This window comes from Lithobates pipiens, unplaced genomic scaffold, assembly GCF_037356315.1.
Source record: "Lithobates pipiens isolate NorthernLeopardFrog02 unplaced genomic scaffold, aLitPip1_a1.2 Scaffold_16, whole genome shotgun sequence".
NCBI lineage: Eukaryota > Metazoa > Chordata > Amphibia > Anura > Ranidae > Lithobates > Lithobates pipiens.
In genome coordinates, this window is record NW_027507748.1 from 15,443,755 (window position 1) to 15,508,071 (window position 64,317).

A 64,317-nucleotide genomic window follows, 5' to 3' on the forward strand; every position below is an offset into this window, starting at 1 on the left:
TACATTCGCTGAATGAAAGAATTTTGTTTGAAATTTTCACTTCATTTCTGAACAAAAACCACATATACTGTCTGAAAATTCCTTTGATCAGGAAGTTTTCTATTTCCAAATTTTCCCGTCACTGTGGTTGAAAATGAATGTCAATTTGACTATTTTTTTATTTTATTTTTATTTTTTTTAAGGGTATTAACCGATTAATCGAAACAATAAATCGGCCAACTAATCGATTATGAAAATAATCGTTAGTTGCAGCCCTAATTGGTTCAATATACTTCAATGGAGAAACTGCAGAAAAGCATGTAATGAGTTTTTGCAACAATTTGTGTTTTTTAATCTGCCCAAAAAAAAAAAAAAAAAAAAAACGCAAATTGCAGTAAAATCACGTGAGCAAAAATCAAAAACGCACAGCAAAAATCAAAAACGCACAGCAAAAATCAAAAACGCACAGCAAAAAGCACTGCAGAAACAGATCAAAAGCAAACTGCATAGGTGCGTAACGAGCCTTATGTTGGTCACACAGATCAATTTTCAGATGAGAATATTCAGACGGAAAATCTTTGTACATTCGCTGAATGAAAGAATTTTGTTTGAAAATTTCACTTGTTTTTAACATTCTGTTTTTAAAATGAATGTCATTTCTGAACGAAAACCACATCATCCGCTGTCTGAAAATTCCTTTGACTAAGAAGTTTTCTATTTCCAAATTTTCCTGTCGCTGTGGTTGAAAATGACCATCAATTTGACCCATTTTTTTTTTTTTTTTAAAAAGGTTATTAACCGATTAATCAAAACAATAAATCAGCCAACTAATCGGTTATGAAAATAATCGTTAGTTGCAGCCCTAGCTGCATCCCAACTGATATGAATGGGACTACCTGCACGGGGGATGCTCAGAAAAGCGGTGTCCTTGCACGGGTGTGCCCCATGTAAACAAGGCCTTAAAGTATAAGTAAAAGGCAACGTTTTTTTTTCTTAGTGTTGGATGGAGTGGGGGAGGGATTGGAACCCCAGTCAGGTTTTTATTGCGGTCTGTGGCCTCATTAGGGAGCTTCATCCTCTCCATTTGTCTTGTTAACCCATCATCATTGAAAGTACATTCTGGGTTGTCCCCAGAAAAGTAAGAGAGTGTGGAAGTCTTCCAATGGGGACACCACTTTTGGTGACCTGGGGGGGGGGGGGGGTTCCCCGAGGAATACCATTAAAAAGGAGAAGTATAGCCAAAACGCGTTTGGCTGGACGACTTCTGTGGATCACAGGAATGCAATTCGTTTTGCACTCCCGTGACCCGTTTTCAGCAGAGGGTGGCGTGAAGTCCGCTCTCTGCTGACGTCAGGGATGTCAGTCCAGGCACCGCGTCATCCCGACAATAAAGTCTGGATCCTCCAGGTGCCTGCATTGACACCCAGCTCAGTCTGTTCTGGAATGGAACAAATAATAAAAAGGTTTTATTATTATTATTAGATCGTTACGTTCCATTTGTTTAGATGTGGCATTCATTATTTCAGATAATTCGTAACTTTGGATAAATACGTACTTGTTATGTTCACTAACAGCCAAATTTGAAAGGAAATTCCAATACTTATAATATTTATTAATAGCTAGTTATTTCAGATTTTGGGGTTTTTGAATTTTCTGATTTTCAGTCTTTTGAATTTTCATTCTTATTCTTGGATTTTCAAAATGTATGAAGTTTCAAATATTTGAACTTCCAAACTGTTCCAAATTTCCGAAATCTTTGAATTTTCGGAATTAACGAAATTTGTCAAAATTCGTTTGAAAAACTAAACGAATTGCACGTGTCTAATTTCTACCGGTGACATCATTAGATCTCATAGAAATACTCATGTCAGGAGGAGGATCTGTGCAGCTGCGTCATGTAATTTTCTCCTGTTGTCTGGGACTACATGTCCCATAGTTCCTGGGTATTGGCCCAATACAAAGAAACTGCAAGCAGATTTGGCCAAATTTTTTTTGCTGTGGGTGGCCCTATCGGCTCGAGGAACTTCAAAAAGGATCTGAAGGAGACCGGTGGAAAATTGTTGGTCAGACAGTGACTGATGACTGGTTTGGCTGCAGCTTACACTTTATCACACAGACAGTAATTAGTGGATGGGGGGGGGGTGACAAATGGTGTCAGGTTCACTGGCAGGACCATACAAAAGGACAGCTGTATAAAACATTTCTCTCTGGCCTCACTCAGGCCCAACGTACCTAACAAGTCGATCCTGTTCTCTTCTATCAGCCGGTTCACCAGGCCATTGGCTTTCTCGATGGTGCAGACGGCGACGTCCAGAGACGAGAAACCGCAGGCAGGGGAGGAGCTTCCCATGTACCCTCCCACCTGCACCCCGACCTCCTGGAACAGGCTCTGAAATGCAGGAGGGATATTAAGAGAACTGCAATCAAAAACGTAAAAAAAAAAAAAACAATGTTCAGTTGATACCGATAAAAGCTACTAAGAAATAGTACGAGGGGGCGCCGGCTGGCAACAGGCCTTATAAGCGATCTCGCCTTGCTGGGCTGCCAGCTATTAGATGAATAAGATTATATTTCAGTTGTAATGGAAATGTTAGATTTTACTTTGGAAATTTTATTGACCTGACTCTGACCGTTGGAGACGTTAATAAAGATTATATTTGAATAATTAAAAAGAAAAAAAAAAAAAAAAACACAGCTTCATTTCTCAATTATTTGAAGTAAACCCCTCAACTCAGGGGATCGCCAAACTTTCTAAAAAAAAAGGGACAAACTCGCTATTCTTCAGACGGGCCGGACTACGGCCAGGGGGGAAAAGGAAAATGCCTCACACGATCTTATGAAAAAAAAAAAAAAATAGTTTTCAAAGCGATCTTACAATAACCTGAATTTTTGTGACTTTAGTAAACTCTTCAATTTCGACCTGAGAATAGTATGCAAAAGAATAAAATAAACGATCATTTGTCCGATAATAATTGTATGGACCAGGCATTAGGCTTGGTGGTCAGTGAAAGTACAAAAATTACATAGCACCTCTGTTCAATAGGGAGCTATAACGCACCTGACGGTCGGAGCTCGGCGGGAGGAATAGCGCCCCCCCCATCAGAATAGCGGCCCCTAATGTTCGGGGCTCGGCGGGGGAATAGCGCCCCCAATTGGTCGGGGCTCGTGGGAGGAATAGCGCCCCCCATATCGGTCGGGGCTCGTGGGAGGAATAGCGCCCCCCATATCGGTCGGGGCTCGTGGGAGGAATAGCGCCCCCCATATCGGTCGGGGCTCGTGGGAGGAATAGCGCCCCCCATATCGGTCGGGGCTCGTGGGAGGAATAGCGCCCCCCATATCGGTCGGGGCTCGTGGGAGGAATAGCGCCCCCCATATCGGTCGGGGCTCGTGGGAGGAATAGCGCCCCCCATATCGGTCGGGGCTCGTGGGAGGAATAGCGCCCCCCATATCGGTCGGGGCTCGTGGGAGGAATAGCGCCCCCCATATCGGTCGGGGCTCGTGGGAGGAATAGCGCCCCCCATATCGGTCGGGGCTCGTGGGAGGAATAGCGCCCCCCATATCGGTCGGGGCTCGTGGGAGGAATAGCGCCCCCCATATCGGTCGGGGCTCGTGGGAGGAATAGCGCCCCCCATATCGGTCGGGGCTCGTGGGAGGAATAGCGCCCCCCATATCGGTCGGGGCTCGTGGGAGGAATAGCGCCCCCCATATCGGTCGGGGCTCGTGGGAGGAATAGCGCCCCCCATATCGGTCGGGGCTCGTGGGAGGAATAGCGCCCCCCATATCGGTCTGGGCTCGTGGGAGGAATAGCGCCCCCCATATCGGTCTGGGCTCGGCGGGAGGAATAGCGCCCCCCATATCGGTCGGGGCTCGGCGGGAGGAATAGCGCCCCCCATATCGGTCGGGGCTCGGCGGGAGGAATAGCGCCCCCCATATCGGTCGGGGCTCGGCGGGAGGAATAGCGCCCCCCATATCGGTCGGGGCTCGGCGGGAGGAATAGCGCCCCCCATATCGGTCGGGGCTCGGCGGGAGGAATAGCGCCCCCCATATCGGTCGGGGCTCGTGGGAGGAATAGCGCCCCCCATATCGGTCGGGGCTCGGCGGGAGGAATAGCGCCCCCCATATCGGTCGGGGCTCGGCGGGAGGAATAGAGCCCCCCTCCCATATCGGTCGGGGCTCGGCGGGAGGAATAGCGCCCCCCCCCCCCAATATCGGTCGGGGCTCGGCGGGAGGAATAGCGCTCCCTCCCGCCAAGCCCCGACCGATATGGGGGAGCGCTATTCCTCCCGCCGAGCCCCGACCGATATTGGGGGGGGGGCGCTATTCCTCCCGCCGAGCCCCGACCGATATGGGAGGGGGGCTCTATTCCTCCCGCCGAGCCCTGACCAATGGGGGGCGGCTCTATTCCTCCCGCCGAGCCCCGACCGATATGGGGAATAGAGCCGCCCCCCATTGGTCAGGGCTCAGTGGGAGGAATAGCTCCCCCCCCCCGATCTGTCAGGGCTCGGCAGGAGGAATATCACCCCCCCCCATTGGACGGGCTCGGTGGGAGGAATAGCGCCCCCCGCACCGGTCGGGGCTCGCGGGAGGAATAGCCCCCCCCATATCGGTCAGGGCTCGGCGGGAGGAATAGCGCCCACCCATATCGGTCGGGGCTCGGCGGAAGAAATAGAGCCGCCCCCCGTTGGTCAGGGCTCAGTGGGAGGAATAGCCCCCCCATCTGTCAGGGCTCGGCAGGAGGAATAGCACCCCCCCTTCCCCCATCAGTCGGGGCTCGGCAGGAGGAATAGCGCCCCCCCCCCTCCCCCCCCCCTCCCCCATCGGTCGGGGCTCGGCAGGAGGAATAGCCCCCCCCCTTCCCCCATCGGTCGGGGCTCGGCAGGAGGAATAGCGCCCCTGTCGGTTGGGAGAAATAGTGTCCGAAGGACTGGATAAAGGCAGGCAAAGGGCCACAGATGTGGTTTACCTGCGGGTCGCAGTAACGCATATCCAAAATACTGTATTGGAAGAGAGCAGAATAGCTTGTCTTATGAGAAATATATATATATATATTAATATTACACACACACACACACACACACACACTTCTTAAATATAACCACCGGCCTTCCCTTCACACACACACACTTGTACAGGTGTACCGGCTCCTCTCCTGGACTGAGACGGCTTCCTCCGATTTCACTGCAGATTAAATGTGATCTATAGTATAGCATCAGGAAAGTAACGGACTTGGTGAATGGAGCCTGCCGTCAGACATGAGGAGTCACCTGTAAGTAATAGGTTTTCTCTTTGGCTACAGAGACGAAGGGGAGGATGAATAAAGCTTTCTTCCGGGTCTCCAGAACTCTCTTTAGGATCAGCAGTTCGGCCACCAGAGTCTTTCCGGCACTTGTGGGAGCTGAAGAGAGAGAGAGAAGAGAAATCATTGGAAGGATATAGATAGATAGATAGATAGATATACAGATAGATATACTGATATAGATAGATATTGAAATTGAAGGTGGTGTGCCTGCACAAGGAAAGCAACGATCTTCTATGCCCCCCTGCTGCGTTCAATGGTCCCTCCCAATGACCATGCGAGTCCCTACAGGACATAGAAGTAAGCAGGAGCAACCACTGAGCACTGCAGGGGAGCACAGGAGATGAAGGATTAGATTCTCCATCAGGTTTATCAACAGGGAAGTAACCAGCAATAAGGTTTCCAACGCTCCTCCTGTCCCTTACTGAAAAATAAATTGCAATGTCTGTATAGCAGTTGGAGGAATTTGCTCTCACTTCCTGTCCTAGTGACCACACAGGAAGCAAGGGGGAATCTCCACAATGCGCACCCAGAGGTGTAATTATCCGAGCTACTGACCTTGCTCTTGGCCATCTCACTCTGTACACTACGTTGTACGCGACATGCTTTGGCCCACCCCACTCTGTACGTGACATGCTTCGGCCCACCTCACTCTGCACACTGTGCTGTATGTGACATGCTTCGGCCCACCTCACTCTGCACACTGTGTTGTATGTGACATGCTTTGGGTCACCCCACTCTGTACACTGTGCTGTATCTGACACATTTCAGACTGCAGCATTGCATACGCCGTGTTATACATGACATACTCTGGGCTGTCCCACTCTGTACATATGTTCCCGGCATTACCACTGCCTACACTGTACTGTCTGTGACATATCCCCGGGTGTACCATAACATACACTGGGTTGTAGAAGCCATAACCCAGAGTGCCCTATTCTGTATACTAAGCAGGACGTTACATACACACACTACTTCACTGTGAATGCTGTGCTGTAAGTTATATAAACTCCATACTGTTGATTGCAATTTTATTGTACAATTAGAGCGTCCAAATTTAAAGAAAAAAAAAGTCATCCTTTAATTCATTAATCCTAAATTGTCAACTTAATTTTATTGTAATTACATTTTTTTATTTTTTATTTCATTTTATTGCACCTCTAGGACTTCCAAATTCCATCGCTTTTCAATTAAAATACATTATTTCATCTTTTAATCCTAATCGTAAACTTGTCGATCTGTTTTCTCCTGCCGATTGTGATGTACGGGACAAACCATCGCCTTGTATATGATGATGATAATAATAATAATAATAAAAGTACTGATGGATAGCGAGGTGGGTATGGATCACATGTGGGAACACCAGATATGCAGACTGAACACCATGGCGGCACTCACCAGAATACACCAGATTCTTCCCGGAGAGAACCTGTCCCAACATCAGGCACTCCGCCTGCCACTCAAACATCTGCACCACCCCCAGATGGCCATACTTCTCCAGGACGGCCCCCGGAAGACCCCAACTGGCCAGCAGCAGCTTGTCTGCCAGATCCTCCGGGAGGGCCATATGGACGCTGTGACCTGAGGAGAGAGAGAGAGATCTGCCATTATCACCTCCAACAAACAAATACAAGGATCGACTCCTCCCTCCGACCTTCCCCTTCACTCTTGTACAGCTGTACCGACTCCTCTCTTGGACTGAAACGTCTTCCTCGGATTTCACCGCACACTGTGAGCTTTTCACAATGCATTTTGCCTTTTATTGCGGCGGGACTATGCCCATAAAACAAGGCCTAACGACAGATGCAAGGTATGAGATGTTTCACTTCTGTCATCATTTAACCACTTCAAGTCTGCAATAAGTATTTATATATTATACATACACACACTAAAATAAATATATATATATATATATATATATATATATATATATATATATTTATTTTTTATTTTTTTGCAGAGACCCTAGAGAATAAAAGGGTGGGTGTTGCATATTTTTATAAAAGTTGAATGGTGTTTTGCGCAGTGGTTTTTCAAATGCAAATTACACTTTTTAATGAATTTTAATATATATATATACACATACATACACACACACACACACACACACACACACACACACACAGTATCTCACAAAAGTGAGTACACCCCCTCAGTCACATTTTTGTTAATATTTTATTCTATCTTTTCATGTGACAACACTGAAGAATTTACACTTTGCTACAATGTAAAGTCAGCTGAGGGTAAAGGTGATGGACTGTCCAAGCATGTCTCCAGACCTAAACCCTATTGATCATCTGTGGGGTCTCCAACATCCACCAGGCTCTGTGATCTCATCATGGAGGAGGGGAAGAGGACTCCAGTGGTGACCTGGGAAGCTCTGGTGACCTCCATGCCCAAGAGGGTTAAGGCAGTGCTGGAAAATAATGGGGGCCACACAAAATATTGACACTTTGGGCCCAATTTGGACATTTTCACTTAGGGGTGTACTCACTTTTGTTGCCAGAAGTTTAGACATGAATGGCTGTGTGTTGAGTTATTTTGAGGGGACAGCAAATTTACACTGTTATACAAGCTGTACACTCACTACTTTACATTGTAGACAAGTGTCATTTCTTCAGTGTTGTCACATGAAAAGATTTACAAAAAAAAAATGTGAGGGGTGTACTTACTTTTGTGAGCTACTGTGTGTGTGTGTGTGTCATAGTAAGTAAGGTTGAATAAAGACACCAGTCCATCCAGTTCAACCTGAGTGAGTATCTACAATTGTATCTATCCCTGTACATCGCACACTCACATTGTCTCTCAAGGAGTCCACAATCCAAGGTCCCCATTCATATACTAGGGGCCTATTTTGGACAGAAGCCAATTAACCTACCAGCATGTCTTTGGAGTGTGGGAGGAAACCGGAGTACCCCGGAGGAAACCCACGCAGGCACAGGGAGAACATGCAAACTCCAGGCAGGTAGTGTAGTGGTTGAGATTTGAACCAGCGACCCTTTTTACTGCTAGGCGAGAGTGCTTACCACTACACCACTGTGCTGCCGTGTGTGTGTGATATTATATATATATATATATATATATATATATATATATATATATATATATATATATATATATATATATATATATATATATATATATATATATATATATATATATATATATATCTCATGTGAAACCAACGTCAGAGAAAGGTTTAGTCTTTAAAGGGGTTGTAAACCTTTGTGTTTTTTCACCTTAATGTATCCTATTAAAAGTGAAAACACACCAGGCAGTGACCGCCCCCCCATTTTACTTACCTGAGCCCCTTCAGTCACTTGGCAGAGAAGCGTGCCCTCCCTCTCTCTGCGGGGTCCCGGCTTGATTGGATAGATTGATAGCAGTGCAGACATTGGCTCCCACTGCTGTCAATCAAATCCAATTATGCGGGCGCTGGGGGTTAGCGGGGCCGAGTGCGGCATTTGGGTCTGTGGACGCAAATGCTGAACTTGGAAGTGCGCTTCTCTTAGGGGGTTATCTGATGCGGAGAGGAGCCGCGGGAGCCCCCAGAAGACGAGGTTCGGGGGGGCCACACTGTGCAAAAAAAGCTGCACAGTGAAGTCAAGTATGACACGTTTGTTATTTAAAAAAAAAAAAATAATTAAAACGATTTACAATCACTTTAAGTGGTTAAACTTCCCTCATTTACACACCAGAGTTCATTCCTTTGATCCGAGGGACAAAACATTACAACTAGGCCCCTTTTCACACTGGGGCGTTTTTCCAGGCGCTATAGCGCTAAAAATAGCGCCTGAAAAAATCTGGCCCCTTTCACTCCAGTGTGAAAGCCCTCCGGCGGTGCGCTAGCAGGACGGTGAAAAAAGTCCTGCTGGCCGCATCTTTGGAGCGGTGTTTTCACCGCTCCTACCCATTGAAATCAATGGGGCAGCATGGCTACACCGCCGGCAAAGCGCCGCTGCAGGTCTTACAAGCGCAGTTTTTTGGGGAAAATTTACATTTTTTTGACTACTGCATACCCTAGCAGAAATTGTGAAATTTTGCCATTAATATTAAAAATATTACTGATCATGCCAAAAAACTTATTTTTAAGGGATAGGGATTACATGAAGCCATTTATTATCACATAGTTTTTAAAAAGTATCCAAAAAACGAATCATGATAATAAAAATCACCCAAATGGCCCTGAAAAAATAAAAATAAAAAAAAAGTTTACATACCCTTGAATGTTTGGCCTTGGTACAAATACAGAAGGTGACACACACACAGGCTAAAAACGGCAATTAAAAGGTTAATTTCCCACATTTGTGGCTTTTTAAATCACAATTAGTGTCTGTCTATAAATAGTCAATGAGTTAGTATCTAGCCTGCTTAGTGAATGCAAGTGAGAGCTAAGCCATGAGGAGCAGAAAAGAACAGTTAAAAGACCTGCGTAACAAGGTAATGAAACCTTACAAAGATGGAAAAGGATATAAAAAGGATATCCAAAGCCTTGAATATGCCAGTCAGTACTGTTCAATCATCGCCGCTGCAGGTCTTACAAGCGCACTTTTTTGGGGAAAATTTACATTTTGACAATATATAATATATATATATATATATATATATATATATATATATATATATATATATATATATATATATATATATATATATATATATATATATATATATATATATATATATATATATATATATATATATATAAATAATTTTTTTTTTATATATTGTGAAAGATAATGTTAGACCGAGTAAATTGATACCCAACATGTGACGCCTCAAAATTTGCGCCCGCTTGTGGAATGGCGACAAAATTTTACCCTTAAAAATCTCCATAGGCGACGTTTAGAAAATTTCTACAGGTTACCAGTTTTGAGTTACAGAGGAGGTCTAGCGCCAACGATAACGATCGCGGCGCTACCTCACATGTGTGGTTTGAGCACCGTTTTCATATGCGGGTGCGAGTTACGTATGCGTTCGCTTCTGCGTGCGAGCTCAGCGGGACGGGGCGCTTTAATTTTTATTTTATTTTTTGTCTTATTTATTTTACTTTTTATTTTTTTTGACACTGTCCTTTAAAAAATAAAAATAAAAAAAATTTGGGTCACTTTTATTCCTATTACAAGGAATGTAAACATCCCTTGTAATAGAAAAAAATAAAGCATGACAGGTCCTCTTAAATATGAGATCTGGGGATAAAAAAGACCTCATATCTCATATTTACACTACAATGCAATAAAAAAAAAAAAAAAAAAAAAAAATTCCTTTAAGAGCACTGGGCGGAAGTAACGTTTAACGTTGCTTCCGCCCTCCAATGCTATGGAGCCGAGTGGGGGCCACCTTCCAGGAGAGCCGACGCATTCTTCTCCGCCGCTACCGACAGCTCCGGTAAGCGGCGGAGACGATCGTAGCGTGGCGGGAGGGGCGTTCCCCCCCCCCCCTTTCCCGCTCCCGATAAAAATAATCTTGCTGCGAATCCACCGCAGAGACCATCTTTATCTGAAAGTGGACCGTCAACTGAAGAAGGGGATACTGGGGTTATGCCATTTAACTTCTGGCATCTCAACGGCGGTAGCATATGATTAGGTTGTGCACGGATATGTACAGGGCGATCGCACCACATGTGAGGTATCGCCACAAACATTGTAGGGAGAGCATTAATTCCAGTGCTACATCTCCTCTGTAACTCTAAACTTGTAACCTGTAAAAAAAAAAAAAAAAAAATAATAATAATTCAAAGCTTCGCCTATGGAGATTTTTAAAGGAGTTGTAAAGGCAGAAGGTTTTTTTTTTTTTTTTTTTTTTTTTATTTATCTTAACGCTTGCTATGCTGTGGGGGGCACTCGATAGGAGGGAGGGGCCAGGAGCAGCAAAGAGGGACCCAAGAAGAGGAGGATCGGGATTGCTCTGTGCAAAACCAACTGCACAGAGGAGGCAAGTATAACATGTTTGTTATTTTTTTTTTTTTTTTTTTTAAACGAGACTTTACAACAGGGATCCTCAAACTACGGCCCTCCAGCTGTTGCAAAACTACACATCCCCTGAGGCATTGTAAAACTCTGCCATTCACAGACATGACTAGGCATGATGGGAATTGTAGTTCCTCAACAACTGGAGAGCCATAGTTTGAAGACCCATGCTTTACAATCACTTTAAAGCGATCTTAAAAGATATTTAAGTTTTTATTTTTTTATTTTATTTTTTAAATAAAAACATGTTATACATCCCAGTGCTCTAAGAGCAAGCAGCTTGCTTTGCTCACTCCCGAGCCACTGCTTTGCAGATCCATTCCCACATAGAGCCACAACTCGGCCCCGTCTCCTCTCCCCCCTCATTGGCTTACTAGCTGTGACTGACAGCTGCGGGAGCCAATGGTACCTGCTGCTGTCTCAGCCACTGAGGAGGGAAGATTTCCTGGGAGAGCTGAGGCTCTCTTGCACATTACCGGATTGGGGTTGGGCTCAGGTAAGTATTAGGGGGACTGCTGCACACAGGTTTTTTTTTTTTTATCTTAATGCATAAAAGGTAAAAAAATATTCTGGCTTTAGAACCACTTTAAAGTATCGTAGTTTGTCGCCATTACGCAAGTGTGTGCAATTTTTAAGCGTGACATATTAGGTATTTATTTGGCATAACATCTTTTATATGTTAACAAAAAATTGGGTATTATATTCTGTTTTTTTGTGCATTAAAAAGTTTTTTTTTTTTCCAACAAATTTGCATTTGGAAAAACCACTGCGCAAAACACCATTCAACTTTTATAATAAAAAATATGCAACACCCACCCTTTTATTCTCTAGGGTCTCTGCTAAAGAAGAAAATGTATTGTATATATATATATATATATATATATATATATATATATATATATATATATATATATATATATATATATATATATATATATATATATATAAAAAAATTGTGACATTTTGCCATTAAGATTGAAAATATGACTACTGATCATGCCCAAAAAAGCATTTTTTTTTTTATTTTTTTTTTTTAAGGGATAGGGATTACATTAAGCCATTTATTATCACATTGTTTTTAAAAAGTATCCAAAAAACGAATCATGATAAAAATCACCCAAATGGCCCTGATAAAAAAAAAAAAAAAAAAAAAAAAAAAAAGTTTACATGGAATGTTTGGCCTTGGTACAGACACAGATGGTGACACACACAGGCTAAAAACGGCAATTAAAAGGTTAATTTCCCACATTTGTGGCTTTTTAAATCACAATTAGTGTCTGTCTATAAATAGTCAATGAGTTAGCTCTCACTTGCATTCACTAAGCAGGCTAGATACTAAGCCATGAGGAGCAGAAAAGAACAGTTAAAAGACCTGCGTAACAAGGTAATGAAACCTTACAAAAGATGGAAAAGGATATAAAAAGGATATCCAAAGCCTTGAATATGCCAGTCAGTACTGTTCAATCAGTGTCCAGCCTGCTTAGTGCATCCATGTGAGAGCCAACAAACTCATTGACCATTTATGAACAAAACACCAATTGAGATTTAAAAAGCCACAAAATGTGGGAAATTACCTTTTTATTGCCATTTTAGCCTGTGTGTGCGCCACCTTGTGTGTCCGCACCGAGGCCAAATATTCCAGGGTATGTAAACTCTTTATCAGGGCCATTTGGGGCGATTTCTGGATCCCAAAAAACTATTTGATAATAAATGGCTTCATGAGATTGCCATCCTTAAAATAAAAGACAGTTTTTTGGCATGATCGGTCATATTTTTAATATTAATGCCAAAATATCAACAATTTCTGGGTGTGCAAACTTTTGAGCATGGCTGTAATAAAAGGATATCCACAGCCTTGAATATGTTTATATATCCTTGATGTCTATGCAAGTCACACCTGAAATTGCTAAAAATAGGGCAGGAACTCTTTTTCAAATCGGCATACCGCAAAAAAAATAAATAAAAAAAAAATAAATAAGAAAAAAAAAGAAAAAGAAAAAAAAAAAAAAATCGGCGTCGCACCGATTTGAACAGTTCCGTTGCCAATAAAAGGCTGCGACTTGTCATGTGATTTGGACCTGTCAAATCGCATGACAAGTCGCACCTGTGTGAACAGAGGTCAACAGACGCTTCTCAGTGGACGCACGTGGACTACAACTTACCGGTGGCAGCAAGGCTGTTCTCCAGCAGTGTGCGGTCCAGACCAGCAGGGGGCGCCAGAACAGACACAGACAGATTAGCACTGCTGTCGTCCGGTCCCCGTTTCTTCTGTCTCTCCAGTATAGACGCCTGCTGCGCTGGACTGAACAGGATGTAGTCTTTATCAGTGGCAGACGCGGCGCTGGTATCTGCAGGACTCCCGCCATTCCCTCCCGTGCTCACAGTCCGCGGCCTTGCAGAGGTCACTGCGTTTAACGCTCCTGATTTTCCATGCTTGCTGTAGGTCTGTAGCGCAGCTTTCTTTGACACCGAGGGGCTGGGGGAGTTCTCGGAGCCCGAGCTGGAGAAAGAGCGCGGCCGGTGACGCTTGCGGCTGTTGTGGGGCCCCAGGGCCCCTTTTGATGCCGGCGGCTTCTTGGCCTGTCCATCTTCCTTGGACTCCAAACCGCCGAATAAGATTTTGGCCAGGCTGGCACTAGTCCCCGGGGCCCCCACCGCTGTCCCCGCCCCTCCGCGCATCATGTATTTATCATTCATTAGTGCTGTAAATGGGAAACGACACCCAATCCCAGCGAAGACGTAGGACACCTCGAACGTTCTCCCGCCTCATATCGATTCTTCGTTGCCCTTCGTTGTTCTCTCAATAAAGCCGGTCAAGTTTTTTTATTTATTTTTTTATTTATTTTTTAATTTGTGGTCCAACCAAGCCAGAAAGTGGGAGCAAGAGGAGAACCTTTCATCGCCATTTTGACCGTATTGTGGCGACACCTGAAAAATATAAACAAGAAGGGTGAGCCAATCAGTAACGAGCCTGGAAAGACGAGAAAAAAAAAAAGTGTAAAATGTCTCAGTTCACACTGTGGAAAGGGTTAAAAACGCTTATTAGAGGACAAAGACTATCTCTGATCTACCCGAGCTGCAAAAAAAAATAAAAATAAAAGATTAGCGGACCTCCAGCTGTTGCAGAACTACAAGTCCCATGAGGCGTAGCAAGACTCTGACAGCCACAAGCATGACACCCAGAGGCAGAGGCATGATGGGACTTGTAGTTCTGCAACAGCTGGAGGTCCGCTAATTGCATATCCCTGATGTAGAGGGTCATTTCCAATTCCAGGTGCCACTTTGCCTGGCAGCTCTGGGCGGAGGAAGAAGATAACAGAGCGCGATCTTCACTCCATTAGCTTCAGAGAAGGGCGGGCGAGACATCAGGGGGTCTAACAGAAAGCTGAATTCTCAATAAAGAGAACCGGTCACAACCAAATAGCACCACATAGGGGGACATTTGGTGCCCCTTATGGTAAAAAAATAAAAAGTTACGTGAAAAAAAAAAAAAAAAAAAAAAAAAAAAAAATAGTTTAACCACTTCAGAAGGTTTGACCACCCCCTTTCCTGACCCGGCTTTTTTTTTTTTTTTTTTTGGTATTTCACAAAGCAGTACTTTAACCACTTTCAGACCGGACCAATTTGCTGGTCAAAGACCAGACCACTTTTTGCGATTCGGCACTGCGTCGCTTTAACTGACAATTGCGCGGTCGTGCGACGTGGCTCCCAAACAAAATTGACGTCCTTTTTTTTCCCACAAATAGAGCTTTCTTTTGGTGGTATTTGATCACCCCTGCGGTTTTTATTTTTTGCGCTATAAACAAAAATAGAGCGACAATTTTGAACAAAAAACGCATTATTTTTTACTTTTTGTTATAATAAATATCCCCCAAAAATATATAAAAAAACATTTTTTTCCCTCAGTTTAGGCCGATACGTATTCTTCTACATATTTTTGGTTAAAAAAAAAAAAAAAACGCAATAAGCGATTATTGATTGGTTTGCGCAAAAGTTATAGCGTTTACAAAATAGGGGATAGTTTTATAGCATTTTTATTAATAATTTTTTATTATTTTTTTTTTTACTAGTAATGGCGGCGATCAGCGATTTTTATTGTGACTGCGACATTGTGGGGGACCCATCGGACATTTTTGACACATTTTTGGGACCATTGTCATTTATACAGTAATCACTGCTATATAAATGCAGTGATTCCTGTGTAAATGACACTGGCAGTGAAGGGGTTAACCAGTGGGTGGCAGTGTAGGGGTTAAGTGTTCCTAGGGGCGTGTTACTCACTGTGGGGGGGGTTGGGCTTTCATTTAGTGAACACTGATCTTTGCTCCAATCACATGAAGCAGAGATCAGCGTCACTAATTGCTAGGCAGAATGGAGAAATGTTGTTTACAACGGTACTTCTCCATTCGGCCGCTCCGTGAGACGATCGCGGGGATGCCCGCGGCGATCGAGTCCGCGGGTCCCGCGACCGGACTCACGGGGGTCCCGACCAGTGCGGGAGCGCGCCGCCGGCGGCGCGCTCCCGATGGCAGGGCGGCAAATTTAAAGGGACGTACATGTACGCCCATTTGCCTGCCCGTGCCATTCTGTCGACGTACATCGTCGTGCGCTGGTCGGGAAGTGGTTAACTGACAATTGCGCAGTCATACAATACTGTACCCAAATGGGAAAAAAAAAAAATAATGACAAAAATTTTCATATAAAGCTTTCTTTTGGTGGTATTTGATCACCTCTGCGTTTTTTATTTTTATCACATAAAAACGAAAAAAAGACCAAAAATTTAAATAGAATATATATATATACACACACACACACACACACACACACACACACATATATACACACACTAGGGTTGCAACTGATGATTATTTTCATAATCGATTAGTTGGCCGATCGGTTATAATGACCTTAAAAAAAAGGAAAAAAAAAAAAAAAAAAAAAAAAAGGTAATTTTGCTGCAATTTGTATTTTTGCATTTTTTTTGGCCAATTTGTTGTTGGGCAGATTAAAAAACACAAATTGCCGCAAAAACGCATTATTCCATGCTTTTCTGCAGCTTCTCCATTGAAGTATATTGAACCAAAAAAAAACAAAATAGCACAGTTTTTTTTTTTTTTTTTTTAACACAAAAGTACTTGTCTTTTCCAAATACAACTGCTTTTCCAAGCAGCTGAAAAAAAATCATGGATGTGATTTTTTTTTTTTTTACTTTCTGCTATGAAACATATTCAATAAAAACTTTTTTTTTTTTTTTTTTTTTAAATCAAATATGTTGCCCCGTGCCTGAAATGCTTCGGCGGTGGCGAGTGGCAGCTAAACATGTGCAATTAGTTTCGTTCCAAATTTGTGTCAGACAACTTCGTTAAAATTTTTCCGAATAGTCGTAACTTCAAAAATTCAGATATTCAAAAAATTCAGACATCCAAAATTTTCAGATATTCAAAAATAAGAACGAAAATTGAAAACAACAAAAATCTGAAAAGAAAAAAAACTAACTAATAATAACTTAAATATTAAATTCTAGGTATTGGAATTTCCTTTCCTTTCATTGGCTGTAATACAAAATTACAGAATACAATACATTTAATACATAATATTAATATTGTGTTAATACAAATTAAATGAATACAAATTTATCCAGTTACGAATCATTCGAAATAACGAATGCTGCATCTAAACAGATAAAATACAACAAATAAATAACAATAAAATGTCAATAATAATAAAAATGTATTATTATTATTATTATTAGTATTAATAATTCATTCCGCTCCATTTGTTTAGATGCGGCATTCGTTATTTCAGATAAATTCTTAATTCTTGCGTTCTCTAACAGCCAAATTTGAAAGGAAATTCCAATACCTATAATTTACTAGTTATTTATTATTAGTTAGTTATTTCGAATTTGCTTTCTTATTTTCGAATTTACATCATAAACAAATGACCCGAAAAAACGAGAAATAAAAAAAATAAAAAAAACATATGAAACAAAAACAAATTTTTCAGCAGTGTACATGTCTAGTGGCAGCGGAGGAAGAGATTTAATTTCCTAGGAAGGACCTGGAGAGGAGGGTTGCTGAATCTGCCTTAAGAGCCCTTTTACACTGAGCCGCCCCGGGCGTCGGCGTTAAAACACCGATATTTTTAGCGGCGCTTTAACATCGTTTTTGCGGTGCTATACATCCACTAGTAGCGCTTTTATAACCCCCTGCTAGTGGCTGAAAAAGGGTTAAATCCGCGGGCAAATCACTGCCACAGCGGCGGTACGGTGGCGCTGCCCATTGATTTCAATGAGCAGGGGGGGGCGCTTTATGAGCGGCGAGTTGACCGCCCTCTCTAATGTGCTCCAAAGAAGCTGCTGGCAGGACTTTTTCTGACGCCCTGCCAGCGCACCGCTCCAGTGTGAAAACCCTCGGGGGGCTTTCACATTGGAGTGAATGGAGCTGCTGTTTCTGGGCGCTTTGCAGGCGCTATTTTTAAACGCTATAGTGCCTGCAAAGCGCCCCCAGTGCGAAAGGGGTCTTAGCGAGACACTGACCTTGAGGCATTGCCCAGGCCCTGTTATGATGGAGGGTCTGCGTTTGCTCAATCTAGGGAGAATCCAGACCGGCAGACTCTATGTAAAGGGCAACCTGAAGCATCGCTCTGCGGAGAACCGTGGTTGTCCAAGAGTGGAACGTGGTGGGGTGGAGGAGATGATGGACCACTTCTTGCTTCGGTGCACCTTCAATGGAGAAGTCTATAAGCAGATGAGTGGTGCTCTGGGTATCCTTTTGCCACTTCAGTTATGCGGAGTGGTCATAAGGGGCCTTTGAGACACAATCGGGATTTTGATTTTGGAGACACTTTTTATAGTTAGCTTCCTTTCTTCACATGGAATGCACGGTGTCAGGTCTGCATTCGGAAAAAAAGTCCTTCCTGTCGAGGTGGTGGTGCACAACATTCTGGGTGACGTTGGGAAGATTCGGGGGTCTTGAGAAGGACAGGTGGTGGCCTGGGGGGGGGTCTGGACAAAGGTGTGGAGGAAAGTCAGGTCTCCGTAGCTGCGGTCTGTCAGTCTCTGGATGTGAGTCTTTCTTTCTGTCCTTTCACGTTCCTCTAGATTTTTAGATCAGATTGGATTTTTGATAAAAGGCCACATGCATTGGGATACTACATGCGTGATGGTTTCTTAGCCTGTGGGGGTGTTTAGCCTCTTGCCGACCATCCGCCGTAGTACTGCGGCAGAATGGCGCGTCTGGGCGAAACGACGTTATGCAACGTCGATTCGCCTTGTGGCCACTAGGGGGCGCGCACCCGGCGCTGTCGATCACCACCGGGCTCCCGCGATCGCCGCTGAGACACAGTGAACCGGTGTGTGCAAACAAACACACAGTTTCCGGTTCTCTGAGGGGAGAAGTGACAGATCGTCTGTTCATACAGGAGTATGAACAGCGATCTGTCCTCTTCCCTGTACAGTCCCCTCCCCCCCCCTTCAGTTAGAACACAAACTAGGGAAAGCTTAACCTCTTCCCCGCCAGTGACATTTTTACGGGAGTCAATGCAATTTTACAGCACTGATCGCTGTATTAATGACAACGGTCCCAAAAATGTGTCAAAAGTGTCCGATGTGTCCGCCGTAATGTCGCAGTCATGATAAAAAAAAATTAAAAAAAAATAAATAAAAAAAAATAGATGAAACAAATTAAAAAATAAACAAATTAAAAAAAAATTGCAGATCGCCATCATTACTATAAAAAAAAAATATATATATATAATAATAATAATAATAATAAAAATGCCATAAATCTATCCCCTATTGTGTAGACGCTATAACTTTTGCGCAAACCAATCAATATACGCTTATTGCGTTTTTTTTTTTTTTTTACCAAAAATATGTAGAAGAATACTTATCGGCCTTAAAAAAAAATAAAAAGTATATAGCATATACTGCGCTGTCCCTTTAACCACTTGCCGACCGCCGCACGCCGATGTACGTCGGCAGAATGGCACGGGCAGGCATAAGCACGTACATGTACGTGATTTGCCTCCCGCGGGTCGGGGGCCCGATCGGGCCCCCGCCCGGTGCCTGCGGCGGTCGGTTTTCGTTCGGGAGCGATCCCGGACGAGGGGACGGCCATTCATTCATGGCCACCCCCTCGCGATCGCTCCCGACGAATGGAAATCCCCGGTGACATCACTTCCTCTCCTGTAATGTAAACACAGGAGAGGAAGTGATGTATTCTCTCCTCCGTGTCGGTATTTTTCGTTCCGACACGGAGGAGAGCGGATCAGTGAGTTGCACCAACACATCCCACACACAGTAGAACATGCCAGGCACACTCACACCCCCCCTTTACCCCCCGATCACCCCCCCAATTACCCCTGCCCCCCAGTCACAGTGACACCAATGTCATTTTTTTTTTTTTTTTTTTTTTTTTTGCATTGGTGTCATTTGTGACTGTAATAACTGTTAGGGCAGTTAGGGTTAGCCCCCTTTAGTTCTAATGTACCCCCCTAACCCCCCCAATAAAGGTTTAACCCCGTGATCACCCCCCGTCGCCAGTGTCACTAAGGCTGGGTTCACATTGCAGCGGTTTATGAGAACGAATGTGATTCGCACCGCACTGCAGTGCAAATCACATCCGATCTCTGTGCGATTCGAGTTCAGCCATTCGCCGCACCCGCCGCACCCGCCACACCCGCCGCACCCGCCGCAAATTCGCACGGGACCCTTTTTTTGGCCCGCAGCAGAATCGGATCGCATGGGTGTTCACACCATGCGATCCGAGTTTGCAGATCGCACTGCGATATGCGAACTGATCTGGGGGTGTCAGTAACATTTCACTGACACTCCCAGCAGTTCGCATAGGGCAGTGTGAACTGCCGCCGGGAGGCATGCGATGCGGGAACCCGCCGCGGATTCGCGGCGTTTCCGCATCGCTCCAGTGTGAACCCAGCCTAATAAGCGATCATTTTTCTGATCGCCGTATTAGTGTCACAGGTGACGCTAGTTAGGCAGGTAGGTATTTAGGTTCGCCGCAGCTTTTTATAGCGCCAGGGACCCCCATATACTACCGCATAAAGCCCCCTGATTGCCCCCTAGTTAACCCTTTCACCAGTGATCACCATATAACTGTTACAGGTGACGCTGGTTGGTTAGTTATTTTTTTATAGTTTCAGGGCACCCGCCATTTATTACCTAATAAAGGTTTAACCCCCTGATCACCCGGCAGGTGTCATTTGTGACTAATAACTGTTAGGGCAGTTAGGGTTAGCCCCCTTTAGTTCTAAGGTACCCCCCTAACCCCCCCAATAAAGGTTTAACCCCGTGATCACCCCCCGTCGCCAGTGTCACTAAGGCTGGGTTCACATTGCAGCGGTTTATGAGAACGGATGTGATTCGCACCGCACTGCAGTGCAAATCACATCCGATCTCTGTGCGATTCGAGTTCAGCTATACAGATAGTATGGCTGAATTCGTGTCGCACCCGCCGCACCCGCCGCAAACTCGCACGGGACCCTTTTTTTGGTCCGCAGCAGAATCGGATCGCATGGGTGTTCACACCATGCGATCCAAGTTTGCAGATCGCACTGCGATATGCGAACTGATCTGGGGGTGTCATTAACATTTCACTGACACTCCCAGCAGTTCGCATAGGGCAGTGTGAACTGCCGCCGGGAGGCATGCGATGCGGGAACCCGCCGCGCATTCGTGGCGTTCCCGCATCGCTCCAGTGTGAACCCAGCCTAATAAGCGATCGTTTTTCTGATCGCTGTATTAGTGTCACAGGTGACGCTAGTTAGGCAGGTAGGTATTTAGGTTCGCCGCAGCTTTTTATAGCGCCAGGGACCCCCATATACTACCGCATAAAGCCCCCTGATTGCCCCCTAGTTAACCCTTTCACCAGTGATCACCATATAACTGTTACAGGTGACGCTGGTTGGTTAGTTATTTTTTTATAGTTTCAGGGCACCCGCCATTTATTACCTAGTCTCACTAGTGTACCCCTAAATTTAGGGGTGTCTACTTTCTAAAATGGGGTCATTTGGGGGGGGGGGTTTGTGCCATCTTGGCATTTTATGGCCTTCAAAACTGTAACGCCCTTAGAAAGCCTGAAGGCGGTGCTTGGTTTTTGGGGCCCCGTACGCGGCTAGGCTCCCAAAAAGTCCCACATATGTGGTATCCCCGTACTCAGGAGAAGCAGCAGAATTTATTTTGGGGTGTCATTTCACATATGCCCATGGCATGCGTGAGCAATATATCATTTAGTGACAACTTTGTGAAAAAAAAAAAAAGTTTGTAATTTTCCCGCAACTTGTGGCAAAATATAAAATATTCCATGGACTCAACATGCCTCTCAGCAAATAGCTTGGGGTGTCTACTTTCTAAAATGGGGTCATTTGTGGGGGTTTTGTGCCATCTTGGCATTTTATGGCCTTCAAAACTGTAATAGGTAGTGAGGCGTGAAATCAAAAATTTACGCCCTTAGAAAGCCTGAAGGCGGTGCTTGGTTTTCGGGGCCCCGTACGCGGCTAGGCTCCCAAAAAGTCCCACATATGTGGTATCCCCGTACTCAGGAGAAGCAGCAGAATTTATTTTGGGGTGTCATTTCACATACGCCCATAGCATGTGTGAGCAATATATCATTTAGTGACAACTTTGTGTAAAAAAAAAAAAAAAATTTTTTTTTTGTCATTATTCAATCGCTTGAGGCAAAAAAATAAAATATTCAATGGGCTCAACATGCCTCTTATCAATTTCCTTAGGGGGTCTACTTTCCAAAATGGGGTCATTTGGGGGGGTTTTGTACTGCCCTGTCATTTTAGCACCTCAAGAAATGAGATAGGCAGTCGTAAACTAAAAGCTGCGTAAATTCCAGAAAACGTACCTTAGTTTGTAGATGTGACAACTTTTGCGCAAACCAATAAATATACAATTATTGACTTTTTTTTTACCAAAGACATGTGGCTGAATACATTTTGTCCTAAATGTATGACTAAAATTGAGTTTATTGGATTTTTCTAATAACAAAAAGTAGAAAATATCATTTTTTTTCAAAATTTGCGGTCTTTTTACGTTTATATCGCAAAAAATAAAAATCGCAGAGGCAATCAAATACCATCAAAAGAAAGCTCTATTTGTGGGAAGAAAAGGACGCAAATTTTGTTTGGGTACAACATTGCATGACCGCGCAATTACCAGTTAAAGCAGCGCAGTGCCAAAGTGTAAAAAGACCTCTGGTCATTTACCAGCAAAATGGTCCGGTCTGAAAGTGGTTAAGCTAAACACAAGCAGCCAGCACGGCAGAGGATCAATATTGCAAAATAAAACTTAAAATAAAAAAAGTGCAGCGCTCATATCAAGACCTCTCAGATATTGCCGAGAGAAAAATTATACACAAAATAATAATAAGTGCAGAACCTGTGACACTGATTCCGCGAAAAAAAAAAAATATATATATGTATGCATCGGCCTAAACCGAGGAAAAAAAAAATTTTTTTGTTTTTTTTTTTGCTATAATATATCCCAAAAATGTAAAAGAAAAAAAAGAAGAAAAAAAAAAAAACAATCAAAAATATTGCTTTTTTTTTTCCCCAAAATTGATTCAAATTTTTTTTTTTGTTTATAGCGCAAAAAATAAAAAAGGTGATCAAATACCACCAAAAGAAATCTCTATTTGTGGGAGGGGGAAAAAAAAAAGGGACGTCAGTTTTGTTTGGGTACAACGTCGCACGACTGCGCAATTGTCAGTTAAAGCGATGCAGTGCCGAATCACAAAAAGAAAAAAAGAAAAAAAATGCTCTGGCCAGGAAGGGGGGTAAATTCTGCCGGGGTTGAAGCGGTTAGGTGGGGTGGGGGGGGAGGGGGGCTGTGTTTTGTATAATTTTGTAGTTTGCTAGTAATACAATGATGTGTTTCTTTGTATTATAGTTCTATTTATGGTTTATGTTTACTTTTTTTGTTGCTTTTTGCTGATGTAAGCTTGTTTGTTTTATATATATATAATAAAATATTAAAAAAATGTTTTTGTGTACATGTAAATGTTTTAATAACAAGCTGTATGCTTGCAAGATTTTTAATAAACAAAAATGTACATTCTAATGTCCCCTCCCCCACAGTCACACATTATTATTATTATTATATTGCTCTGACATATACCGCAGCGCTGTACAGAGAACACTGAGCCATCAGTCTCTGTACAGAGGAGCTTACACTCTAATGTTCCCCCCACAGTCACACACTATTATTATACATTTATATAGCTCTAACATGTGCTGTAGCGTTGTACAGAGATCACTGAGTGACTCCCTTAGACAGCAGGGAGATAAATAAGAATACAATGACAGTCCCCCCCGGACATTACCTCTCCTCCTCCTCCTCCCCCAGGTACAGACACCGCGCTCTTCTCTCCTCCGGGCTTCAAACTAGCCGCCTCAACGCTCCACCGCGGCGTGACGTCATCACCGGCCTCCCGGGGACTACGTTGGAGCCCAGAGCCTCCATCTTTGTCCCGGGCAAAAGTCACAGCATAAACAAGGAGGGCGGAGCTAAGGTCGCGAAGCTCCTGGGAGTCCGGGAAGGCCAATGAGGAGGGTGGAGGGCGGTGCTAACGTCGTGTCCCGGGAGCCCAGAGCCGCCATGTCTCTCTCGGGCATATGTGAGGGCAGAGCGGTAACCACAGACACGCCCGGAGGAAAAGGTGTCAGTGTGGGTTCTGAGCTCCTGCAGCTGTGGTCGGCAAGATTATACATTTATCTTGTGGTTGAAATCCCGGTTCTGTGATTCACGAATTAGATGGGCATTGGTGGGACAGTGTCAGGGCGGGGCCTATTCATTGGTTGGACAGTGTTAGGGTGGGGCTTATCATTGATGGACATTGGTGGGACAGGGGCGGGGCCTATCCATTGATGGGACAGTGTCAGGGTGTGGCTTATCATTGGTGGTACAGTGTCGGGTCGGGGCATATTCATTGGTGGGACAGTGTTAGGGCAGGGCTTATCATTGATGGGACAGTGTCAGGGTGTGGCTTATCATTAAAGTGGGACAGTGTCGGGGCGGGGTCTATCCATTGGTGGGAAAGTGTCAGGGCGGGGCCTATCCATTGGTGGGACAGTGTCAGGGCGGGGCCTATCCATTGATGGGCATTGGTGGGACAGTGTCAGGGCGAGGTCTATCCATTGGTGGGACAGTGTCAGGGCGGGGCCTATCCATTGGTAGGACATTGTCAGGGCGTGGCTTAGCCATTGATGGGCATTGGTGGGGCAGTGTCATGGTGTGGCTTATCATTGGTGGGACAGTGTCGGGGCGGGGCCTATCCATTGGTGGGACAGTGTTAGGGTGGGGCTTATCATTGATGGACATTGGTGGGACAGTGTCAGGGCGGGGTCTATCCATTGGTGGGACAGTGTCAGGGCAGGGCCTATCCATTGGTGGGACAGTGTCAGGACGGGGCCTATCCATTGGTGGGACAGTGTCAGGGCGGGGCCTATCCATTGGTGGGACAGTGTCAAGGCAGGGCCTATCCATTGGTGGGACAGTGTCAGGGCGTGGCTTAGCCATTGATGGGCATTGGTGGGGCAGTGTCAGGGTGTGGCTTATCATTGGTGGGGCAGTGTCGGGGCGGGGCCTATCCATTGGTGGGACAGTGTCAGGGAGGGGCCTACCCATTGGTGGGACAGTGTCAGGGTGTGGCTTATCCATTGATGGGCATTGGTGGGACAGTGTCAGGGCGGGGCCTATCCAATGGTGGGACAGTGTCAGGGTGTGGCTTATCATTGATGGACATTGGTGGGACAGTGTCGGGGCAGGGCCAATCCATTGGTGGGACAGTGTTAGGGCGGGGATTATCATTGATGGACATTGGTGGGACAGGGGCGGGGCCTATCCATTTATGGGACAGTGTCAGGGTGTGGCTTATCATTGATGGACATTGGTCTTACAGTGTCGGGGCGGGGCATATCCATTGGTGGGACAGTGTTAGGGCAGGGCTTATCATTGATGGGACAGTGTCAGGGTTTGGCGCCCGGAGGAAAAGGTGTCAGTGTGGGTTCTGAGCTCCTGCAGCTGTGGTCGCAAGATTATACATTTATCTTGTGGTTGAAATCCCGGTTCAGTGATTCACAAATTAGATGGGCATTAGTGGGACAGTGTAGGGCGGAGCTTATCCATTGATGGGCATTGGTGGGACAGTGTCGGGGCGGGGTCTATCCATTGATGGGACAGTGTCAGGGTGTGGCTTATCATTGAAGGACATTGGTGGGACAGTGTCGGGGCGGGGCCTATCCATTGGTGGGACAGTGTCAGGGTGTGGCTTATCATTGATGGAAATTGGTGGGACAGTGTCGGGGCGGCACCTATCCATTGGTGGGACAGTGCTAGGGTGGGGCTTATCATTGATGGACATTGGTGGACAGGGGCGCGGCATATCCATTGGTGGGACAGTGTTAGGGCGTGGCTTATCATTGATGGACATTGGTGGGACAGTGTCGGGGCGGGGCCTAGCCATTGGTGGGACAGTGTCAGGGTGGGGCCATCCCATAGCTGGACATTGGTGGTAAATCATTAGGGCTGGGCCAATCCATAGATGGAAAAATATTAAAGTAAACTCATTGAGCACTGACACCCTTGGTTTTGTTTTACTGCCAATCCATAGATGGGCATTGGTGGGATGGAGTCAGGGTGGGGCCAGCCCATGGCTGGTGGGAAATTATCACGGCGGGTCCAAGATGGGCATCGGTTGGACGCTATCAGGGAAGGGCCAATCCATAGATGGGTAGTGGAGGGAGGTTGTTAGGGTGGGGCCAGACCATAGAGATGGGCATTGGTGGGAGGTTTTTCGGGCGGGGCCAATCCATAGATGGGCATTGGTGGGAGGGTGGGGCCAATCCATAATTGGGCATTGGTGGGACATTATCAGGGTGGGTCCTATCCATAGATGGGCATTGGTGGGACATTATCAGGGTGGGGCCAATCCTCCAGTGGTTATATTCATATAGTGGTGGGGGGGGGGGGCTCAAAATGTCTAGGGGAGATTTTAATGCTTGGGTGGTGTAACTTTCATTTTTTTTTACACTTTTTTTTCACTGAACTTTATTTTTTATCACATATCAATGAAAAGTGGGGGGGGGGGGGGTGCGTGGAGGTAACAATCAGGCAACTGTTTAACATAGAAATATAGATGTCTTTCACTATTTTCAATTCTTTGCAGGGAGGGGCATTGTGTTGTTACTAAGCCACACCTGTGCAGCGTATGCGCGCATGCATGGTGGATTTTGTGTGAACAAAGGCTGTCCGTGCCGTGTCCATTGGAGTCAAGGGGAGAAGAAACTTAGAACCCAGTAATTACCATTTCCTAAGCTAATGATCCAGGGATTGTCAAACAAACGGCAATGTAATTCTGTTTTGCAGGAAGCAGCGATTTTATCGGACAGCGTTGAAATTGTCAAAACTCTAGGCGCAGGTAACCCCTTGATTGCCCTTTCATGTTAACCTTTTCCCAGCCAGTGTCATTAGTACAATGCACAGTATTATATCTGATCTAGACATGTGCACTGACAAAAAAAAAATAGTTTTTTTTTCATTTTCGTATCATTCTTTTTTTTTTGCTTTTTTATGGAAATTCGGAAAAACGAAAATTCGGATTTTCACATTTCCGAATTTCCAATTTTCGGATTTCCAGATTTCAAATTTACTAATTTTTCGAATTTACGAATTTCGGATTTACGAATTTCAGATTTTCAGAAATTCTAAAATTCTAAAATCTGAAAAAAAGAAAGGAAATCAGTAAAATTCTAAATAATATCTAATTATTAAATTATAGGTATTGGAATTTCCTTTCAAATTTGGCTGTTCGGCATTCATTATTTCAGATAATTAGTAACTTCGGTTAAATCCGTACTCGTTACATTCACTAACAGCCAAATTTGAAAGGAAATTCCAGTACCTATAATTTAATATTTATTATTAGTTATTTTTTCAGGTTTTCGAAATGTTCAGATTTTCATTCTTTTGAATTTTCAGATTTCATTCTTATTCTTGGATTTTCAAATGTCCAAAATTTAGAATTTTTAAATTTATGAAATTTTCGAATATTCGATTTTCCAAATTTAGAATTTCCGAAATTTAGAATTTCCATGAATTTGAAAATTCAGAAATTCGGAAATTCGGAAATTCAAATTTCGGGAATTTCGCAAATTTCAAATTCGGAAATTCGTAATTTCAGAAATTTCTAATTTGGAAAGTCGGAATTTTGGAAATTTGAAAATTCAAAATTTGGAAATTTTCGGAAATTCAGAGATTTCAGAAATTTCAGAATTAACGAATTTGTAAAAATTTGTTAAAAAACGAATTCGGAACTAGACGAATTGCACATGTCTAATCTGATCCCTTTATTAGTTTCAAAAGCAACATTAGTGTCCCTCCCAGCCAGTGTCCGTTAGTGCCAGATTGCCTTTTACAGTCTTAGTATAAGTCGCTGATCACCACCATTACAGTAAAGTGTCTATAGCTGTATAAATTCCACTATATACAGAATATCATAGCTTGTAGACCAGGGGTGTCCAAACTTTTTTCAAAGAGGTCCAGATTTGATGAAGTGAACATGCGTGAGGGCCGACCATTTTGCCCGACATTCTTTGAACCATTGAAAATTCGGTCTGAGTGTGTCCGTCCGAGCGCCAATACACGGTCCAACAAGAATTCTCTTACCTTTGTCGCTTTCGTTCCCAACACACAGACAAATGCTCTGCACTTTAGGGGGTACCGTTAATTCTTAATGGTACCCCACACATTGGAAAATGTAGGGTGCTTTTGGTGCAGTGCAATTAAAAAAAAAAAAAAAAAAAGCTCGGGAACTTCTTTCCCTGCATTTTTGTGAGTAGGGAATTCCTGCCCTACACACAGCACGGAGCCACACAGATGTGAACCAAGGGCTTGTTTACATGTCAGGTTGGAGGGGCAGTAAAACCACATGGTTAAGCAGTTTTTTACCACCCCCAACTTCTCCCCCTTTAGCTGCAGAGGGAGCAGCTGGGGGTGTACACATGCTGTGGCTGCAGCTGGAGGTATACCCAGGGTGAATGGGCCTGCACTTCAAGTACACACAGTTGCGGTATAGTGATGCTGCATTTACAGGCTTAAAACAGGTGATGAGGAGGCAACATAATGCCTCTTTACTGCCATTCAAATGCCATTGAAAAGAGATCTGTGCATGGATTGCTTTTCAGAGGAGTAACAGTACTGGCTAATATCACACACAAGCCCTACAAAAGCAGTTTTGATGGTACAAGAATGGGGGGATGGGGTCCGGATTAAAAGTAACATACACACAGACACATGCACACACATGCATACACACACATACAGACAAATGCACGCCGCACACACATACAGACACATGCATACAGACATACACACACACACATACAGACATACATACAGACACATGTGCGCACACACATACATACACACACATACAGACACATGCATACACATACAGACACATGCGCGCACACACACATGCATACATACAGACATACATACAGACACATGTGCACACACAGATACAGGCATACATGCACACACATAAAGACATACAGACACATGTGCACACACACATACATACATAAAGACACACGCATACACATACATGCACACACACACACACAGACATACATACAGACACATGTGCACACACATACAGACACATGTGCACACACACATACAGACACATGTGCACACACACACACACATACAGACACATGTGCACACACACACACACATACAGACACACACACATACAGACACATGTGCACACACACACACACACACATACAGACCATGCACACACACACATACAGACACACACACACACATACAGACACATGTGCACACACACGCACATACAGACACATGTGCACACACACACACGCATACAGACACATGTGCGCACACACATGCAGACACATGTGCACACACATACACACATACAGACACATGTGCGCACACACATACAGACACATGTACACACACACACACACACATACAGACACACACACACGCACTCATACAGACACACACACATACAGACACATGTGCGCACACACATACAGACACATGTGCGCACACACATACAGACACATGTACACACACACACACACATACAGACACACACACACGCACTCATACAGACACACACACATACAGACACATGTGCACACACACACACATACAGACACATGCGCGCACACATACAGACACATGTACACACACACACACATACAGACACACACACACGCACTCATACAGACACACACACATACAGACACATGTGCACACACACACACATACAGACACATGCGGGCACACACACACACATACAGACACATGTGCACACACATACAGACACATGTGCACACACAGACATACATGCACACACATACAGACATACATGCATGTATACACACACACATTAATAAAGCCCTTTTTAACACAAATTTAGCTTGTAGCATAGTACAGTACCTTTTCAGCTTCCTCATTCAGCTGGGTACTGCACTGTAGGGGGAAGCAGAGAGCACAGCACACTCCTCTGCACTTTACTGTCACTTTTGAAGCTCACAGAGCTTCTCACAGTGCCGGGGATCGGCTCATCTGACAGCCCTGCTCCCACGGCACACTAAATTGAGAAAGACCAGGCGGGCCGTTCAAAACCAGACTGCGGGCCGTAATTGGCCCGCGGGCCGGACATTGGACATGCCTGTTATAGACGCTATACTTTTCACACAAATCAATTAATATACACTTTTATTGTGATTTTTTTTTTACATGTAACAGAATACATTTGGCCTAAATTTACGAGGACATTTTTTTGGGGATATTTTTTAGAAGAGAAAGTATAAAATATTGTTTTTGTGTTTCAAAATTGACGGTCTTTTTTCATTAATACGATAAAAAAAAAAATCCAGTGGTGATCAAATAACGCCCAAAAAAAATTTATATTTATATAAAAAAAATTATAGAAATTCCATTTGTGTACAGTGTTGCATGACCGCGCAAATACCAGTTAAAGTAGCGCAGTGCTGAATAGCAAAAAATGACCTGGTCATGGGGGGGGGGGGGTAAAACCTTTCCGGAGGTCAAGTGGTTAAACATGTTGCTTGCAAGTGGTTTGCAGCTCGGGGGGACATCAGAGACAGGCAGTATAGACTGACGAGCATTTAACCCTTTCAACAGCGTGCGCTGAGCAATTGCTGCATTAAGGTGAAAAATCTCGAGGGCTTACAACCCCTGTAATATAGAGGTTTAAAGGGGAACCCCCCACACAAAAAAAAATCATGTGTGGTTCCCCTGTAAATTCAACCAGGACCCTTATCCTTGATGAGGGCCTAATATGGATGTCAAGGGGCACCCCACACAAAAATGGCGGAGACCCACCCAACAAACAGGCAGGGTCGACGACAAACAAACCACACCTACTCCTACTGCAAAGGTGTGGCCACACACTTCCAAATTAGTATTTTACACAACTTTATTAACCACTTGCCGCTTAGCCGCCGCCATTATACTGCGTTCCCGCGAATCGCCGTAGCTGTACGTCGGCTCCTTTAAGAGCCATAGCAGGCACGTGACCGCTGCGCGTGGCCGCGATTTCCACTGGCCACCCGAGATCGCAGGAAAGAGAGCCAGAACGGGGATCTGTCAATGTAAGCAGACAGATCCCCGTTCCGACAGGGGAGGAGAGAGAGAGAGAGATCTGCTGTTCCTACTGATTAGGAACAGCGATCTCTCTCCTCTTCCAGTCAGTCCCTTCCCCCCCACAGTTAGAAACACCTCCCAGGTAACACATTTAACCCCCTTGATTGCCCCCTAGTGTTACCCTCTTCCCAGCCAGTGACATTTACACAGTAATCAGTGCATCAGCACCGATCGCTGTATAAATGTCACTGGTCCCCAAAAAATTGTCCGATATGTCTGCAGTCCCACTAAAAATCGCAGATCGCCGTCATTACTTGAAAAAAAAAAACATAATAATAAAAATGCAATAAATCTATCCCTTATTTTGTGGACGCTATAATTTTTGTGCAAACCAATCACGCTTATTGCGATTTTTATTTTTTTGACCAAAAATATGTTGAATAATATATATCGGCCTAAACTGTTGAAGAAATTCGTTATTTTTTGGATATTTATTATAGAAAAAAGTAAAAAATATTGTTTTTTTATTTTTTTCAAAATTGTCGCTCTTTGTTTGTTTATAGCGCAAAAACTAAAAAACGCAGAGGTGATCAAATACCAAAATAAAGCTCTATTTATGAGGAAAAAAAGGACATCAATTTTATTTGGTTACGCTGTTGCACGACTGCGCAATTGTCAGCTAAAGCGACGTAGTGCCGTATCGCAAAAAATGGCCTGGTCATTAAGGGGGGATATCTTCTGGTCTGTAAGTGGTTAAATAATTTCCAGAAACGCCCCCCCCCCATCCCTGGACACCCCCACGATCTCTAGTGCAGGGATAGGCAACCCCCCGGCACTGGTGCCACAAGCGGCACTCAAAGCCCCCTTTTCCGCCACTCGACTCCCTGCCCATCAGCAGAGCACTGCAGGGAAGTGTCGGTGAGACACTAATGCATTCCAATCTCACAATTCCCCACACCGCACCTGCACTGAGGGGGGAGGCACAGCAACCCCCACACATTATAAAAGATGGGAAACATTGTTTGGTTCTCTAACTTTGCTGTAGCTGCGATCGTCAGCTCTTGTGATGGGGAAGAGATTGGATGCGGTTCTGCTGGGGTGGAGGGGAGGGGAGGGGCGGTCCCTGTTTCCAGGAGGAGGACTGTCATTGGCCACTGCTAAAGCCAATCACAGTCCTGCTAGCCCCGCCCACCATCTGTAGAGGAAGATGACTCGCTTGGTTGCCACTACCAATCTCAGAAAGAAGGGATTTCACTGGTTGAGAAAACCCCCAATCAGGTGACAGTTTGTGGAATTACTATTGAGCTTCTGGGAACTTTGTTGAAATTATTCCTGAACCTTTGTGTCACTTACTACTGATCCCCCCCCCGGCACTCTGTGTCCCTTTCTGTGTCCCTTTAAGCCACATCCAGTATTCAGCGCAATGAAAATCACACCCAACTTTTGCTGCGGTGCAGAGCGCCGCACACTTTTTCTCGGCTGCGGGGGCCCAACTTATGATCCTGCACATAGGCCCACTACTTTCAGAAAATGCCCCTGACCTGAGCTCATCATTGCGCATTCATTCCAGATGCTTGTATGTGACATCCCATACATCACACACATCACACACATCCCATGCATCACACACATCACACACATCCCATGCATCACACACATCCCATGCATCACATACATCACACACATCCCATACATCACACACATCCCATACATCACACACATCCCATACATCACACACATCCCATACATCACACACATCACACACATCCCATGCATCACACACATCACACACATCCCATACATCACACACATCCCATACATCACACACATCCCATACATCACACACATCCCATACATCACACACATCCCATACATCACACACATCACACACATCCCATGCATCACACACATCCCATGCATCACACACATCCCATGCATCCCATACATCACACACATCCCATACATCACACACATCCCATACATCACACACATCCCATACATCACACACATCCCATACATCACACACATCACACACATCCCATGCATCACACACATCCCATGCATCACATACATCACACACATCCCATACATCACACACATCCCATACATCACACACATCCCATACATCACACACATCCCATACATCGCACACATCACACACATCCCACACATCACACACATCCCATACATCACACACATCCCATACATCACACACATCACACACATCCCACACATCACACACATCCCATACATCACACACATCCCATACATCACACACATCCCATACATCCCATACATCACACACATCCCATACATCACATACATCACACACATCACACACATCACACACATCCCATACATCACATACATCACACACATCACACACATCACATACATCACACACATCCCATACATCACACACATCCCATACATCTCATACATCACACACATCCCATACATCACACACATCACACACATCCCATACATCACACACATCCCATACATCTCATACATCACATACATCCCACACATCCCATACATCACACACATCCCGTACATCACACACATCCCATACATCACATACATCACACACATCCCATACATCACACACATCCCATACATCCCATACATCACATACATCCCACACATCCCATACATCACACACATCCCGTACATCACACACATCCCATACATCACACGCATCCCATACATCACACACATCCCATACATCTCATACATCACATACATCCCACACATCCCATACATCACACACATCCCGTACATCACACACATCCCATACATCACATACATCACACACATCCCATGCATCACATACATCACACACATCCCATACATCACACACATCCCATACATCACACACATCCCATACATCACACACATCCCATACATCACACACATCACACACATCCCATGCATCACACACATCCCATGCATCCCATACATCACACACATCCCATACATCACACACATCCCATACATCACACACATCCCATACATCACACACATCCCATACATCACACACATCACACACATCCCATGCATCACACACATCACACACATCCCATACATCACACACATCCCATACATCACACACATCCCATACATCACACACATCCCATACATCGCACACATCACACACATCCCACACATCACACACATCCCATACATCACACACATCCCATACATCACACACATCACACACATCACACACATCCCATACATCACACACATCCCATACATCACACACATCCCATACATCCCATACATCACACACATCCCATACATCACATACATCACACACATCACACACATCACACACATCCCATACATCACATACATCACACACATCACACACATCACATACATCACACACATCCCATACATCACACACATCCCATACATCTCATACATCACACACATCCCATACATCACACACATCACACACATCCCATACATCACACACATCCCATACATCTCATACATCACATACATCCCACACATCCCATACATCACACACATCCCGTACATCACACACATCCCATACATCACATACATCACACACATCCCATACATCACACACATCCCATACATCCCATACATCACATACATCCCACACATCCCATACATCACACACATCCCGTACATCACACACATCCCATACATCACACGCATCCCATACATCACACACATCCCATACATCTCATACATCACATACATCCCACACATCCCATAAATCACACACATCCCGTACATCACACACATCCCATACATCACATACATCACACACATCCCATACATCACACACATCCCATACATCCCATACATCACACACATCCCACACATCCCATACATCATACACATCCCATACATCACACACATCCCATACATCACATACATCACACACATCCCATACATCACACACATCCCATACATCCCATACATCACACACATCCCACACATCCCATACATCATACACATCCCATACATCACACACATCCCATACATCACATACATCACACACATCACACACATCATACACATCCCATACATCACACACATCCCATACATCACATACATCACACACATCACACACATCCCACACATCACACACATCCCATACATCACACACATCCCATACATCACACACATCCCATACATCACACACATCCCATACATCCCATACATCACACACATCCCACACATCCCATACATCATACACATCCCATACATCACACACATCCCATACATCACACACATCCCATACATCACACACATCCCATACATCCCATACATCACACACATCCCACACATCCCATACATCATACACATCCCATACATCACACACATCCCATACATCACACACATCCCACACATCACACACATCATACACATCCCATACATCACACACATCCCATACATCACATACATCACACACATCCCATACATCACACACATCCCATACATCCCATACATCACACACATCCCACACATCCCATACATCATACACATCCCATACATCACACACATCCCATACATCACATACATCACACACATCCCATACATCACACACATCCCATACATCCCATACATCACACACATCCCACACATCCCATACATCATACACATCCCATACATCACACACATCCCATACATCACATACATCACACACATCACACACATCATACACATCCCATACATCACACACATCCCATACATCACATACATCACACACATCACACACATCCCACACATCACACACATCCCATACATCACACACATCCCATACATCACACACATCCCATACATCACACACATCCCATACATCCCATACATCACACACATCCCACACATCCCATACATCATACACATCCCATACATCACACACATCCCATACATCACACACATCCCATACATCACACACATCCCATACATCCCATACATCACACACATCCCACACATCCCATACATCATACACATCCCATACATCACACACATCCCATACATCACACACATCCCACACATCACACACATCATACACATCCCATACATCACACACATCCCATACATCACATACATCACACACATCACACACATCACACACATCCCATACATCACACACATCCCATACATCACACACATCCCATACATCCCATACATCACACACATCCCACACATCACACACATCCCACACATCACACACATCCCACACATCACACACATCCCATACATCACACACATCCCATACATCACACACATCCCACACATCCCATACATCACACACATCACACACATCCCATACATCACACACATCCCACACATCCCATACATCACACACATCCCACACATCACACACATCCCACACATCACACACATCCCACACATCACACACATCCCACACATCACACACATCCCACACATCCCATACATCACACACATCCCACACATCCCATACATCACACACATCACACACATCCCATACATCACACACATCCCATACATCCCATACATCACACACATCCCACACACCACACACATCCCATACATCACACACATCCCACACATCACACACATCCCATACATCACACACATCCCATACATCACACACATCCCACACATCACACACATCCCACACATCACACACATCCCATACATCACACACATCCCATACATCACACACATCCCACACATCCCATACATCACACACATCCCACACATCACACACATCCCACACATCACACACATCCCACACATCACACACATCCCACACATCACACACATCCCACACATCACACACATCCCACACATCCCATACATCACACACATCCCACACATCCCATACATCACACACATCACACACATCCCATACATCACACACATCCCATACATCCCATACATCACACACATCCCACACACCACACACATCCCATACATCACACACATCCCACACATCACACACATCCCATACATCACACACATCCCATACATCAAACACATCCCATACATCACACACATCTCATACATCACACATCCCATACATCACACACATCCCATACATCCCATACATCACTCACACACATCTCATACATCACACATCACACACATCCCATACATCACACACATCCCATACATCAAACACATCCCATACATCTCACACATCCCAGACATTACATACATCCCACACATCACACACATCCCATACATCGCACACATCCCATACATCGCACACATCCCATACATCGCACACATCCCACACATCACACACATCTCATACATCACACATCACACACATCCCATACATCACACATCACACACATCCCATACATCACACACATTCCATACATCACACACATCCCATACATCACACACATCCCACACATCACACACATCCCATACATCACACACATTCCATACATCACACACATCCCATACATCACACACATCCCACACATCCCATACATCCCATACATCACACACATCCCATACATCACACACATCACACACATCCCATACATCACACACATCCCATACATCACACACATCTCATACATCACACATCACACACATCCCATACATCACACACATCCCATACATCAAACACATCCCATACATCTCACACATCCCATACAACACACATCCCAGACATTACATACATCCCACAGATCACACACATCCCATACATCGCACACATCCCATACATCGCACACATCCCACACATCACACACATCACACACATCTCATACATCTTACATCACACACATCTCATACATCACACACATCATACACATCCCATACATCACACACATCTCATACATCACACACATCTCATACATCACACACATCCCATACATCCCATACATCACACACATCTCATACATCACACATCACACACATGCCATACATCACACACATCCCATACATCCCACACATCACATACAACACACATCCCAGACATCACACACATGCAACACATCACACACATCCCATACATCAAACACATTCCACACATCAAACACATCCCACACATCCCATACATCACACACATCACATACAAGCACGTGGGCTGTTCAGGGAGGTACAGTGGTGGGACAGAAGAGCAGGGGGGAACAGTAATGGAGCAGATGTGAAGAGGGTTACAGTGGTGGGAGGGATGAGAAGGGGGTTCAGCAGTGGGACAGAAAAGCAGAGGGGTACAATGATGGGGAAGATGAGCAGGAGGTTACAGCGGTGGGGCAGAGGAGCAGGGGGGTACGGAGGTGGAGCAGATGTGCAGGGGGGTAAAGAGGTGGGACAGATGTGCAGGGTGGTACAGTGGTGGGACATATGTGCAGGGGGTTACAGTTGTGGGGTAGATGAGAAAAGGGGTACATTGGTGGAGCAGATGAGCGGGGAGTTACAGTGGTGGGGCAGATGTGCAGGGGGGGACAGTGATCTGGGGTGTGGAGTTGCAGGAATTTGTGCTGATCTGCGGCGTGAGAGTGCGGGGTGTTAATTTCTCACTACTCAAGTCGTTTACATCACTTACCTTTTAAATAATCCTTTTCGTGATTGAGAGTGTGAAGTTGACTTTTTTGTTATAAAATCGGCACGCTCGGTATCTTTGAAAACATTCTTTGGCACACTGTGCTCAAAAGGTGGCCTATCTCTGCTCTAGCGGTAAATATGGTGTAGTGAATACATTGTATCGGTGTATTGTAAATATAATAGTAGATGATTAAACTGGAAATATAACTGTTTTTATTGGATAACACAATGAGCATTCGGTCTTAGTGACCCACTTGAGATTGACTGATTCATCGTGGCGCCAATCATCAAACTTTATTTGTTTTCACCAGCTGATACCCTGCTCGCGGGTTTGGGAGCGGACCGGCCCAGCCAGTAGTCGGTGATGGCTGTAGGGAGGTAGGATAGAGGGAGGTAGTGCAGCTTGCAGTCCAAGCCGGGTGCGTAGCGGGTCCAGGGGTGGACAGCGGTCAGGGCGTGCACCATACAGTCTGAGACTTTATACGCCTTTGGACTGGTTGATGTTGCTAATGTCTTCATTGTCCGGACAACTGTTGGGTATATCAAAAGCCAAACACTGATCAATAGTATGCTATTATCTATCTATCTATCTATCTATCTATCTATCTATCTATCTATCTATCTATCTATCTATCATGGCAACCTAAACAAGGTGCGATTTTGCTGCGAGTGCCGAGCAACCAAAAAAAAAAAAAACGCTAAAATCACGGCAAAAAAAAAAATTCAAAATGCAGCACCAAATGCACCTGGCTCTGTGCCACAATTTGCTACGTGTGCTTTATTAGCACGTTTTTTGGTAGCGGACGGGGGCCCATTCATAAAAAACGTGCAACAAAAACACACTAGAAAGCGCGGTTCAGCAGGTGTCGGTGCAGTCCGCTGAGGTATGAATGGAGCCAAAGAATTTAGGTCAGCAGAGGCTACCTATGGTCCCCCCCCCCCTCCCTTCACAGTATTTACTGGTTTACAATGGAATCCTGGCAATCAATAATGTGCTTTCACCGGCACTCGCGGGAGAACAGATCTTTCTCCATCTAGATCTGCTCCCATCCCCATCATGTTGGTACAGAACACTGCAAACCTTACAGTAGTAAAGAGGGCCCTGATGGGGGACCTGATGTAATGGGGGGGACTCTGATGTAATGGAGACCCTGATGGGGGGGGACTCTGATGTGATGCAGACTCTGATGGGGACACTGATGTAAGGGGGGACTCTGATGTGATAGAGACTCTGATGGGGACTTTGATGTAAGGGGGGACTCTGATGGGGACACTGATGTAAGGGGGGACTCTGATGGGGACACTGATGGGGACTCTGCTGTAAGGGGGACTCTGATGTGATGGGACTTTGATGGAGACACTGATGTAAGGGGGGACTCTGATGGGGACACCGATGTAAGGGGGGACTCTGATGGGGACACCGATGTAAGGGGGGACTCTGATGTGATGGAGACTCTGATGGGGACACCGATGTAAGGGGGGACTCTGATGTTATGGAGACTGATGGGGACACTGATGTAAGGGGGGGACTCTGATGGGGACACTGATGTAAGGGGGGACTCTGATGTGATGGAGACTCTGTTGGGGACACTGATGTAAGGGGGGACTCTGATGTGATGGAGACCCTGTTGGGGACACTGATGTAAGGGGGGGACTCTGATGTGATGGAGACTCTGCTGGGGACACTGGTGTAGGGGGTAACCCTGATATAAGGTACTTGGGTAAACAAAATTGTCCAAAGGTAACGCTTTACAGCAGAGCTGTCAAACTCAATTTCTGTGTTGGGCCATATCCGCATTATGGTTGAGCTCTGTATCTGTAAGACTGGATGTCAAGAGCTCCCCCACCATTAGAATTCAACAGTCCCCCTACCCACACTTACATCACAGTGCATAACTCTACCATGTACTGCTATTGGGAAGAAACTGGGGGAGGAGTTGGGAAGCAGAAAGTGCAGGATCTGGAGGAGGGCCAGAGGAGGACTGGGGTCAGCTGCTGGAGTCTACTGAACACTGAGACCAGGGGAAGTGGAAACGGGGGGGGCTGCAGTTGCACAGAGAGGGACAAAATCTGTAGGAGGGGTTCTGTCGGCTGCTGAGATGGGGAGGACAGAGACGACTCTCTCTGCGGCAGAGAGGATAAGCGCAGAATCTGGCAGAGGAGTTCTGTCCTCCTCTCTGCTGCTGATTGAGACAAGATGGGGGTGGAGGTGAGGAGGGTGCCACAGCTGCAGGAGAGGTGCGAGGGCCACCGGAAATGGTCTGGCGGGCCGGATTGGGCCTTGTGTTTGGCATATACACTAAAGAGAGACCCCTTGTGGTTAGTATGCAGCAGGGCAGCTGCTTGGCATGGGACCTGGAAGAAAGTGAACGATTGTTGTAGTAAGGGGAAATACTACAGCGAGTCTCTAATTCCATAGCAGTCTCATAGCTATGGAATATGTATACTTCCATTGGTCCTAGCTAGGCCAATGTAACTATGCCAAAAAAAAACGTACTCAGAGTTCCACTTTAACATGTGAAAGAGATGTGACCTAACACTCCAGCAACATGGTATGTGCCCACATCTTACCCATTTCTATATATCTTTTTATTATAACTTACATTCATTGAAGTAATCCTCTCCATAGCTCTCCTTAACATGCGCCGGCAGCTTTTCCCACAGCCGGGTTATATTATTTATATGAACATCCACGGCAACGGCCGACGCGGTCTTGAAAGCTCCCGGCTCAATGATCGAAACTTTTACCCCGAAATCACGCATCTCCCTCCTGGGGAACAGAAACATTACAAATGATGTGGAAGGTTTCCTATAAATACCACAAAATGATTTTGGATTTTATTAACCAGTACATCGTCAATAAACCGGAGCCATTTTTACATTTTTTTTTTTTTTTACATTACCTTTGCCGTTACTTAAAGTGATTATACAGCTTGCTTTTTAAAATAATAAACATGTGAAACTTGCCTGCTCTGTGTAATGGTTTTGCACAGAGCAGCCCGGATCCTCCTCTTCTCGGGTCCCCCCCCACTAGCTCTCCGGGGCCCATCTTCCTCATTCAGTGCCCCTATAGGAAGCGGCTTCCTATGGGGGCACTTGTGCAGACTCACTCCCGAGCCCTGCTGCCTGCGACCATAGACACAGACAGAGGGGCGTGGCCCCACCCCCGTTCTCTCATCACATAGTTTGATTGACAGCGGCAGGAGACAATAGCTCCCATTGCTACCAATATGCCCTGTGAGGAGGGACAGAGGCAGGAGAGCCGCTGCTATCATGCACAGTGCTGGATCATGATGGGGTTCAGGTAAGTATAGGGGGGAGTAGTAGATAACATATAGTATCTCACAAAAGTAAGTACACCCCTCACATTTTTGTAAATATTTTATTGTATCTTCTCATGTGACAACACTGAAAAAATAACACTTTGCTACAATGTAGTGAGGTGAAAAAACACAAGAGTTTACAACCCCTTTAAAGACTAAACCCTTTTTCTGACTTGGTTTCACATTTTATATATATATATATATATATATATATATATATATATATATATATACAGTAGCTCACAAAAGTGAGTACACCCCTCACTTTATGTAAATATTTTATTCTATCTTTTCATGTGACAACACTGAAGAAATGACACTTGTCTACAATGTAATGTAGTGAGTGTACAGCTTGTATAACAGTGTAAATTTCCTGTCCCCTCAAAATTACTCAACACACAGCCATTCATGTTTAAACCGCTGGCAACAAAAGTGAGTACACCCCTAAGTGAAAATGTCCAAATTGGGCCCAATTAGGCATTTTCCCTCCCCGGTGTCATGTGACTCGTCAGTGTTACAAGGTCTCAGGTGTGAATGGGGAGCAGGTGTGTTAAATTTGGTGTTATCGCTCTCACTCTCTAATACTGGTCACTGGAAGTTCAACATGGCACCTCATGGCAAAGAACTCTCTGAGGATCTGAAAAAAATAATTGTTGCTCTACATAAAGATGACCTAGGCCAGTGATGGCGAACCTTGGCACCCAAGATGTTTTGGAACTACATTTCCCATGATGCTCATGCACTCTGCAGTGTAGGTGAGCATCATGGGAAATGTAGTTCCAAAACATCTGGGGTGCCAAGGTTCGCCATCACTGACCTAGGCTATAAGAAGATTGCCAAGACCCTGAAACTGAGCATCAGCACGGTGGCCATAAAGTGGATTAACAGGACAGGTTCCACCCAGAACAGGCCTCGTCATAGTCCACCAAAGAAGTTGAGGTCACATGCTCAGCGTCATATCCAGAGGTTGTCTTTAGGTAACAGACATATGAGTGTTGCCAGCATTGTTGCAGAGGTTGAAGGGGTGGGGGGTCAGCCTGTCAGTGCTCAGACCATACGCTGCACACTACATTAAATTGGTCTGCATGGCTGTCCTCCCAGAAGGAAGCCTCTTCTAAAGATAATGCACAAGAAAGACCACAAACAGTTTGCTGAAGACAAGCAGACTAAGGACATGGATTACCGGAACCGTTTCCTGTGCTCTGATGACACCAAGATAAACCTATTTGATGTCAGATGGTGACAAGCATGTGTGGCGGCAACCAGGTGAGGAGGACAAAGACAAGTGTGTCTTGCCAAAGCCAAGCATGGTGGTGGGAGTGTCATGGTCTGGGGCTGCAAAAATGCTGCCGGTGTCATGTCAAATAGTGTCCCCCGTCGGATAGTGTCCGCTGTGTACTGCGCATGTGCAGTATACACGACAAGCAGATTCCGAAAATATCCGGAGATGAATGGCGTCTGCGCCGTGAGTCCAGGTTCAAGCCCCACCATCCATGTGGACATAGAGTTAGAATAAAAAGAGCCAAGCAAAGCGAGGCCATGCCGGAAGCGTGGCGAGTGAAGCGAGCCCGCCAGGGGCCCTCTAACTATGTGCAGCCCTATGTCCACTTGGATGGTGGGGCTTGCACCTGGACTCACGGCGCAGGCACCGTTCATCTTCGGAGATTTTCCAAATTTCCTTGTGCTCTGTAATGCGCAAGCGCTGCACTTGCGCAGTACACAGAGGACACTATTCGATAGCCGGACAGAACACTGGCACTGGGGGGCTACAGTTCATTGAGGGAACCATGAATGCCAACATGTACTGTGACATATTGAAGCCAAGCATGATCCCCTACCTTCAGAGACTGGGCTGCAGGGCAGTATTCCAACATGATAACCACCCCAAACACACCTCCAAGACGACCACTGCCTTGCTAAAGAAGAGGGTAAAGGTGATGGACTAGCCAAGCATGTCTCCAGACCTAAACCCCATTGAGCATCTGTTGGCCATCCTTAAAACAGAAGGTGGAGGAGCGCAAGGTCTCTAACATCCACCAGCTCCGTGATGTCATCATGGAGGAGGGGAAGAGGACTCCAGTGACAACCTGTGAAGCTCTGGTGACCTCCATGCCCAAGAGGGTTAAGACAGTGCTGGAAAATAATGGCGGCCACACAAAATATTGACACTTTGGTCCCAATTTGGACATTTTCACTTAGGGGTGTACTCAATTTTGTTGCCAGCGGTTTAGACATTAATGGCTGTGTGTTGAGTTATTTTGAGGGGACGGCAAATTGACACTGTTATACAAGCTGTACACTCACTACTTTACATTGTAGACAAGTGTCATTTCTTCAGTGTTGTCACATGAAAAGATAGAAGAAAAGATTTACAGAAATGTGAGGGGTGTACTCACATTTGTGAGATACTCTATATATAATGTTTTGGATTCTGTGACAGACCTAGCCGGGAGGACTGAATGTGAGCCTCTTGCCGACGGATTATGGGCCCTGGATTTTAAGGGGCACAGGGTGAACGAGAACCCCACTATAATCTGTGCTAGTCAGATTCAATGCTTTATATATGTATATATAATGTGTGTTGTCTCATGCTGTTGGGACACACGCTGTCAGATGCTAATGTCATGAACTCCAGCCACCTGTCTGCTAGCTTGTATAATGTAAATGAGCCTAGTCTGGCACATTATTGTTTGGGCTAATTAACCCTGTGTTGATGTTTATGGTAATGTTTATTGAATTGTTAGTGAGCTAGGAGCCGAAAAGTCTTATCCCTCAGTCAACTAGTCTGAATGGTGATTAGATAATTAGCTCATGCTAATTAGGTTAGGTTTTAGTCACCCCGCTGTATATATTTTGTGTGAGATCTCAAATAAAGGTCATTCCTGATGTCCTCCAAGACTGGTGTCGTCTAGTTATTGGGGGTTCCTATAGCCAGATCCATTGGACTTGTATTCCAGGACTTAGGAAGCGGTATATAGACGGAAACACTCAATCGGAGTGTGGGGGATCGGTTCCGTCACAGATTCGAATTCATTTTCTAGCAAAAAAAAAAAAAACATGAAAGTGTCAGAATAGGCCTGGTCCTTTTACCACTGATCATCGAGATAACTCACCTTAAACTGTCTGAGAAAGCCTCCAGGCCGAATTTTGAAGGACAATATCCTCCACCCACAAAAGCCAATCTCCCAGCGGCACTGGTTACAACGACAATGCGCCCCCGGGCTTTCCTGACAAGAGGCAGCAAGTGCACTGTGACGTCGATGGTCCCAAGAAGGTTCACATCCAGGACCTTGGAGAAGTCTTCTTTTGTTTGCCACTCATTGGGACCCAGAGCAATGGTGAAACCAGCATTGTTCACCAATCCCCAAAGCCCTGTGAGCCATAAGACAGAGTAACGTCAGTACTGAAATCAGCAAACTATCAAAACACTTTATAAATCTATAACAATAAGAATGTTTCTAAAGAAATAAAATAAATCTTAATCCGCGCAAACCTCCTATCACTAAAGTGAATCTACAAACAACAAAATCAATCAACACAAATAAGCTGCTGCTAGCAATGTAAAGTGCTTCCACCTCACTCTATAATCTTAAAACAAATCTTATGCAGCGCAACACGCCTATCAGTAAAATAAAGCGCAAGTGCAAAATATCAAATAACAATAAATATCACATACAGTATATACATGAACTGTGTCAATAAATCGCCAATCGCCCTATTTAGGTCTGCTGTTTGGTCCATTCAGGTGCTGCCTGATCAACAGCTCCCCGGTTCCTGTTCCGTTGCCTGTAACCTGCATTCCTTGTATCCTGCATTCCTGCTTCCTGATCTCCTGACGACCCGGCTTTCTTTGGACATCCCTGACTTCTGCCTGCACCTGACCTTGGCCTGTTTGACTTCGCTCCTGCCTGCTCCTACTGTACCTCTGCTGACCGCCTGTTGCCGAACCCTGCCGGTACCCGGACCTGCCTGCTCTGTTCCTGCTCTGCACCCAGTTTTGCCTGTGTCCTGCCTAATACCTGCTGCTTAGAGTTTCCTGCGGATTCCTGCTCCTGGATCCACACCACAGGCTCTCTTACCACTCCGCACTCTCAGCCACCTGTCTGCTCTATCAGGGGTTGCAAGTCGGACACGTACGGGAGACCACCCTCTGCCCAAGCAGACTCACCGGTCTGGTAAGTGCTAGTCTGACAGTATCAGGCAGCCATGACTGAGCCCGGGCAGGGGGCCTCCCCCATGGATGAGCTATGCAGACACCTGGCTGGTCTGATCCAAGCCGTGAAGAATCTCCAGGAAGGCTACTCAAGGTTGGAGGAGCAAGTTCAAGCCTTGTCCTCCTCATCCAATCCTCAAGGAACCTCTTCCACCGGCCTTTCACCCGCAGCCTCCGTAGTAATGCTTCCTCCTGAGCCACGAGTACCTACGCCCGAAAGATTTTCTGGTGATCGCACCAAGTACCGTGCATTTCGCAATTCTTGTGAACTTTACTTCGCACTGCAGCCCCGGACATTTTCTCTAGAGGCAAATAAGGTGGGCTTTGTGATATCCCTGTTGTCTGGCGAGCCTCAGACCTGGGCCCACCGTCTGCTGGAGCAAAAATCTGGATCCCTGGATAGCCTTGATAATCTCTTTTTGGCCATGTCTCAACTATATGAGGACCCCCAATTGACCGCGACTGCAGAAGCCACACTGCATTCTCTCCAGCAAGGTCGCAGGGCGGCTGAGGACTATACGGTGGAATTCCGCCGTTGGAGTTCCGACACGGATTGGAATGACGCCGCCCTGCGCCACCAATTCCGGATGGGACTTTCTGACCCTCTTAAGGATGAGTTGGCACGGGTGGGAATACCACAAACCCTGGATGAATTAGTCAATCTCTCCATTCAGATTGATCGTCGCTTAAGGGAACGCCAGTCGGAGAGATCCTCCAGCCACTTCCGTCCCACCTGGATGCTCCCCAAGGTTCCCAGCTCTGCTGGTCAGTTTCCTTCCACCTCTTCTGCTCCTGCTCTGGAAGCTCCTGAACCGATGCAGCTCGGTTTGCTTCGGCCCTCACTGACCCCTGAAGAAAAACAGCGCAGACGTACCCACAACCTATGTCTCTACTGTGGGGAACTTGGGCACTATGTCAGGGCTTGCCCCAACAAGACACGTAAGTGTGTTTCCACTTCAACCATGTGTGCCTCTGTTCTGCAAAAACCCAGTTCTCACCTTGCTCTTCTCATCACATTGCAGCTTCCAGGAGGGAATTTTCCAGTGTCAGCCATCATTGACTCCGGAGCATGCAGCTGCTTCATCGACCTGACCTTCGCTGCCAACCATCACATCTCGCTTCTACCCAAGGCTCAGGGGCTTGCTGTTCACCTAGCGGATGGCTCCGCTCTTAGTTCCGGTCCTGTCATGCAAGAGACTGTCCCTTTGCTGGCTACTTCGGGTACCTGTCACCAGGAGCACCTACGTCTGGATGCCATCTCCTCCCCCCTGTTTCCCATTATCCTGGGAATACCCTGGTTGCAGGCCCACAATCCAAGTATTAACTGGACCACAGGAGAAGTTAAGTTTCTTTCTGAGTACTGCCAACAACACTGCTTGGGCCGACCAACCAATGATTCCTCTCAGCTTCTCTGCTTGGATGTTGCTCCGGAATTACATCAGTCCATTCCCGAACCTTATAAAGACTTTCTGGATGTATTCAGCAAGAAAGGGGCAGAGACACTTACCCCCCACAGGCCTTATGACTGCCTTATAGAACTGTTACCAGGCACTGAAGTTCCTTTTGGAAGAAATTTTCCACTAACGGAACAGGAGTTAGGCACGCTGAAAGATTATATTGATGAGAACCTTAAAAAGGGGTTTATCCGTCCTTCTACTTCTTCTGCAGGTGCTGGCATTTTCTTTGTTGAAAAAAAGGACCATTCCCTACGTCCATGCATTGACTATCGGGAATTGAACAAAATAACTGTTAAAAACCGTTATCCTTTACCCCTAGTACCCGAGTTATTCCAAAGGCTGGGGTCTGCAGTCATCTTTTCTAAATTGGATCTTCGCGGAGCTTATAATTTAATCCGTATCCGAGAAGGAGACGAATGGAAGACAGCGTTCCGTACTCGTTTTGGGCACTTCGAGTACATTGTCATGCCCTTCAGGTTGTGTAACGCACCCGCGACCTTTCAACACTTTGTCAACGATATTTTTCGTGACTACCTGGATTTGTATGTAATTGCATACCTGGACGATATCTTAATCTTCTCCTCATCATTGGAGGATCACCGTAGACATGTCCGTAGCATTCTAACTCGACTCAGGTTACACGGGCTCTATGCAAAACTTGAAAAATGTGAGTTTGAACGCCAGTCCATCCAATTCCTGGGCCTGGTTATATCAGTGGAAGGCATCAAGATGGATCCCCAAAAGGTGTCTGCCATTCTGGACTGGCCTGTGCCTGTGGACAAGAAGGGTGTACAGCGCTTCATTGGCTTTTCCAACTTCTACCGGAAGTTCATCAGGGGTTTCTCTGCAATTATTGCTCCCATCACCAAACTGACCAGGCAGGGTACCCGATTCTCTTGGACCCCTGAGGCTCAGGTGGCCTTTGAAAGACTCAAGACGCTATTTACTTCTGCCTCTATCCTAAAACATCCGGATCCAGCTTTGCCCTTCGTCCTTGAGGTTGATGCGTCAGAAATCGCCGTGGGGGCAGTGCTCTCTCAGCAGCAGGGTGCCAAGGCCCTTCTCTTTCCGGTGGCGTTCTTTTCCCGTAAACTCTCGTCATCCGAAAGAAACTATGACGTTGGAGACCGAGAACTTCTGGCCATTAAGGCGGCTGTGGAGGAATGGCGTTATCTATTGGAGGGAATATTTGAGAACTGCCAAAAGACTTAGACCACGGCAAGCCAGATGGGCTCTTTTTTTTTCCAGATTCCAATTTCACATTACCTATAGACCTGGTTCCAAGAATGTTAAGCCGGATGCGTTGTCGCGCATGTTTTCTGACCCTGAAAAGACTCTGCCTCCTGATACAATCCTCCCTTCTGGGAACTTCCTGCTCCTCCAAGGGGACCTTATCTCCCGGATCAGACAGGCTTCTGTGGGAATGCCCCTGGTCCCTGAAGTCAGCTGTAGTGAGGGTTTGTTCTGGCATAAAGGCAAAATTGTGGTTCCTGAAGCCTTGAAGGTGAACGTGTTGGAGCTCTGCCACGACCATAAGATGGCCGGACACTTTGGTACCCTGAAGACTGCCGAATTGGTCCAGCGCACCTTCTGGTGGCCTCAACTGCTTAAGGATTGTAAGGACTATGTGGACTCTTGTAGCACTTGTGCCCGAAGTAAAAACAGCCAGACACGGGCTTGTGGTCTACTGGAACCTTTGCCTGTCCTCGAGAGACCGTGGAAAATGATATCAATGGACTTTATTGTGGAACTTCCCCCATCCGAGGGGTTCTCTACCATCTTTGTTGTAGTGGATAGATTGTCCAAAATGGCTCACTTCCTCCCGATGAGGGGCACCCCCTCGGCAATGGAGACGGCCAAGATCTTTGTCAAGGAAATTGTGAGGCTGCATGGGGTCCCGGCGAGTATTGTGTCTGATCGTGGTGTCCAATTTACTTCAAGGTTCTGGAAGGCGCTCTGCGGGTCCCTGGAAATTGAATTGGCATTTTCATCTGCCTATCACCCCCAGACAAATGGACAAACGGAAAGAACTAATCAGTCCCTGGAGCAGTACATCCGCTGTTTTTCTTCTTTTTCGCAAGATGACTGGGTCTCGCTACTACCTATGGCGGAGTTCCCATATAACAACTCCTTACATTCCACCATCAATCAGACACCGTTTTTTGCCAATTACGGCTTCCACCCAGCTTTTTTACCTAGTTCTATTCCAGAATGTACTGCTCCTGCAGTTTCCGAGACTTTGGATATCTTCTCCAATAACAACAAACTCCTAAAGGAGACTATGGCCAAGTCCCAGGAATACTATAAACGGATGTTTGACAAGAAGAGACGTGGAGAACTTGTTCTGACGCCCGGCGACCAAGTATGGTTATCCACAGCTGACCTAAAGATGGCCTGTCCCTCCAGGAAATTAGGCCCTAAATTCATGGGCCCTTTCGCAGTAAAGAGGAAAATAAATGAAGTTGCCTACGAACTTAACCTACCTGATTCTCTTAGAGTGCACCCGGTCTTTCACGTGACCCTATTGAAACACGTTACCCCAAACCCCTTTGCTGGCCGCACTACTGGCCCACCCGAACCTGTTATGGTGGACAACGAAGAGGAGTTTGAGGTCAAAGCAATTCTTGATTGTAGGAAGAAGGGTAATGTAACCCAGTACCTCATCAAATGGAAAGGGTATGGCCCTGAGGACAACCGCCAGGTTTCCAGATCGGCCCACTTGGGCAGCCGGAGTCTGCCCTTAAGGAGGGGGCACTGTCAGGGACGTTATCTGGATGGTCGCGGTGCTGCTCGCGCTGGTGTGCGCCGATGTGCGGCGGTGCGTGCGGGTGTGCGCGTTCCTGTGAGCGCGGTGGTGCATGCTCCTGCGGGCGCTGGTGCTGGCCGGTGTGCGCCCATGCGTGCTCCTGCTGCCACCGGTGCGCGTTGATGCGCACCAGTGCGCGCTGTTGTGTGCGCTTCGGGTGACGCTGGCGTCCGTGCTGGCGCTCGGGTGCGCGCGCGCCTATGCCTGCACCCGTGCGCGGCGCTTGGCGCCAATCGCCCTATTTAGGTCTGCTGTTTGGTCCATTCAGGTGCTGCCTGATCAACAGCTCCCCGGTTCCTGTTCCATTGCCTGTAACCTGCATTCCTTGTATGCTGCATTCCTGCTTCCTGATCTCCTAACGACCCGGCTTTCTTTGGACTTCGCTCCTGCCTGCTCCTACTGTACCTCTGCTGACCGCCTGTTGCCGAACCCTGCCTGTACCCGGACCTGCCTGCTCTGTTCCTGCTCTGCACCCAGTTTTGCCTGTGTCCTGCCTAATACCTGCTGCTTAGAGTTTCCTGCGGATTCCTGCTCCTGGATCCACACCACAGGCTCTCTTACCACTCCGCACTCTCAGCCACCTGTCTGCTCTATCAGGGGTTGCAAGTCGGACACGTACGGGAGACCACCCTCTGCCCAAGCAGACTCACTGGTCTGGTAAGTGCTAGTCTGACAGGTTGTCACTGGAGTCCTCTTCCCCCTCCTCCATGATGACATCACAGAGCTGGTGGATGTTAGAGACCTTGTGCTCCTCCACCTTCCGTTTGAGGATGTCCCACAGATGATCAATAGGGTTTAGGTCTGGAGACATGCTTGGCCAGTCCATCACCTTTACCCTCAGCTTCTTTAGCAAGGCAGTGGTCATCTTGGGGGTGTGTTTGGGGTGGTTATCATGTTGGAATACTGCCCTGCGGCCCAGTCTCTGAAGGGAGGGGATCATGCTCTGCTTCAGAATGTCACAGTACATGTTGGCATTCTTGGTTCCCTCAATGATCTGTAGCTCCCCAGTGCTGGCAGCACTCATGCAGCCCCAGACCATGACACCCCCACCACCATGCTTGACTGTAGACAAGACACACTTGTCTTTGTACAACTCACCTGGTTGCCCCCACACACGCTTGTCACCATCTGACACCAAATAAGTTTATCTTGGTCTCATCAGACCACAGGACATGGTTCCAGTAATCCATGTCCTTAGTCTGCTTGTCTTCAGCAAACTATTTGCGGGCTTTCTTGTGCATCATCTTTAGAAGAGGCTTCCTTCTGGGATGACAGCCATGCAGACCAATTTGATGCAGTGTGCGGCGTATGGTCTGAGCACTGACAGGCTGACCCCCACCCCTTCAACCTCTGCAGTAAGGCTGGCAGCACTCATACGTCTGTAGCACTGACACCCGAAGGAGCTGCTGGTTTTATTGGGCTTACCGTTACCTTCTTGAATGCCTCTCCATCTAGGGTTTCCCGTGGTAGATGGCCCAAAGCAATGTGAAAACTGACACTGAATCTTCTTTTGGGTTATTTATTTCAAGCAGAAACAGAGTCTCTCAGTTTAGGGTAGAGGGTTAGGAATAGGTTCAGGTACTTTGAACTGCAAAAATGGAAAGTCTCTTATAGAAAAAATCCAGAGAATAGCAACCATTTCACAGTTGGATTTTACAACCTCCGGATAGACCTCCTCTCACTAGGCCTAGCAGCCGGTAGGGTGCTAAGTAAACTCTCTGCCACAGACTTGAGCGTAGATTTGAGAAAGTCTCTACCACAGAGTTGATCGTAGACAAATTTAAAGAGCTATCATAAGGTACCAGTATCTCTCAGCCGATCCAGCGATACTGTATGGTTGCAGATCCATGTAGTGTCCTTCAACTGAGCTCCTTCAGAGAAGCCTGGCCTGCACGCGGCCTTCTCCTGAAGAGTCCTCCCCTGGGGTTTTTCCATTTGCTGGGCCTCTCCCTTAGATGAGACGGCACAGGACCACCTTTGGACCAGCAGGCCCCAAAATACATCCAGTCCTGTCCCTGTAGTTACGCTGCCCAGGGCCGTCTTTAAGGCAGGGCAAAAGGGGCAGCTGCCCTGGGCCCTGTCATTGTTGTGGGGCCCAAAGCACCTGCCTCATACTTGCCAACTAACTCAGTTTACATTCCCTTGTGTTGCTACTAATGCTGCCCAGCTCTGCCCTATTGTTGTGTACAGATGACTCACCTGCAGACCCTGTGTTTACATGTAAATACTGGCATTCATATGTAAATAGCAGTGACATGCATATGGAAATAGCTGAGGCCAACTGCATTGATATGTAAATAAAGGCAGCATTCATAGGTATAGCATACCCTCCTGCAGTGAGGAGAAGATGTGCTGTAACCTATAGCAACCAGTGAGCAGTATTACTGTACAGCAATCTCTAGCAGCCAATCAACAAGCAGAAATGTGCTGTAACCTCTAGCAATAATCAGTGAGCCTTAAGGAGTGCTTTAACCTCTAGCAACCAGTCAGTAAGCAGTAATGATATGCTGTAACCTCTGGCAACCAATCGCAATCGCAATCGCTGCCTGATCTGATACAGTAAACTGATTTTAAGTCTAGCTGCTATTTATTGTATGACTCAGAGAAGGTGGAGAGCGAAATTGCATGGGGAAAGGGGGGCTCTAAGAAAATTTTTGCGCAGGGTCCAATCAATATTAAAGACAGCCCTGATGCTGACTCAGGCTAGCCAGCCCCAAGACCTGAAAACGCATGGTTCCGTACCCCAGGTCAGGAGGACCAGAACCAAACAGGCAGAAAATATTCTCCGCAACGGAACCCCGAAGCACGTGAAGTCGGTACCTTAAATACCACCTCCCAGAATGCACAGCAGGAGAACACTCCCACTGGGCTGGTTCCAAAAGAAACGTGGCATTCAATACACCCAGCTAGACTGCATTCTTACTCTTGCCAGCGGTGACAGCGACACCTGTGGTCAAGGAGAACCCAGTGCAACCCAGCTGGACTGGTACTGAAACCTTAAATTTAGTAAATTAGCCCCAAAACCAAACTAACAAAATATACAACATCTAGTGCTCTCCGCATGTTAAAATGTATTATCATTAAAAACTATGATTACACTTACAAAAATGGCACTTGAGCCGTGCCAGCTGGATAAGGCTCGTACAATTGTGTCGGCTAACCGTCGTGTAGCTGAGGACAGCCACGGGATGACATAAGCGATCCGGCTCCTCCCCCCCCCATACGTGTTACGTCCTGAGGTGTGGACTTCCTCAGTAGGGGATGTAACATGTATAGGGGGAGGAGCTGGTTCGCTTACGTCATCCCACGGCCACCCAGAAGCACCAGTGGGGGATCAGAGAAGAGGAAGATTGAGGCTGCTCTGTGCGAAACCATTACACAGAGCATGTATGTATGATATATTTATTTTAAAGGAAAAAAATTTGAACTAATTTAAAGTGGTTGTAAACCCCTTTTCAGAACGTGTACCTATAGGTAAGCCTAGAATAAGGCTTACCTATAGGTACTGTAAATATCTCCTAAATGTGTGCTCTTTAGGAGATATTTACCTTGAAACGCGCCGATGATGTCATCAGCGCATGCGCTGTGAAGAAACGGCCCTCCGTGCAGCTTCTTTCCAAGCGAGTGTCGTGACTGGCGGTTCTTGCCAGTCACACAGCCGGAGTCCGTGGTCCTGGAAGAAAGAGGGGCGAAGATGGACGCGGCCTCCATCGGGGACAGCGCTGGCTTCGTTTGCAGGTAAGAGCCACTTAATGGGCTAGTATGCAATGTAAACTAGCCCATTATGCTTTTACTTTGCAGGGAACAAAAGAGGAAGTAAAACCCATCAGGGTTTATGACCTCTTTAGGAAAATCTTCCTGTCCAAAGAAGCGATTGCACTGTAAAGTCTGTTACATTCCTGTCTGGGTGTGGCAGAGACTAATACAGACATTTTTATGAGTCTGAATCACAATAAGGATGCTGTTGTACCTGCCATACCCTATTTTCTTGCACACATCACCCCCCCCCCCCCCCCACACACACACACACACTTTCCTTCCACCTTTCTGTCATCCCTGCTCTTATACCCTCTGCAGTTCTCTCCAGCATTAACTGTCACCACCCTCTGCCCTCCTTTCCTGCACCTAGCCAATGCATGAAAAGTGATCTGCAATGGATTCGTTTTCCAGAGTGCAGATAAGCAGCCGCTGCCTGTTAGACATTTAGGAAGTGATCCTGCGGACCTCCTGAATGCCTGCTCTTGTTTGTATTTTTTCTGCTCAACAGCAGTTTATAAGGGGACTGAAGTGTTTGGCTCCTGATTGCAGCGCAGCACCGGTCAGCTTGGCACGCCGCATTAAATATGCCACAGTGCAAAGCATTGCAAAACAGCTGCTGGTTACCCTTTAGGTGGGTAGCCAGGGAGCGGTAAAACTGCAGCTAAGCTGCCTGCCTGAGAGGCAGGCTCTTGAATTTGCATTTTTTTTTTTGCTATTGCTTGAATAAAGAATACAAATAAAACTATCAGTGAAAATGTAAGAAATTTTATTTTAGCTCCCCTTGCATGCCCTTACAATGATATAAAAGAATAAGACTCGAAATGAGTCAGTTTTCTGTAAAGCATATATGGGAGAAATAAAAACTACCTTCATTTCCAACAATGCTTGATATCCATTCGGCAGCAGAGCTCACACTTTTGCTGTCGCTGATATCCAGGATTCTTGTCCTCAGTCTGCTGGAGGTCTCTTTCTTCAGATTTTCGGCGCCCGTCTCCGTCAGACAAGAAGCCAGGACCTTCATTCCACGTTTGTCCAGCTGCTTAGCCAGCAAGTTCCCAAATCCAGAATCGCATCCGGTGATGAAGACATATTTGTCGGTGAGATTCTCCAGTATCTGGCTCTGCCTGTACCACCTGTACAGAAGAATCAAACCCAACGCCACCAGCAGGGGGAGCCACAAGATGCACATTTGTGCTGCAATAAAATATATTGATGTAGCTGAACTCCAGGATGATAGAAAAGTAGCAAATTATTGCAACTATGTAAGTAATCATTTATACATAATGAAATACATTTTGCAAATGCAAGCATTGTAAGTACAGTGGAACCTTGAATTACGAGCATAATTTGTTCCAGAAGAATGCTTGTAATCCAAAGCACTCGTATATCAAAGCAAGTTCCCCCATAGAAGTCAATGGAAACTCAGATAATTTGTTCCACAGTGACTTCTATGGTATGCAATACTGCATGTGGCCAGAGGTGGGGGGGCGCTAGAGACACTAGGAAACCAATCTGAGCTGCTCGGATGCACTCGGAAACATTCGGAGATTGTCGGAAACACTTAGGAACAGAGTGTTTCCAAGTGCATCTGAGCGGCTCCGAATGTTCCCAGTGTCAGTCCAGCCTGCAACCAGCTCCTGTCTGGTTACCCAAGGGTCATCAGTCATTTCAGCTTTGTGATTCCCAGTTTACTCCAGCACCTCCTCACAACTGTATGCTGAGCCCCCTCACACCTGTATGCTCTCAGCCCCCCTCCTCACACCTGTACGCTCTCAACCCCTCACACCTGTATGCTCTCAGCCCCTGCACACCTGTACACTCTCAGCCCCTCACACCTGTACACTCTCAGCCCCCCTCACACCTATACGCTCTCAGCCCCCCTCCTCACACCTGTATACTCTCAGCCCCCCTCCTCACACCTGTATGCTCTCAGCCCCCCTCCTCATACCTGTACGCTCTCAGCCCCTCACACCTGTACGCTCTCAGCCCCCCTCCTCACACCTGTACACTCTCAGCCCCTCACACCTGTATGCTCTCAGCCCCCCTCCTCACACCTGTACGCTCTCAACCCCTCACACCTGTATGCACTCAGCCCCCCTCCTCACAACTGTACGCTCTCAGCCCCTCACACCTGTACGCTCTCAGCCCCTCACACCTGTACACTCTCAGCCCCCCTCCTCACACCTGTATGCTCTCAACCCCTCACACCTGTATGCACTCAGCCCCCCTCCTCACAACTGTACGCTCTCAGCCCCTCACATCTGTACGCTCTCAGCCCCTCACACCTGTACACTCTCAGCCCCTCACACCTGTACACTCTCAGCCCCTCACACCTTTACGCTCTCAACCCCCCTCCTCACACCTATACGCTCTCAGCCCCCCTCCTCACACCTGTACACTCTCAGCCCCTCACACCTGTATGCTCTCAGCCCCCCTCCTCACACCTGTACGCTCTCAGCCCCTCACACCTGTATGCTCTCAGCCCCCCACACCTGTACGCTCTCAGCCCCTCACACCTGTACGCTCTCAGCCCCCCTCCTCACACCTGTACGCTCTCAGCCCCCCTCCTCACACCTGTACACTCTCAGCCCCTCACACCTGTATGCTATCAGGCCCCCTCCTCACACCTGTATGCTCTCAGCCCCTCACGTACGCTCTCAGCCCCTCACACCTGTACGCTCTCAGCCCCTCACACCTGTACGCTCTCAGCCCCCCTCCTCACACCTGTACGCTCTCAGCCCCTCACACCTGTATGCTCTCAGGCCCCCTCCTCACACCTGTACGCTCTCAACCCCTCACACCTGTATGCTCTCAGCTCCCCTCCTCACACCTGTACGCTCTCAGCCCCTCACACCTGTACGCTCTCAGCCCCTCACACCTGTACGCTCTCAGCCCCCCTCCTCACACCTGTATGCTCTCAGCCCCTCACGTACGCTCTCAGCCCCTCACACCTGTACGCGCTCAGCCCCCCTCCTCACACCTGTACACTCTCAGCCCCTCACACCTGTATGCTATCAGGCCCCCTCCTCACACCTGTACGCTCTCAGCCCCTCACACCTGTACGCTCTCAGCCCCCCTCCTCACACCTGTATGCTCTCAGCCCCTCACGTACGCTCTCAGCCCCTCACACCTGTACGCTCTCAGCCCCCCTCCTCACACCTGTACACTCTCAGCCCCTCACACCTGTATGCTATCAGGCCCCCTCCTCACACCTGTATGCTCTCAGCCCCTCACGTACGCTCTCAGCCCCTCACACCTGTACGCTCTCAGCCCCTCACACCTGTACGCTCTCAGCCCCCCTCCTCACACCTGTACGCTCTCAGCCCCTCACACCTGTATGCTCTCAGGCCCCCTCCTCACACCTGTACGCTCTCAACCCCTCACACCTGTATGCTCTCAGCTCCCCTCCTCACACCTGTACGCTCTCAGCCCCTCACACCTGTACGCTCTCAGCCCCTCACACCTGTACGCTCTCAGCCCCCCTCCTCACACCTGTATGCTCTCAGCCCCTCACGTACGCTCTCAGCCCCTCACACCTGTACGCGCTCAGCCCCCCTCCTCACACCTGTACGCTCTCAACCCCTCACACCTTTATGCTGATAACCTACCTTTAATCCCCTCCCTTACCCTAACAAAAAATAATAATAAATTAATCATTTAAAAAAAAAAAAAATGATGGAAAAGCTGAAATACCTATCAACAAATGATGCAGCAGATGATAGTTTTCTCTATTGGCTAATAAAAAAAACCAAAGCTAAAATAAACACTGTATAAAAGGCCCAAATTGCGCATAAAAGAATGCCAAAAATCACACATAGAAACGCTTAGGTGTGAATGCAGCCTTAGAACAGCAGTATATAGAGAAGCCTTGATGTGGGCACTGCCACGTATGCATATATGTTTGCCAATGTGTGCAAAACGAAACCCTCTGTTTTTTTACGTGAATTGTTAGACGGGGCCAATTTGCTTGTCTTGCAGACTGGCTGGTAAGTGCGCTGGGAAATATTTTTGTTTGTACACCAGCCAGTCCCCTGGAGCCTGATCCTGTGATCTTCACGTTCCCGAGTCTGTATCCTGCTCCAGTGCCCTGTGTACTCCTACCAACATTCTTCCCTCACCACCATGTCGCCCTCTGCACTTCACTCAGTTAAGCCTAGAGTACACAGGATCAGAGTATTGGATGAATGGTCATCTGCTTTATTTTTTTTTTGCATGCTAGTCTCCATATCAAAAACCAAAAGGTCATTAACCACTTGCCGACTGCCGCACGCCGTTATACGTCGGTACAATGGCAGCGGTGAGCAAAACGGGTGTACCTGTACGCCCCCTTTAATTAGCGGGGCTATCGGGCGCGCGCTCGCCCGCCCCGTACAGGGTGACCGTGCCCACGGAACCGGCTGACCCGATGTCTCAGTCTCCCGGCGATCGTGTCACGGAGCCGCAGAACAGGGGGAAGTGCCTATGTAAAAAAAAAAAGGATTTCCCCGTTCTGCCTTGTGACATGGCAGAGATCACTGCTCCCTGTCATCGGGAGCAGTGATCGCTGTCATGTGAGTTGTAGCCCCTCCCCCCCACAGTTAGAATCACTCCCTAGGACACACTTAACCCCTTGATTGCCCCCCTAGTGTTTAACCCCCTTCCCTGCCAGTGTCATTTACACAGTAATCAGTGCATTTTTATAGCACTGATTGCTGTATAAATGACAATGGTCCCAAAAATGTGTCAAAAGTGTCCGATGTGTCCGCCGTAATGTCGCAGTCACAATAAAAATCGGTAGTAAAAAAAAAAAAATCATAATAAAAATGCTATAAAACTATCCCCTATTTTGTAGACGCTATAACTTTTGTGCAAACCAATAAATATACGCTTATTGCGTTTTTTTTTTTATCAAAAATATGTAGAAGAATACGTATTGACCTAAACTGAGGAAAAAATTAGTTTTTTTTATATATTTTTGGGGATATTTATTATAGCAAAAAGTACAAAATATTGCTTTTTTTTTTCAAAATCGTCGCTCTTTTTTTGTTTATAGAGCAAAAAAGAAAAACCGCAGAGGTGATCAAATACCACCAACAGAAAGCTCTATTTGTGCGGAAAAAAGGACGCCAATTTTGTTTGGGTGCAACGCCGCGCGACCGCGCAATCGTCATTTAAAGCGACGCAGTGCCGAACCGCAAAAGAAATGCTCTGGTCAGGAAGGGGGTAAGTTGTTCCGGTGCTGAAGCAGTTAAAGTTGCAAAAATTCTCGTAACTTCATAAGACAGAATAAAACTTCAGAAGTGATGTCATGCACTGTATTGTATGCATTCTCTCATGCATGGTCTTGGTCAGGGCCGGTGCTACCACTAGGCAAACTAGGCAGCCTCCTAGGGCGCACTTCTGCCTGGGGGCGCCGGGGCCACTGGTGTTCCTACTCTCTTCTCTCTGCAGCAAGCATCAGCAGGCAGCCGCCTTTGCACATAGTGTCAGAGGTGCTGCGGCGGCGGAGGACTGTGTCTGTGGCCCGACTCCCGAATGAATGGAAGCAAGCAAACATTCATTGATGGGCGCTGGTGAGGCTGCATTTGATGGGCGCTGGTGAGGCTGCATTTGATGGGCGCTGGTGAGGCTGCATTGATGGGCGCTGGTGAGGCTGCATTTGATGGGCGCTGGTGAGGCTGCATTTGATGGGCGCTGGTGAGGCTGAATTTGATGGGCGCTGGTGAGGCTGCCTTGATGGGCGCTGGTGAGGCTGCATTTGATGGGCGCTGGTGAGGCTGCCTTTGATGGGTGCTGGTGAGGCTGCATTTGATGGGCGCTTCATTAAAAAGATGGGGTATACATGGGCAGGGGAAAGGGGATGGAGTCAGCAGTGGAGCCAGAGGCGGCAAAATTAGGTTTTGCCTAGAGTGTCAAAAATCCTTGCACCAGCCCTGGTCTTGGTCACACCATTTTATTCCCCCTCATAAATACTATATTGCTCCAGTGCTGCAAGGAACTTAATTTCCTGTGTGCTTTCCTTGTGTTTTCTGAGTCCCGTATTTCAATATAAAATCCCCTTTGGGATTATAAAAAACGAATTCTGAAAAATCATGCATTCAGCAGACAGGATCCCCCATGCTGTACAAGCCCTCTGAAAAGCGGTCAATTGCAAATCGCTTTTCTGAAGGGCAGCAGTCCGTGCCCACCCATTCGATAGATCACACACTGATGTCTTTTCAGGAAAGCCAACTAAACAGACGTATTGCTCAGTATTTATACTCGGAAGATCTCTAGATGAAAGCTTAGAAAGAAGACCTCCGTACCTGGTCACCTGTAGAGGTGGATATGAACAGGAGGGTTCCTGGGCCTCACGAGCGACGTTGCGCCTCCAACGGACGAAGTCTTGGCGCCGCGTTCCTCCAGAAGGGAAATTCTGTCCTTGTTGGGAGAACGCAAACTGCCTGCCCAGCAGAGAGGGGCGGGGAAGCTGGAAGTAGTCAGCCTGTATTTATTTTGGAACGAATAAAAAAAAAAAAAAAAAGAAAAAAAAAAACTTTTGCAAAACATATCAAGCGCCATCGGCATCCAGAGTCACAAGGACTTGGAACACAAGTATGCTGGGGGTTGGGCGTATATCGTATATTCTGTATCCTGCTATAACTGCGCCTGCACCCGGCACCTCTGTGTTTATGCTGTGGAGTTTTATATCACGTTTAAGTGACTTTACAGGGGCTTAGTGGGGAGTAACTCTGCCTTGCAGCACTGGGGTCCCTGGTTCAATCCCTGGTTTATGAGGACACTTTCTGCATGAAGCGTGCTTGTGCGGGTTTCCTCCCACGCGCCAAAGCCGTGCTGGGATGTTAATTGGCTGCTTTCCAAATTGGCCCTTGTGTGTGCGTGGATAGAGACTTTAGATTGTAAACTCCCTGAGCGGACTGATGTACCGTATACACTGGAGTATAAGCCAACTTTTTCAGCACATTTTATTATGCTGAAAAAGCCCCCCCCCGGCTTATACTCGCGCGAGGGTGCAGCCTCACTGTGCCCATCTGCAGCTGAACCTTTGATAACCAAAACAGCGGGTGTCTCCCGCTGTGTCATGCAGTCTGTTCGGCGGCCGTCCACTCTAACAAAGCCCCGCCTCCTCCTCGTCCGTGATAGACGGAACACTGAACACTGACAATGCTGGTAAACGAAATCAGCGTTCCGTCTATCACGGACGAGGAGGAGGCGGGGCTTTGTTACAATGGACGGCCGCTGAGCAGACTGCATGACACAGCGGGAGACACCCGCTATTTTGGTTATCAAAGGTACAGCTGCAGATGGGCACAGTAAGGCTTCAAATGGGCACAGTGAGGCTGCAAATGGGCACAGTGAGGCTGCAAATGGGCACACTGAGGCTGCAGATGGGCACAGCGAGGCTGCAGATGGGAACAGTGAGCCTGCAGATGGGCACAATGAGGCTGCACATGGACTCAGTGAGGCTGCAGATGGGCATTGATGATACAGGTGGGCACAGTGAGGCTGCAAATGGACACAGTGAGGCTGCAAATGGACACAGTGAGGTTGCAGATGGGCGCAGTGAGTCTGCAGATGGGCACAATGAGGCTCCAAATGGGTACAGTGAGGCTACAGGTGGGCACAGTGAGGCTGCAGGTGGGCACAGTGAGGCTGCAGATGGGCACAGCGAGGCTGCAGATGGGAACAGTGAGCCTGCAGATGGGCACAATGAGGCTGCACATGGGCACAGTGAGGCTGCAAATGGGCACAATGAGGCTGCAAATGGCCACAGTGAGACTGCAAATGGGCACAGTGTGGCTGCAGATGGGCACAGTGAGGCTGCAGATGGGCACAGTGAGGCTGCAGATGGGCACAGTGAGGCTGCAAATGGGCACAGTGAGGCTGCAGATGAGAATTGTTTATTGCTGCATTTCCCACCCTAGGCTTATAGTCGAGTCAATACATTTTTCCTGTTTTTTTGTGGTAAAATTAGGTGCCTCGGCATATATTTGGGTCGGCTTATACTCAAGTATATATGGTAAATGATATGTTTAAATTGTCAGAATTATATACCGTAAATACCTGTAATAATAAATAAATAAATGAAATATAAATGGAAGTTATTTTATTTCAATGTATGTCCCTGCCGTCCTACAAAAAAACATATTTAGCCTGGTGGCCTCACTGCGTTCAAACAGGATACTGTTGACCAGAACTTAAATCTGCCACCTTCCCTCGATTTGTCATATCGATCTCCATTCATTGGGAGCTGAACTCATATGAAGTTTCTGAATATGTGGACTTTGGGGCCAGCCAGGAACTTCACTGAGCAGTCCTTGGACTCTGAATCGGGCATTCCTCTCATTCCCTTGGCACCTCTCCATGTCTGCAGTCGATGGCTCTACCGTGACCTTAGGACCTTTTAAGGTTCCGAAATATCACCATAACTATGCACATTGGTATTCCACATCCTGAGAAAATCTTCCTGATCCTTCCTAAGTCTTCTTGTCCCATCATTCTTGGATGTCCGTGGTTACAAAAACATTAGCCCTATCTAGATTGGAACTCTGGCTAGGTGTGGTCATGAGGGTCGCAATGCCATCAGACTTGTCTCCCTAAAATGCTCCCTCAACCTTAACAGTCCTTCTAATGCCGCGTACACACGATCAAACAATCGGGTGGAAAAGTCAGGGAAACTCAAGTCCGCCGGACAATCCCCCCACGTGTAGCCTCCGGCGGACTTTTTTTACCCGAAAGTACGGCGGACTTAGAAAGTAGTTTTGCACTCTAATCTTCTTCGCCGTACTTTTGAAATGAACGGACTCACCCACACACGCGGAGGAAAGTCTGCTCATTTTGAGCACGTCTCCAGGTAGGCGGGGCCCGCGAAGGATGCGTCGCTGGCCCCGCCACCTGGTATGAACTTAAAGGGAAACCCCAACACCGAAAAAATCGGCGTGGGGGTCCCCCCCAGGTCCACATCAGACGCTTGTCCGAGCACGCTACCCAGCCAACCAGGAAAGGGGGGATGAGCGAGCGGCCCCCCTCCTGAGCCGTACCAGGCCGTGTGCCCTCAACATGGGGGGTGCCTTGGGGAAGGGGGGGCCGCGCGGCCCCCCCACCCCAAAGCACCTTGTCCCCATGTTGATGAGGACAAGGGCCTCTTCCCGACAACCCTGGCCGTTGGTTGTCGGGGTCTGCGGGCGGGGACTTATCGGAATCCGGGGGCCCCCTTCAATAAGGGGGCCCCCGGATACCGGCCCCCCACCCTATGTGAATGAGTATGGGGTACAATGTACCCCTACCCATTCACCTGTAAAATAAAGTACAAAAAAAAACACAACACACAAGGGTTAAAATAGTTTATTGCACAGCTCCGGGGTTCTTCCGTCTTCGGGGGTCTTCTCGCCGGACTCCTCCGCTATCTTCTTCTAGCTCTTTTGCTAGCCGAGGAGCCCGGATTTCTTCCTCACCGCCGCCCTCTTCTTCCGACTTTGGGGGTCTTGTCCCCCTCTTCTTTTCTTCTTGCTGGGCCACCGCGCCTTCTTCTAGGTCTTTTACAGGCGGTGGCCCGGTCTTCTGTCGCCGATGTCGGCATTAGATGATTACCGTCTGCCTCCTCACCATGCCTACGATGGTGCTATTGATCTCCAACCTGGAACTACTCTGCCTTGTAGTCTTGCTAAAGCTGGATACACACTGTACATACACACACATATATTTCAGAGACCGAAAGAAATTATACCATTGTCAATCAGAAAATTCCGGCTATTAAAGTGGAACTTTAGAAAGACAATTGTCCTGCTATATCACTTGGTGAAAAGGTGGCCACTTTTGCAGGTATAGCTATGTAAAACATTAAAAATAAGTGCCTATGCTGTTTAAAATCTAGTAATGCAATGTCCCACCCTGCTCTGCACAGTAGAGGCTGATCAGCTGACAGCCTAAAGATTTATTGCTGCTTAGGGCTCTGGGCTTCAGCAAAATGGCAGCCTCCAGCATGAAGAAACAGGAGCGATGCTGGAGGCAATTTACAGCACACACTAATTTTGGTAGTATAATTATTTGTAGCGCTCTGGGGTTTAGTCAGGGAGCTCCTCACAAATTTACTTGCCAGGAGTAGTTACCATGGTCAATTGCTAGAGGTCCATTGATTTCTCCCTATGTTTGGCCTCATTGCACTTTTCTCTTCTACCGCTAGGTGGCCGGGTACTTGGTTGGTACTAAATAAGAGAAGGGCAACCTAAGTCAGGTTACGGGTATATGGGGTATCTCAGCCAATGGGCAGGGGTTTTCTTGAATCCCTTGGCTTGCTGGGAGAGCCTATATATTCAGGT

General features: G+C 46.5%; 2 protein-coding genes across 2 annotated transcripts in view; both read right to left on the reverse strand.

The window, feature by feature from the left end:
- Window positions 1–23,763, reverse strand: part of POLQ (DNA polymerase theta) — a 125,309-nt gene extending 101,546 nt beyond the window's left edge. The window contains exons 1-5 of the mRNA XM_077479376.1: window positions 23,592–23,763; window positions 13,407–14,172; window positions 6,674–6,856; window positions 5,244–5,374; window positions 2,212–2,368 (exon numbers count right to left, since the gene is read on the reverse strand). Of these exons, the coding sequence (XP_077335502.1) occupies window positions 2,212–2,368; window positions 5,244–5,374; window positions 6,674–6,856; window positions 13,407–13,941 (1,006 nt within the window). The 5' untranslated portion in view covers window positions 13,942–14,172; window positions 23,592–23,763. The remainder of the gene's footprint in view (window positions 1–2,211; window positions 2,369–5,243; window positions 5,375–6,673; window positions 6,857–13,406; window positions 14,173–23,591) is intronic.
- Window positions 23,764–38,651: 14,888 nt separating this feature from the next.
- Window positions 38,652–60,426, reverse strand: LOC143981621 (retinol dehydrogenase 7-like). The gene is made up of 5 exons (XM_077479613.1): window positions 60,304–60,426; window positions 54,887–55,213; window positions 44,898–45,156; window positions 41,065–41,231; window positions 38,652–38,991 (listed from the first exon to the last, which is right to left on the reverse strand). Exons 2-5 carry the CDS (start codon window positions 55,206–55,208, stop codon window positions 38,756–38,758), a joined length of 984 nt encoding a protein of 327 aa, XP_077335739.1. The 5' UTR covers window positions 55,209–55,213; window positions 60,304–60,426; the 3' UTR covers window positions 38,652–38,755.
- Between the last annotated feature and the right edge of the window lie 3,891 nt (window positions 60,427–64,317).

Coding starts and splice junctions, on each gene's coding strand:
- LOC143981621 (XM_077479613.1), bottom strand. CDS start 55,208: ATGTGCATCTTGTGGCTCCCCCTGCTGGTGGCGTTGGGTTTGATTCTT. Junction 41,232..44,897: donor GCTTTCTCAGACAGTTTAAG/GTGAGTTATCTC, acceptor TCTGTTCCCCAG/GAGGGAGATGCGTGATTTCG. Junction 38,992..41,064: donor AGAGGATTACTTCAATGAAT/GTAAGTTATAAT, acceptor TATACCCAACAG/TTGTCCGGACAATGAAGACA.